This window comes from Saccopteryx bilineata, chromosome 10 (genome assembly GCF_036850765.1).
Source record: "Saccopteryx bilineata isolate mSacBil1 chromosome 10, mSacBil1_pri_phased_curated, whole genome shotgun sequence".
NCBI classification, from domain to species: Eukaryota; Metazoa; Chordata; class Mammalia; order Chiroptera; family Emballonuridae; genus Saccopteryx; species Saccopteryx bilineata.
The window spans coordinates 45,289,321-45,341,504 of NC_089499.1; the positions used below are offsets into that span (position 1 = coordinate 45,289,321).

General features: G+C 45.6%; 1 protein-coding gene and 1 pseudogene across 1 annotated transcript; both read left to right on the forward strand.

Annotated features, from left to right (window-relative positions):
• Positions 1 to 5,245: 5,245 nt before the first annotated feature.
• On the forward strand, positions 5,246 to 38,742 carry GRK7 (G protein-coupled receptor kinase 7). Its single transcript, XM_066244914.1, has 4 exons — positions 5,246 to 5,990; positions 8,210 to 8,647; positions 31,796 to 32,070; positions 37,449 to 38,742. The coding sequence occupies exons 1-4, from the start codon at positions 5,379 to 5,381 to the stop codon at positions 37,783 to 37,785; spliced, it is 1,662 nt and encodes a 553-aa protein (XP_066101011.1). The 5' UTR covers positions 5,246 to 5,378; the 3' UTR covers positions 37,786 to 38,742.
• LOC136314543 (secretoglobin family 1C member 2-like) lies at positions 10,775 to 18,787 on the forward strand (annotated as a pseudogene).
• Positions 38,743 to 52,184: the final 13,442 nt, after the last annotated feature.

Consider the following 52,184-nt stretch of genomic DNA (forward strand, 5'->3'; position numbering starts at 1 on the left):
GATCCCATGGTTACTGGCTTGAGCCCAAAGGTCTCTGGCTTGAGCAAAGGGTCACTGGCTTGGCTGGAGCCCCACCCCCCCCAGTCAAGGCACATGTGAGAAAGCAATCAATGAACAACTAAGGTTCTGCAACAAAGAATTGATGCTTCTCATCTCTCTCCCTTCCTAGCTGTCCCTCTCTCTGTCTCTGTCTCTCTTGCAAAAAAAAGAAAGAAAGAAAGAAAGAAAGAAAGAAAGAAAGAAAGAAAGAAAGAGGAATAAAGAATATCCAGTAAGACCAACTGGTCTTAACATTCAGTATTTCAACAGAATAGACAAAAAAATGCATTAAAACTAAATTTTTCTGAGAAAAATTTCATGACCACATTGAAACAACAGTCTAACATTCATCTAGTTCCACCTCTGCTTTGTTTCATATTCCACAAATTTTAACAAACAAGATAGCCTTGATTTCTTTCAAATTATGAAAATATAAAGCGTGGCCCACTGTTGTTGGAAGAATAAAGAGTCTACACTTTTCAGCCTGACCGTGGTGGTGCAGTGGATAAAGCGTCAACCTGGAAATGCTGAGGTCGCCGGTTCGAAACCCTGGGCTTGCCTGGTCAAGGCACATATGGGAGTTGATGCTTCCAGCTCCTCCCCCTGTCTCTCTCTCCTCTCTCTCTCTCTCTCTGTTTCTCTCTCTCCCTCTCTCTCTGTCCTCTCTAAAATGAATAAAATAAAAATTAAGAAATTAAATAAAAAATAAAGGCTCTTAAAAAAAAAGAGTCTACATTTTCCTCTTTTTTTTTTCTTTTTGTATTTTTCTGAAGTTGGAAATGGGGAGGCAGTCAGACAGACTCCCGCATCCACCCGGCACGCCCACCAGGGGGTGATGCTCTGCCCATCTGGGGCATCGCTCTGTTGCAACCAGAGCCATTCTAGCGCCTGAGGCAGAGGCCATAGAGCCATCCTCAGCGCCCGGGCCAACTTTGCTCCAATGGAGCCTTGGCTGCGTGAGGGGAAGAGAGAGACAGAGAGGAAGGAGAGGGGGAGGGGTGGAGAAGCAAATGGGTGCTTCTCCTGTGTGCCCTGGCCGGGAATCAAACCCGGGACTCCTGCATGCCAAGCCGACGCTCTACCACTGAGTCAACTGGCCAGGGCCTACACTTTTCCTTTGAGTAGAGTCATCTAACTGAAAGAAGAAAGCAAAATCTTGATTATAAAACGATTTAAGCCAGAAGCTGAAGAACATTCTGGATTCTTTGGGTGTCCTGATGCTAACACATTAGTCTGTTTCAGAATTTCCACTGCTCAAAGTATCTTTTGTTTCCAAGCCCATACAATATCGAGTTATATTATTTGATAATTCTTAATCCTCAAATAGATGTGCTATTGGACCATGCAGAGAATTGTGCATTGTAAAGGAAGGTCATGCTCTTACTAAAAACCTACCTTGACCATTTTCCTTATTTTAGAATGTATTTTCAGAATTAAAAATCCTTAGAAAGGAAAGCAAATTAAGCATTCCCTATTTCTAATCATTGACCTAAACCTTTTTTAATGTTCTTTTTGTTTCAAATGTTGAATGATAGCAGAGCATTATAAACTTTAAGGATATACACATCATAAATACTTCTTTAAACCACATGATGCAAAATGTCATGGAAGACCTGGTGAAAAAACTTTTTTTTTTTCTAGGTTACAAAATTAGTCATAAAAGATACTGAAATAATTTTATTTTCTCCTATTAAAAAAGTTGGTTCTTTCAAAATGAAATATCTCTTCTTTTCACATGACAGAGTTTAATCTTTTTTGTGGCAGAATATAGTAAATCATTCCATTGCAATAGCTTGTTGTTAGAAATCTTGCACGTCAGTTAATCCACTCTGCCTGTCTTCCAGCTCCACCAGACCCCATAGCTCTCCAAGCTCCTGTGAAATTCTGAGTTCTATGCTAGGTGGACATTGCAAAGAGGAACCCAACTTCCTCCACATTGCTTAGGTCTGTCCTGCCTCCTATCTGCATATCAAAGAAGCATACTTTTGTTTTGATGATGGATAGTCATCATTAAAAGCTAATACTTTTATTTTATTTTTTTAGAGACAAAGTCAGAAAGAGGAACAGACAGAAATCGGAGAGATAAGAAGCATCAATCATTAGTTTTTCATTGCTCATTGCAACACCTTAATTGTTCATTGATTGCTTTCTCATATGTGCCTTGACCGTGGGCCTTCAGCAGACTGAGTAACCCCTTGCTAGAGCCAGCGACCTTGGGCTCAAGCTGGTGAGCTTTTGCTCAACAAGCTGGTGAGCTTTTGCTCAAAACAGATGAGCCCGTGCTCAAGCTGGCGACCTCAGGGTCTTGAACCTGGGTCTTCCGCATCCCAGCCTGACACTCTATCCACTGCGCCACCGCCCAGTCAGGAAAAAGCTAATACTTTTATATCACTTCTTTGTGCCAGGCACTATTTGTCATTGACTCCTCTCAAGAACTCACTCAAGAATCAACATTTATTGTCTCTGTTTTCAGTTTATGAAACTGAGGCTCAGAGAAGTTAAGTAACATGCTGAAGATCACAGAGCTAGGAGTTGCTAGAGATAGAATTCAGCTTTCCCAAGTAGTGTTGGAGTGAGTTCTTGTAACCATTGGGCCATATCTCCAATCCAAGATTTCCGGTACATTTCTCCATTAGTGTAGGATATCCTGAATGTGCCCAGCACTTGGCTCTGCTTCTAAGCTAATAATTAAGTGCTGTTCTTTAGGATCTATAATTACTGTTTCATTAAGTTGGAACATGAACCCTAATTGTTAATAATCACATAAAGTGTTTCATTTTAAGCAGACCTCTTTTTTATCCAGGTAGGTAAACCACAAAACAATGATACTCTGTTTACAATTGCCAGAAGACAACAAATAGTTATTCTATAACTTCTAAATTGTGTGTTCAGATATTATCTAAATTTTGTTCTCGTCAGGTCATTTTTAATTACTATGAGAGTGGGGTTATTTTGTTTGTTGCATTTTGTTATTTTTTACCCAGATTATCTAAATTATTACTCATTAGAAAACAAACAAAAATAAGAAAAACTTTCTCTTATTTATGAATGGAAACTCAGGACACAAAAAAGGACCTAAAACTTTTACATCAACTACATGGTGAAATGATAACATTTTGCATACATTGGGCTAAATAAAATTTATTATTAAAATTAATTTCAGCCTGACCTGTGGTGGCGCAGTGGATAAAGCATCAACTTGGAAATGCTGAGGTCGCCGGTTCGGAACCCTGGGCTTGCCTGGTCGGGGCGCATGTGGGAGTTGATGCTTCCAGCTCCTCCCCCCTTCTCTCTCTCTGTCTCTCCCTCTCCTCTATAAAATGAATAAATTTAAAAAAATTAATTTCACTTGTTTCTTTTTACCTTTTTCAGATGGCTACTAGAAAATCATGAATTCCATATGTAGGTTTGCATGTATCTATTGAACAGGACTGGGAGAAAAGAAAGTATTTGTATGAATGGAATGAAGCAGTTTGTAGCATATAGATTCATCAGTGAAAAGCATACTCTTTTCAGTGACAAGGTTAAATATCTATGTGATGACAATTCTACCATTTTCTCAAAGTTCTGCCACATTGGAGTGCCACTGTATTTGTAAGAACCTGGGAAAAGGCATTTCCTCCTCAGGAGAGTCTCAGACTAATTCTTCACTACTGGGAAATATGCTTAGTTGTTTAGAGCATCATCCGAAGCGCAGAAGTTGCCAGTTCGATTCCCAGTCAGGGTACATACAGGAAAAGATTAATATTCTTGTCTCTTTCTCTCCCTCCCTTCTTCTCTTTCTCTAAATCCAATACAAGAAGGAAGGAAGGAAGGAAGGAAGGAAGGAAGGAAGGAAGGAAGGGAGGGAGGGAGGGAGGGAGGGAGGGAGGGAGGGAGGAAAGGCATGTCAAGTACCAGCATTTCTTATGTGGGATTTAAAATATCTGGCACGGTTCTGAGCAGTGGTTACCCGCCCAGAGCGTTCATTTCTACCATTGGGGTGATGGTTTCCAGCGCAGCAGTGCTAAGCCAAAGGGCGCCCACGAGTTCATTACATAATTCCTGGTAGCATGAGACCGCATGGTATCTGCTCTGGAGAACATCCGCAGGCTCTGCCGTGCAGACTGGGGGGTCACAACGATGTTTTGACAGAGCGTGTGCTAGAGGTTGTTTGTTTGGAAAAAGACTGACCAGCTTTTCCCCCACCTCCTTCTTCTCTCTCTCTCTCTCCCCTCCCCCATCTTAAACACTCTGGCATAGTACTGAATGACTTTGTTTTCAAGCTGCCTTAGCCTTCCTTTGTGAAGAAAAAGCCTGAGTATTCTTTCCCTGTAGGACACAAGTGTTATTTTTGGAGCAGAGGTTCTTAGCCTGATCTCTGTCTAAACCAATTTCTGTTCCTGTGAGGTCGTGGTCTGGGGCGGCTCTGAGTGATCTCGGGGGAGGGAGGCTGCCTGGCCAGTGAGGGAGCCGGGGCCAAGGAGTCACGGGGCACCCTAAAACTGCACCGCTCTGGGCTCAGTGCAAGTTTCCTTCGCAGAGCAGACTGCGCCCTGGGAACAGTTTCGACCATGTGATTGAAGTGGTGTGCTTTTCCAGCTTCTCTGTCACTTCGCCCATGAAGTGTTTGGGGTCAAGGTGACTCTCTATTTGTAACCGGGACCTTAGGTCATAGACTCTTCAGAACTAGGAAAGCCATAGTTGGACAATCTCTGCAGAGAGTTCAGGGTGTGGTGGCTATGGGAGAGCCACCGGCCACTCTGAGGGTCACAGGTTGAGTCCCCGAGGGCCTCTGAGAACAGGTCTCAGGACTCTGACTCCTCTCCTGTAACCCGTTCTGCCCCAGGCTGCGGGGCACCGAGAGGAAGACCTCTGCAGCTTCCCCCAGTGCCTCCTCCTGCCCTGTCGTGCGTGGGGTTCCCAGAGCTGGAGCCTGCCAGGAAACATGGACTGAGAAACAGTTTAAAACACTGCTGGCCCAGCAGGTAACACCGCACCTCATTCTGACTTCCTTCCTTCCGAAATCGGTAGTGGTGTTTCTGGGAGCGGGTGTGTGGAGCAAGGCCGGGGGATGTCCAAGGAGCCCCTGCAGGTGTTTCAGGCTGCCCCCACCCCTGGGGACCGGAGGTGACCTGTGATGTGGCCTTCTCTGACCAGCTATACATAGCCAGCAAAGCTTCTTATAAGAGAAACCTCTTTCTGCAGCCCCACCAGTCCCACCCACAGGCCAGAGGCCTTCCTGTAAATCCCCCGGGAGCTACTGAACCTCGGAACCGAAACCAGCCAGCTGGCACCCCGGACCTGACCGAGCCCCCCGGCAGGCCTCCGCCCTGCCTTTTCTCCTCCTGTGCTCAGCCATGGTGGACATGGGGGGCCTGGACAACCTGATCGCCAACACGGCCTACCTGCAGGCCCGGAAGAGCTCGGAGGGCGACAGCCGGGAGCTGCAGCGGCGGCGCCGGAGCCTGGCGCTGCCCGGGCCGCAGAGCTGCGCGCAGCTGCGCCAGGCCCTGGCCCCGGACTTCGACAGCCTGTGCGAGCAGCAGCCCGTCGGCCGCCGCCTCTTCCGGGACTTCCTGGCCACGGTGCCCCGGTACCGAGAGGCCGCGACTTTCCTGGAGGAGGTGCAGAGCTGGGAGCTGGCTGAGGACGGCCCGGCCAAGGGCCTCCTGCTGCAGGCGCTGGCGGCCACCTGCGTGGCTGCCCCCGCCCCCGGGCACCCGCACCCCTTCCTCAGCCCGGCTCTGGCCTCCGAGAGCCAAGGCGCCAGCACCGAGGAAGAGCGAGCGGCCCTGGTGGCCCTGGCCAAGGCTGAGGCTCTGGCCTTCTTGCAGGCCCAGCCCTTCCGGGACTTCCTGGCCAGCCCGTTCTACGACAAGTTTCTGCAGTGGAAAGTCTTCGAGATGCAGCCGGTGTCAGACAAGTACTTCACCGAGTTCCGGGTACTGGGGAAAGGCGGCTTTGGGGAGGTAAGTGGCCCAGACAGCCAGGCTGGAGGATGAAGGATGCCTTATAAAAGGGGTTTGTTTGTGCCTCCCTTCCCTGCCCCCCAGGAAACTTCCTTAAAACTAATTTCAGTGCCACCTGTGGAGAATTCCTAGCTCGCTCTCAGCTCTCACCTCTTTTTTCTCATCACCATGGGAAATAAAGTGAGGGCGGCCTAGGAATGACAAACAAAATGTGGAATTGGCCAAGAATCTTTATCTTGGGGTCCGCACCAGGAACACACTGACATGCCCTGACATTTTGGAGAAGGATAGCAGCACAGAGTGGGAGAACTCCCTTTCCCTCTTCACTGTAGTAATAGAGGTAATGTGAGGGAAAACTGCAGATATCTGAGAAAGCCCTCACCTTCAGGTAAAGCTGAGAACTCATTTTCACCACTGCTGTGCTCTCCTCTTTTCTTATTTTTCCAGTGAGAGACAGAGACAGAGAGATCCAGAGAGAGACAGATAGGAACAGACAGGAAGGGAGAGAGATGAGAAACATCAGTTCTTCATTGAGGCACCTTAGTTGTTCATTGATTGCTTTCTCACATATGGCTTGACTGGCCAATCCAGTGACCCCTTGCTCAAGCCAGTGACCTTGGGCTTCAAGCCAGTGACCATAGGGGTCATATCTATGATCCCACCTCAAACTGGTAAGCCTGCACTCAAGCCGATGAATCCATGCTCAAGCCAGAGACCTTCAGGTTTCGAACCTGGATCCTCAGCCTCCCAGGCTGACGCTTTATTAACTGCACCACTGCCTGGTCAGGCACTCTGCTTTTTCTTAAGTAGAAAAATATTTTTGAGGTAAAATCACATAACATAAAATTAACCATTAATCATTTTAAAGTGTATATAATTCAGTAGCATTTAGCACCTGTTAATGTTGTTTAACCATTGCTTCTATCTAGTTCCAAAAGATTCCCAACACCCCTGTACCAATTAACAGTTAATGGTTCTCCATCCCCCTTCTTCCCTATGGATATGCCTATTCTGATGTTTCATATAAATGGAATCATACAATATGTTACCTTTTGTGTCTGGCTTCTTTCACTGAGAATAATTTTTGGACATTCATTTATGTTGTAGCATGTATCATGCTTTCTAGGGCTAAATAACATGCTGTTGTATGGGTGTACTGGATTCCAATTAGCTATTCATTTGTTGATGAACACTTGTTTGTTTGTTTTTCTATCTCTGGCTATTATAAATAGTACCACTATGAACATCCATGTACAAGTATTTATTTGGATACCTGTTTTCATTTCTCTCTCATGCATGTCTAGGAGTAGAATTGCTGAGTCATATGTTTAACTTTTTGAAAAACCACCAAAATGTTTCACATAGTTCCAGTCTTCACATCTTCTCCAACACTTGTTATTTTCCCTTTTTTCAGTGTGGCCAACCTACTGGGGGTGAAGTGGTACCTCATTGTGGTCCCAGGTGTTTCTTTTTAAAAAAATTATTTTGTGTGTGTGTATGTATGTAGTTTTCCAAAGTGGGGGGGGGGGGGGTTGCAGACAGACAGACTCCCGCATGCGCCCAACCAGGATCCACCCAGCATGCCCACCAGGGAGCAATGCTCGGCCCCTCTGGGGTGTTGCGCCGCTGCAACCAGAGCCATTCTAGCCCCTGAAGCAAAGGCCATAGAGCCATCCTCAGTGCCCGGGCCAACTTTGCTCCAATGGAGCCTTGGCTGCGGGAGGGGAAGAGAGAGACAAAGAGGAAGGAGTGGGGGAAGGTGGAGAAGCAGATGGGTGCTTCTCCTGTGTGCCCTGACCAGGAATCGAACCCAGGACTTCCACACACTGGGCCGACGCTCTTCTACTGAGCCAACTGGCCAGGGCCAAAAAAAAGTTTACTTTTTATTGATTCATTTTAGAAAGACAGAGAGAGGAAGGGAGAGAGAAAGAGAAGCATCCATTTGTTGTTCAACTATAGTTGTGCATTCATTGATTGCTTCCCTTAACCTGACCGGGGATTGAACCTAAAACAACGCTGTAACTGACTGAGCCAACTGGCCAGGGCCCAGATCTTTCTTGAAGAACACTTCTTAATTATAGTTTCTCTTTTCTCTAAAACCTGCTGTCTTTTCACGTTGGCTGATTTCCCCCCTCCACCTTCCATATCATCCTCTCCCCTTCTCTCTCTAGTGCTTTCCACTTCTACCTTTTCCTCTTCCTTTCTTTCTCTCTTTTAAGGTATGTGCTGTCCAAGTGAAAAACACTGGTAAGATGTACGCCTGTAAGAAACTAGACAAGAAGCGGCTGAAAAAGAAGAATGGCGAGAAAATGGCCCTCTCGGAAAAGGAAATCTTGGAGAGGATCTGCAGCCCTTTCATTGTTTCTCTGGCCTATGCCTTTGAGAGCAAGTCTCATCTCTGCCTGGTCATGAGCCTCATGAATGGGGGAGACCTCAAGTTCCACATCTACAGCGTGGGCACACGAGGCCTGGCCATGAGCAGGGTGGTCTTCTACTCAGCTCAGATGACCTGTGGGGTGCTGCACCTGCACTCTCTTGGCATCGTCTACCGAGACCTGAAGCCTGAGAACGTGCTTCTGGATGACCTTGGCAACTGCAGGCTGTCCGACCTGGGGCTGGCTGTGCAGATCCAGGATGGCAAGCCTGTCACCCAGAGGGTGAGTGGCTCTCCATCTGCCCTTTGGGTGGGGCACAGAGTCAGCGAGGAAGGGAGAGGGCTGTTCTATTCTCAGGGCAAACAGAGCCTTGAACTTAATTCTTCTAATTTCCTTTTCCCTAAAGCCCTTATGTTGTCATCTTGCCTTAAGAGGATTAACTTAACTGGTTATTTGGGGGCTACTTAGCTCTCCTCTTATTGGAGGCCAAGGGGAGCCTTCTTTGTGAGTTGGAGGTGGTCCACTTTGAATCTGTAGTCAGGGCCTGGGTTTGTTCCACTGATAACCACCTCCCTGGTGCCATGTTCCTTAGTCCAGTGGTCCCCAAGACCTTGGGCTGCGGACTGGTATCGGTCCGTGGGCCATTTGGTACCGGTCCGCAGAAAAAGAATAAATAACTTACATTATTTCCGTTTTATTTATATTTAAGTCTGAACGATGTTTTATTTTTTTTAAATAACCAGATTCCCTCTGTTAAATCCGTCTTAGACTCACTCTTGACGCTTGTCTCAGTCACGTAATACATTTATCTGTTCCACCCTAAAGGCCAGTCCGTGAAAATATTTTCTGACATTAAACAGGTCCATGGCCCAAAAAAGGTTGGGGACCACTGCTTTAGTTAATAAAGCCTTGATTTCCTTTCCTGGAAAATGAGTGGGTTGGACCCTAAAATTCCAGATAATTTGCAGGTACACTTCAATAGGATAAGACAGAAGAAATTCCCAACTCTTAGTATATTAAATTAATTATGTCCTTGCCTGTTGAGTGTGGAATGGGGGAATGTTTTATATTAAATAAAAATGAAATTTGAAATGAAAATATGTAGAAGAGAACAAAGGCAATTGATGTTTATTTTGAGCAATGTGGTTCAAAATTGCGTGCAGAGAATTATTTGACTAAAAAAGGAATTATAAATAATTAAGAAATTCTGTTAAGTAAACAATACAAAATCGCTAGAATTCTGACCGGTCTTTACCACTAAATTCTGTGCATGAAGGTGGGAGATTCCCCAGGAAGACAAGTGTCCAAGTCACATTCTTAAATAGTCACTTAAAACTTTGTCTTTGCACAGTTTCCAGTTTACAAGGAAGAGAAAACAGTGAGGCAAGGAAGTGAGGAAAATTATGGCGGGTTTGGATAACTGCCGGTGATTGTACATGGCTGTAAGGTGAGGGATTTGGACAAGGTACGTAGGGTTCAGATGATGCCAGGGCATTGGAGTGCTTTCTTATGGGGAATAAGGAGCTGCGGAAGGGTTTTAAGAAGGGAATGACATGAGCCAATTGGCATGTTTAAAGTCCAGTCTGGGCCCTGGCTGAGTGCATCACCCTGGTACACCGAGGTCGCGAGTCCGATCCCTGGGCAGGGTACATACGAAAAACAATCAATGAGTATACAGCTAAATGAAACAACTATTGATAAGTGGAACAATGAATTGATGCCTCTCTCTCTCTCTCTCTCTTTCTCTTTTCCTCTCTCTCAATCTATGGAAAATTAAAAATAAATAAATAAATCCTTCTTTAAAAAATAAATAAACAAAAATAAAAGGAAGGTAGATGAGAGGCAGAGAAGCAAGTTAGGAGCTTCATGTGGAGCACCTGGAAGGGATGACAGAGGCCTGAGGAGCCAGTAGGACTGAAGAAGTGAGAGTAAATTGGAGCTATTGGAAAGAGAGCTGTGAGGGACAGTGAGGGACAGTGAGGGGTGAGGGACAGTGAAGGTCTCTAGCTTTAGTGATCAGAGGAGGAGAGAACTGTGGGAAAGCAGACAAGTTCCATTGTGATTGTGTTGCATATGAGGCTCCTGCATGACAGGCAGGTGGAGATATTCCCTGGACATTTAGACCTGAAGGTCCGCTGCTGTAGAGGAAGGCCTAGGCTTCACGTGAGGACCCGGAGTCATCACGGCTTGGGAAGCAGCAGGCACCGCCGCAGCCTCTGCCGCAGGAGCCGAAGGAGAAGAGGGCTTCAGGAGGGAGGGTGGTCGGCACTGCCAAATGGTGTGGCGTGTACACAGTCTGCGGGGTTTGGCAATGAGGAGACCATAGTGTCCTTGGTCAGAGCAATTTTCGAGGTCTACACTCAGTCTGTGGAGGTTAGACTGACCTGGAAGTAGAGGGTAAGACTAAGGATGGAGGGAAGCTGGTTGCTAGAGAGGAACACGGAGGAGGGCGGGGCTGTACAGAGAAAAGAATGGAGCAGATGGAGATGCCGAGGCAAGAACCAGGAGAGCAAGTGCTGGTTCTATGGGAAGGGAACAGGGTGCATGATAGAGGAGAATCCAAGGAAGAAGGAGGATGGAATGAGGGCCTTCAGGGAGGAGGATGGGTGGGGAGGAGGCAGAGTGTTTTATTGGGCTTCACTGTGGAAATAGGAATGTCTGTCTATGCACGAAAAATCTGATGTGCATTACTTCAGGGTTTGGGATTTGTTCTGTCAATTATGCAGAGTAGAAATGTTACTCCTGAGTGTCCCAAACGTATGTATCATGCTAAAGTGATCTATTTCTACTTTGCTGGAGGCTCAGAAAACATATAGCTTCATATCCCTCCATCTCTCTCTCTCTCTCTCAGAAATTCTTTCTCAGTCTTCCTTTAGCTTTGTTTATGAGCCAAGAGAATGTTTAAGGAAGGACAGTTTCTTTAGTGGCTTCTGTGTCTGGCTCTCCAGCTCTTTGGGAACCCACAGGACACTTTCTGTGCCCCCTGGTTATTATCCACTATAATGAATACACTTGGTAGGGAAGTTTGTTGCTGAGACCTCTGACCCTTTTGTCTTCCCTGAGTCTTCTGTCCCATGAGACCAAGCTTCAGGTTTTAGACTACTTGCCCCATCTAAGAAGTTTTTTTTTATTTTTTATTTTTGTATTTTTCTGAAGCTGGAAACGGGGAGAGACAGTCAGACAGACTCCCGCATGCGCCCGACCGGGATCCACCCGGCACGCTCACCAGGGGCGACACTCTGCCCACCAGGGGGCGATGCTCTGCCCCTCTGGGGCGTCGCTCTGCCACTACCAGAGCCACTCTAGCGCCTGGGGCAGAGGCCAAGGAGCCATCCCCAGCGCCCGGGCCATCTTTGCTCCAATGGAGCCTTGGCTGCAGGAGGGGAAGAGAGAGACAGAGAGGAAGGGGGGGTGGAGAAGCAAATGGGTGCTTTTCCTATGTGCCCCGGCCGGGAATCGAACCCGGGTCCCCCGCACGCCAGGCCGACGCTCCACCACTGAGCCAACCGGCCAGGGCCCCCATCTAAGAAGTTTTATGTCCCTGTCCCCAGGCCTGCCACTGAAGCCTAGGGGATTAGCAAGAAGAGTGGGGGGGGGGGGGGAGGAAGAGTCAGAGAGCAAGATCAGAAGCCAAAATAAAAAGAAGAAGGAGAAGGAGAAGGAAAAGAGGAAGAAGAAGAAGGAGGAGGAGGAGGAGGGGGAAGGAGGAAGAGGAAGAGGAGGAGGGGGAAGAAGAGGAGGAGGAGGAGAAGCTGCTACCTCCCTCCTTCACTGTTTACCCCTCTGCATAGCTAAGAAAAGCCCCTCCATTTCCTATTTACTGCAGCTCCCACACATATAACGGGGCCCCCAAGTGAATTTGAAGGTCATAATATTCATAACATGTCACAGAAGAAATGAAAAATGACATATTTACAGGGATTTTGTGACCACTAACATTGTTTTAATACCAAGATACTATGTAAAGAATGACTGTGAACATTATGAAAAGGTGCAAAGGAAAAAATCACCCTGATTATAAAGGTTGATAAATGTGTTGACTCTGTGCAGTCCTTCCAGAAATATTAAGTTGCCGTGGCTTTGGAGTCCTGGCTAGATTCTTCTGATTCAGCTACTCATTTAGTCTTGTATAAGTTAGGATTGCTCTCCGCTACATATAACAGAATACCAGATTCTCAGCAGGCCAGGGCCAAGGTCTCTATAAAAATCTCCTGAGCCTTTCTTCCTTGTCACAAGATGGCTTTTGCATCTCCAAATATCAAGTCCACATTCCAGGATGGAGGAAAGGGGAAGAATGAAGCAATATCAACAGACTTCCACTGTCATCCATTGGCCAGAACCAGGCCACACGTTCACCCCCAGCTGCAAGGAGCCTGAAAAACAGCTTTTCATTTTCAGCTTCTGTTGCAGAGGCGGTTAGTGAGAAGGTGTTGGTGAGCTGATGGCATCTCTTACACCAGCACCTCCCCATCACCACCACCAGGGAAAGAAGGGTTGATAAGGACTAGGAAACCTTATTCAGCTATTTACTCACTGAGGCAGTAAGTAAAACTAGAGAATGACTTACAAGGAAGTGGTAGGCAGAATGCTGAAGTGACCTCAAATAACCCTTGCCCTTTATCACTTCTTCCCCTTGAGTGTGGGCAGGACCTGTGACTATAATGAGATACCACTCCCATGATTATATTATAAGGCAAAATGTGTTTTAAAGATGTGATTAAAGTTACTAATTGGTTGACTTTGTGTAATTCAAAAGAGAAATTATTCAGGTGGGCTTGACCTAATCACATGAGTCCTTTAAATATGGGAATGGAAGTCAGAGACAGCAGAAGTCAGAAATTCAAAGCATGACAGGGCTTTCCAGCAGCACACCACTGCTGGCTTGGGAGATGGAGAAAACCATGTGGCCAGGAGCTGAGGGCTGCTTCTGTCTGACAGCCAACAAGAGAACAGGGACCTGAGGGCTACCACCACAAAGAACTGAATTCTGCCGGAACCATGTGAACTTGGAAGAGGATCCTGAGCTCCAGATGAGAATGCAACCTGCCAGACATCCTCACTTTGGCCTTGTGAGATCCTGACCAGAGAACCCCACCATACTGCACCCAAACTTCTGACCTACAAAACTGTGAGCTGATAAATGAGTGTTTTAAGCTACAAAGTCTGTGGTTATTTGTTACAAAGCAATAGAAAACTCATACAAATCATTACTGAAGGAAGGCAGCCAAAGGAAAGATCTCTTTGAACGACACCTTAAAATTAATGGAGAAACTAGCAAGGTGCTGGACCTTGTTAAGGGGACGTTTCCTTTCTCAAAAGGCTCTGCAGGCCTACCGTTTATTATAATAGAACTTGAGGCTATAAGGGAATTTGAAACTCTGGACGTTATTCTGCCAAGTGGGTAACTCTTTCCCAGGTAGAAGTTGGGCCTCCCTGGAGGGGCACCCATTTTTTCGGGCTATGGAGGACACTAAATGAAGAGCTTTGACCTCGTTCTATAGGGAGGAGGGAGCCATTTAAGGTTCTTCAATAGGAAAGTGGCATGACCAGAGTGATTCTTTAGGAAGATTATTCTGACACTAGATAAGATAAATTAAAGGAGAAAGCGTCTGCGGTTGGGCAGAAAGAGGGACCCCCAGAGTTACTGTAATGATCCACATATAAGGTAATGAAGGTTGAGGCAGCAACCTGGGCTGTTAACTGTCTTAGATCTGAACGCTCTCAGCCTCCTGGCCTCTCACCTGGGTTCCACCAAGCCCTATGTCTGTACTCTTTAAGTATGGCTGCCCTTGGAGGAGGAGGGGAGGAGGTACCAGACCTACTCCTGGAGTGTGGTGACTGAAGGAGGCACCTTGGGGGTGGAAGGGCCCCAGGTGGCCCTGCGGGCTTGGAAAGGCTGAGGCAGGCACACGTGGAGAAGCAGGGGCGCTTAAAAGCACTGGCTAAGGTCCCAGGTATAGCACTGGGTCACTGTGTCCACTGTCTCAGGCAGGGCCTGGGACATCTTTATTATTCTATAAAATGGTCTCTGGATTATTTAGAGGAAAAGACTTATAGACTCAAAAGATTAATATATGGAAGTTACTGTGATTTACTGGACTCTCAGTCTTTTTTTTTTTAATTTTATTTATTCATTTTTAGAGAGGAGAGAGAGAGGGAGAGAGAGAGACAGAGAGAGAGAAGGGGGAGGAGCTGGAAGCATCAACTCCCATATGTGCCTTGACCAGGCAAGCCCAGGGTTTCGAACCGTCGACCTCAGCATTTCCAGGTTGACGCTTCATTCACTGCGCCACCACAGGTCAGGCATGGACTCTCAGTCTTTATGGTACAAAAAGTTACTTAAGAAAATGAAATGCATGGTTTACATAGCTAAGGAGCCCAGAGGCCTGGCCTACTGACACCAGTGTCTGAGCCATGTCCCTGGAAATCTCCCCCTCCGTTTCCCAGCTCCAATCTCTTTGGTGTTGACCTCACTCTCAGGCCAGTGTTCCCGCATAGAGGCCCCTTGCAGCTCCGCACATGTCCTGCCAATGGAGCAGACCCCGTGGAAAGAACACACTTCTCTATTAACAGTTCCTCTATGATTCCCAGGGAAGACTCTCGATGGATAACCCAGGTCACATGCCCAACCACAATCAATGCTACAGGCAAGGATAAAATGGCTGCTGTTCCCAGGAGCCAGGAACAAAGTCTGTCCCACCTGCTCTCACAAACTTAAAGCAGAGGAATGTATTCTCCAAAGGAAAGTCAGGAGGGAAAAGAATGCGAAATAAATGTCAGGCAAAAACAGTGGAGGCCTCTCATCATTGCTATTACCGCAGTGATTTAAAAAGCTCAGAAGCTTTCTGACCTTTTAATTAAAGGGTAATGGGATTAAGATCCTTTACAAAAGCTTCTATGAGATAGAGACTAGTATTAGCTCCATTTTACAGATTGAGCTCCATTTTACAGGTTAAGTTACCCACCCAAAGTCACATCACTAGTATATGATAGGTACCAGGTACGTCAGATTTGAGAGCACTTACAGTTTTGAATCAAACCTTGTTAAGTTCTCACATAGGGCAGACCAGCCTGTGGCTTTTTTTTTTTTTTTCTTTTTTTTTTTGTATTTTTCTGAAGCTAGAAACGGGGAGAGACAGTCAGACAGACTCCCGCATGCGCCCGACCGGGATCCACCCGGCACGCCCACCAGGGGCGACGCTCTGCCCACCAGGGGGCGATGCTCTGCCCCTCCGGGGCGTCGCTCTGCCGCGACCAGAGCCACTTCAGCGCCTGGGGCAGAGGCCAAGGAGCCATCCCCAGCGCCCGGGCCATCCTTGCTCCAATGGAGCCTTGGCTGCGGGAGGGGAAGAGAGAGACAGAGAGGAAGGAGGGGGGTGGGGGTGGAGAAGCAAATGGGCGCTTCTCCTAGGTGCCCTGGCCAGGAATCGAACCCGGGTCCCCCGCACGCCAGGCCGACGCTCTACCGCTGAGCCAACCGGCCAGGGCCCAGCCTGTGGCTTTTAATGCTATAAAAGGCTCTCTGTCCAGGAAAACTCAGACAGAACAAATGCATGTGATGGCATCAGCATATCTTCCTCAGCCTGGTCTGATGTGGACGCCAATCACAAGCCTAGCTGAACCACTGGCAGAGTTATGACTTCAGAAAACAAGCACCGTCACCGACACATGGAATCCCATGACAGTCTCAGTGCTGGCCTCCCACACAGAGACACAGTGTCATTAAACATGATCTCGGCCACTAAGTTCATTTGTAATAAATGTAATAAGTGCTCCTGCCTGTTCTCAGCTGACATGGACATGCACACAATAAAACAAACTCATATCACTTTTTAGAGGCTCCAGGAAAATATAATAGGAAACTTGGGAAGTGGGGTTCATGCTGGGACTTTTCAGATTCAGCATTCTATGTAGAGAACAGTGACCTTCAGATTCTATGGAACATGAGTCCTTAGAAATTGTTATTTTGTCAGGAACGGGAATAAAGTTAGAATAATGACCCAAAGTTTGAACTTAGTTGGTTGCCTTGTCCAGCCTTGAAGCCTCTGACCAACTCCTTACATTCAGAAAGATAATGGGTGACAGAGGTTAGGCATGATCATATTTATTTTTAAAGCTTCTATTATACTGAACACAATGATAGAGACACACTGAATAAGTGGTTTTTAAGAGATCTCTGCATGCGTTTCATCAGAAGTTAACACCTGCATGCAGCACAACCATTCTGACCCTGTTCCAAAGTTTCTCTTTTTGAAAGTTACTTCTGGCCCTGGCCGGTTGGCTCAGTGGTAGAGCATCGGCCTGGCGTGCGGAAGTCCTGGGTTCAATTCCCGGCCAGGGCACACAGGAGAGGCGCCCATCTGCTTCTCCACTCCTCCCCCTCTCCTTCCTCTCTGTCTCTCTCTTCCCCTCCCGCAGCTGAGGCTCCGTTGGAGCAAAAGATGGCCCGGGCGCTGGGGATGGCTCTGTGGCCTCTGCCCCAGGCGCTAGAGTGGCTCTGGTCGCGGCAGAGCGATGCCCTGGATGGGCAGAGCATCGCCCCCTGGTGGGCATGCTGGGTGGATCCCGGTCCGGCGCATGCGGAGTCTGTCTGACTGCCTCCCCATTTCCAGCTTCAGAAAAATACAAAAAAAAAAAAAAAAGAAAGAAAGTTACTTCTGAATAGCAGTTTAAGAACCACACAGGAGAGGCATTCTGGTTACTTCGAGGTCACACATTGGTCTCCACCAAAATTATAACCACCGTCATTAACTAAATTAGTTCCTAATAACTTTTTACCACTACAAAAATTTCAAGTCCATTCTCAAAGTATTTATACTGCTATTAATGGCATTCAAAAATCTTCACAAGTCTCAAAATTATTTTTGTTAACATTCTTGCATTGGAAAGGCAGTCATTCATTCATTGACTCAGTCAGGCAAGCATCCAGCATATATTTGTTGAGCATTTCCCAGGACTGTGAAGCATGAAGGCTAGAATGGTGAGCTAAAAATGGACATGATTTTCTGCCCGCATGGAGCTTAGGGTCTAGTAGGAGAGATAACACTTAATAATCATTCGAATAGATGTAGAATTTCAATGATAAATTCTGCGAAGATGTGGTATGGTACATGGGGCTCTCCAAGGAGGATTTGACAATGTGTGAGAACCAGAGTTAACCACAGGGAAACACCAATTACTCGTTATCAGAAGGTAGACTGGAACTCATTCAGCAAAGTAGCAGTGGCAGTGTCTTAGGCTGAGTTTCCTGGAAATGGACTCTAAGACAGATCTACACGTGGAAGATTTGTGAGGGCATACTCCCATGCAGTACATGTGCAAGGAAGGCAGGACCGGGCAAAGAGCGAAGCTGACCCACAAGGAGGTTGAACTAAGCCCTGGGGCAGTCCTTCAGCAACCTCTGGAACTGAGATTGCTCTCAGAGTTGTCTCAAATCAAGGTGGGATCCAGGCTTTTGTATCCCTCCATGAGCTGGCCGATGAGCTTGGCCAGCTGCCAGAATGGGGGGAAACTCAGGCGAGGCAGTTCCCTGCTGCGCAGGACAATTTCCAGGGTGGGGAGCAGCGGGGAGCCGTCAGCAGTCAGTGGTCCCAGCCGGGAATGGCTACATAAATTTCACTGCTCATGGCGAAATGAAAATGGGGGTACCTTACTAAGATATCAAAGAAAAGCTTTCTCCTCTCTTTCATGTTCAATCTTTCAACCAGTCATGGTTTGTTTGTTTTTTATTGCTATTCAATATTGCACCCCCTCAAGCTTGGAGGTACATGAGGTATGAGGGAACAGTGGACTGACCCCAGCCAAGAACCCATCGCTAGGAGGCAGGAAGGTGACGGGGTAGGATTCCACGTGTGTGAGCCAAGGCTCCAAGACCTGCTTGCATACTCCATTGTCTCTCTGGATTTAACTTACAAAAAAAAATTTTCTTTTTAAGCCTTTATTCATTTTTAGAGAAGGGAGAGAGAAGGAGAAGGGAGGAGCAGGAAGCGTCAACTCCCATATGTGCCCTGACCAGGCAAGCCCAGGGTTTTGAACTGGTGACCTCAGCATTTCCAGGTTGATGCTTGATCCACTGCGCCACCAGAGTCAGGCCCAGAATTTGTTAAGACAACCTTCAAAACCTTCACTGTCTGCTAGGCAGGGAAGCAGCACCATCCTGCTGGTGGGCCTCCCCTTGCTCTGCACCTGTGGGCTGGCCACAGGAGAAGGCAACAATGAGGTTTTTCACAGACTTTTGATAAATGCTGCTGGTGGGTTCCCCAGAGGAGCTCTATAAGGGGCCCAGGGCAAGTACCATGTCAGTGCAGATGTCAAGGTGGTGATGACAGAGCTCAAGTCGTGCAGAGATGTCGTACAGCTATGCACGAGGCAGAGCTGGTCAAGCTGCTGGTTCAAGTGTTGGACAGCCAGGATGGTGCGTAGCTGACCCCAAACATGGCTCCAAGAGGCCACAGGACCAGCTACAAAAGCAGCCATGGCCACACCATCCCACTTCCCCATGTGGGAATTCATCTTCAAACGCTTCCTGCATCCGAACAGTATTTAACCCCAGCACGGGGCTGCTTCTGAGCACAGGCCCTGTCTGACTGCACTGGCTGGCCCTGGTCCCAGCAGCTGGGGAGTGGAGGCCAAGGACCTGAAGAGGGACCTGGGTGGAGTACTCCAGGATGCCCTCCAGGAGGGGCAGAGCATGTCAGGCGATGGGAATGGCCAGGGAAATGGACCTGCATTGAGGAAAGTGAAAGGGAGCCGGGAAAGGAAAGCACGCAGCAAGAGGACACGTGGTCAGATGAAGCTGCAGAGAAGGCAGGGACACCAACCTGGCGTTACAGGCCGTGTACAGGACTGGTTTTTTGCTTACAAGCACTGGAAAGCTTTTAAAGGATCTAACCAAGAGGGCAACATGCTCAGAATTCTCTTTTGAAAAAAATTACTCCATCAGAAATGAAAATAGATCAGAGGGGATTCAAGTGGATGGTGGTCACTTGTCACCCAGGTGAGAGTTGAAGGCAGCGCAGGTCACAGCGAGGGTTGGTAAAGCCAGAGCGCAGTTGGTGAATTAAGAGGAAACTTCAGAATGAACAGGACTCAGTGATGCCTTGGATATGGGGGAAAGAAGAGAGAGAGGTGTCCAGAGTGATTTATTAGGTGAGGTTTTGTTGCAGGTACAGACTTGGCTCCCGAGTACAACAGGGAACGAGACACACAAACACCAGCTTTCATGAAGCGCCAGGAAGGAGAAGAGACCCACAAGTAAAAGGACAGTGCCATTGCAGTGTGGTCAGGGCTGTCCAAGTTGGGTGCATGTGAGGGCGCCCAGCCTGACATGGGGACATGGGGTAAGGAAGGGCTTCCATGAGGAAATGACTACCAAGTCACACTTACCAGGCAAACAGAAGCTAGGCAAGTACAAGAAAGGGGAGTGGATGAGGCAAAGGAAGCAGCACGGGTCAGTGGTCCTCAGCTGAGGGTGATTTGGGCCCCCAGGGGACATTTGGCAATGACTGGCGACAGTTTGGGTGGTTATGACTGGAGAGTTGCTACTGGCAACTAGTGGGTAGAGGCCAAGAATGCTGCCAATGTCTTATAATGCCCAGCACAACGCCCATCCCCAAAGAATAATCTGGCCCACAATGTCCATGGTGCCACAGTTGAAAACCCTGGCCAAGGTAAAGTCATAAAATGAGAATGTGAGTTCAGTCACAGAACAGAGTGGTTCTGCAGCTACCTAGAGTGTGGCGTCACAGGTGTGAGGGTGACAAAGGGTACCACTAGAGATGCCAGACCCTAGGAGGCTGGAGCAATCAGACAAGGGCATTTGAACCCGATGACTAAGGTATTAGGGAGCCACTGAAGGCTTTCAGTTTGAAAGTGACAAAACTAGTCTTGGAAGGACAGTCTGGAAGACTGTAAACAGAAGGGAGGTGAAGCAGAGGGTCTGAAAACTGGGTGGGTTGGCACATTGTCTGGTGAGTTGTGGAGGTAAGGAGAGAGTTAGGAAGCCTGCAGGGTGCACCACGAAGGGGCTGCCATGCAACATGGTGCGATCCAGGGACCAGAAGGATGCTGCGTCATCTAACTTGATATAGACAGTGTCGGAAGCTCAGAGCATCCCTTCAGATCAAGTGCAGCTGATGAAATATGGTCCACAGGATCATAAGATGGGAGGAGCATGAGTGTGCCGATGCATCTGCCACTTACTGTGGCTGCTTTGTACAGATGCACAGTCCTCTTCTCTAAGCCTGGTTAATACCGCCTGCCTCTTAGGCTTAATGAGAAGATTAAGAAACAAGGCAGATAAATACCTTGCAGAGGGTCAGCCACTTGGTAAGCAATCAAGAAATGACTATTCTGATTATTCTACAAGAAGTCAAATGCCAGCCCTTCCGTTCCAATTTCTACTGTTGCATTGTTTCTGCCTCACCTGATGGGCACTGTAGCCGCTCAGGTGACCTCTGCAGCTGTGCTTTGTTCCCCGGGGAGAGGCACGGGGAGCCAGCAGGAGGCTGGGACTGCGGTGGGCGGTGGGCGGGGAGAGGCACGGGGAGCCAGCAAGAGGCTGGGACTGCGGTGGGCGGTGGGCGAGCAGGGACGAAGGCGCAGCTCACCTCCTGGCGGAGCAGGCTAGGCACACGCCCTTGTCTTGCTCCCTCACTGCCACGTGGAACCTCGCTTGTGGTTTCATTTTGAGCATCGTGGAGGCACCATGGAAAATATGCCTCAGCCCACGGCTGGATAGATTCACAGAACATGAAACCACCAAAGAGCACACTCGGGTGAAAGAATCACAACTACTGTACTGATTGATCTCTGGTGAAATGCCAGGCCCGCCTTTCAAACCAACGGAGTCTTAAAGGGTTCTGGGTTTTTCTTCTTGTGCAACTGCCCTGCCAAAGACAGCCAAAACCCAGGCTTCATGAGCATCACAGCTAACCTACCAGGGCCTGTCAGGTGTCAGGTTTCTGGAAGGCACGAATTGGGTGTGATCACTTTCATCCTTATCACAGTCCTATGAGGTAAGAGCTGTGCAGCTCAGAGAGGTTGAGTAACTGGTCCTGGGTGACCAGCTCTTAATGGGTAAAGCTGGGATCTGAACCACGGCAAACTGACACCAGGCTTTATAGCTCACAAAGCATGACTCCAGGGAGCCTTCTTTTGGGTTCCCTGTGGGCTTTTTGAAACTGTGTCCTCCCAGGGGTGTCAGAAAGAGCAGAAAGCCACCTCCGGTGCGGCTCCTGCTCCCCAGCCAGGAAGTGGCGGGCCCGCGCAAAGCGGCTGGGTGAGCGGTGAGCCGACAGCACTCTGGAGGCGGCTGCCTGGGCCCGAGCACCTGGGCGGAGCCTCGAATTAAGTCCCCTGGGGTCTCGGGCCGCATTCCTCAGAGGTCTGTAAAGGCCACCGCTTAAAGGCGCAGAGGAGCAGCTGGGAATGAGAACAAAGCGGCCAGGCCCCCCTCAGAGGAAGGAAGGAGTGAGCCCCAGGAAACAGCTGATAGCGCTAAGCTCAGCTTGTTTTTTTCCTCTGCTCAACAGTTCTCCTGCCACGGCAAACAAAAGATGTACATTCTGATTCCCTCTTCTGTTTGGATTGTGCTGTCGAGTGGATCTGGTTTGTGATGAGCTTGAGGGGGTAGGGAGGGGGGGAGAGACATCCGCGGGCGGTTTCTTGCTCCACTGTCCAGTTCGCTGGGCTGACGCTGCCAGCCGCCTGGAAAGGCAGAGGGCTTCCTTTCTGTGTTTTTCCCCACCTGGTCATCAAATCCAGCCTGGCCTGGTCACGCCAGGGGCATGACATTGGCATTTCTTCTAATGATTGAATTTAAGGGTGCCAACTATTCAGATTCAGTGGAAGCTGGAGGTTTCCTCCTGACCTTGACCTTGAAGGACCTGCATGTACGTGCAAGTATGCACACACACACTATTTTATGGATGTGTAAAACTATTAAGATATGAATTGTGCCTTCTCAGACCTACTGAAAGGCGGCTCCTAGTTCTCACCACATCCGAGGTCACAGTCCACTGCTGACCAAAACCACCGTGGGACTCCTTGGAGTGCAGAGTTCACCCAGCCTGGATCCTGCGGCTTAGCCCCGTGGGCCCAGGGATGAGAGTGACAACAGCTACAGGGTCCATGGAAACCAGCATCCAACAGTACAAGAAATGTAGGGGATGTCTGTCTGCACAGGTCCCAACAGGCTGGCTCTGATCCTGATCCCAACTTAGAATGTCCACCTTCCTCAAAGTTTGGACACCTGTAGGTAACAAGGAGCCCTGATGGAACTAAGCAATCCACATGCAATGACTGGTAGAGGGACTTCTTGCCGCTTCCTGGAGAACAGTGGGGGAAGGGGCAGTCTCCAGTGGCTTCCTTTTAAACCCTGTGAGGTCTGGTGCTGGAGGCCCTGCAATGCTGGCTATGCTTTGTTTTGCCTGACCAGGTGTTGACTGTGTGAGTCCGCAAAGGGCACAATACAGCCAAAAGCAAAACAAAATGAAGCAAGAGGGAAAAAAAGAAAAAGAAAAACCACTCACGAAAACCTCCATTAAGATTTCTGTTGCTGCTAACACTTGGGTGATCCCTACAGCTCTGGCAATGGCACTTCTGGTCATGCGAACTGAAAGCAACTGTTTGATGGCACAGAGACTGATGTGCGGGGGCCCTTTGTAACTGCAGGAGTTAAACTGAGCCGGAGAGGTCAGCATGGCTGGACCCCGCCCCATGCTGCTTGGCCCCTTCTCTCCTCCCACCCTGCTCTGAGGAGGCAGTTCACAGGCAGGAGACAAATGGCATAAAGGGCAGGCAATTAATTTTTTCAGCTGGAGGCTGCGATGGAATTTGGTGCTTAGACTCTCGTGTGCGCCTCTAATTCCATTCTTTTCCTCTGTGAAATACTGCCATTCTTCAAGGAGGTGGTGCCCTTCAGAATTCCACTGTGACATTTTCTGTCTAGAGCCAAGAGGTAAATTTAGTCCTAAAATTATTTGGAATGAATCTCAGGCTACCCTGCTGTCTCGTGCTTTTTCCACTACACCAGAAGGCTATATAATGTTGTAAAGATGGTGGCCAATTCTTCATTCATTTTCTCCAGGGGTGGGGGTGGGGGGCAACGTGTTCCCAGAGTACTACTTAGGGTCTGGCCCCTACCTCCCAGCAGTCTTTGTAGTGTGGAGGCCCAGCCTGCCTCTGAAGAGCAGAATACAGGAAAAGAATGGGAAACATTGGGAAAGGGGGAAGGGCAGCAGCTTAATTAAGCAAGACTGGATTTAGTACTTGGCAAATGGGAACGTGAAGGATGGGATACTAAGGGAAGAAAGTGAATCCTAAAGGGGACTTGGAGAGGTAAAAAAAGCCACTTCACCTACTTCCATAGAGACAGTGTAATGCAGTGGTTCAAAGTGCAGACCTGGGTGTGAATTTGGGGTGGGTAACTTTGGGCAAGATTTAATCTCTCTGTGGCTCAGTTTTCTAATCTATAAAATGGAAGATAGAATAGTTTCTATCTCATAAGACTATCATGAAGTTTAAACAAGAAATTCATGTAAAGCACTTGAGAAAATATTTAGCATGTAATAAGCACTCAGTAAGCATTATTCGTGATTATTTCTAATTTTTCTCCCAACATGTATCTCACAATCCATTTTTCAGGACAAAGCATGTTTTCCATTTTCACCTTATACCTTCTACTGAGCAACTGATGTTTATCTGGTTTTTTGACTAGTGATTTTAATCCTTAAAGTCACTCACCTCTGAAATTTGCTCATTAAGGGTGCCACACACAGAGCAAGTTCACAATAAATATTGCTGAGTAGATTTACCAATCACCACCATCTGACCTGCAATTGGATGTTGTTTGTAGTCTTTCTGTGTGCCTCTTCCACCCCAGCATAAGAGACTGAACAAAGAGAAGCTGGATAGGAACAGGAAGAACTTCAGCCCTTTCCCCACCTCGGGTTTCAGGATAAGGGTAAGCAGGCTGACACCTCCCAGGTAGGGTACTGGAAAATCTCTTATGGGGAAATCGAACCGCCTAACAGAAAAGGTCAGTGTCTCCTCGCAGATGAGGTCCCCATTGAAATGGCCTGGCAGAATCACCCTACAGTGAAACCATTTCATTGACCAACTTCTTGTTAGCTTTTTAGTGTGCACTCTTACTTGTGAACAGATAGTCAAAGATCATTTGTCATTTCAAAAAACATTCTAAAGTGAAAGACAATATAACAACAAAAAGAGAGAGAGGGAGGGGAAAGAAACTTGTAGAAAACAGAAGCAATGCAGGGAGTAAGAGACCATTTTTGGGTTTTTTTGTTGTTGTTGTTGTTTTGTATTTTTCTGAAGCTGGAAACGGGGAGAGACAGTCAGGCAGACTCCCGCATGCGCCTGACCGGGATCCACCCGGCACACCCACCAGGGGACGATGCTCTGCCCACCAGGGGGCGATGCTCTGCCCCTCCGGGGCGTCGCTCTGCCGCGACCAGAGCCACTCTAGCGCCTGGGGCAGAGGCCAAGGAGCCATCCCCAGCGCCCGGGCCATCTTTGCTCCAATGGAGCCTTGGCTGCGGGAGGGGAAGAGAGAGACAGAGGAAGGGGGGGGGGGTGGAGAAGCAAATGGGCGCTTCTCCTATGTGCCCTGGCCGGGAATCGAACCCAGGTGTCCCACATGCCAGGCCGACGCTCTACCGCTGAGCCAACTGGCCAGGGCAAGAGACCATTTTTAAAAATTTATTTTTAATATCCTTTGAGATTTAAGAGAAGATATCAATTGCATCCATGAAACAAGAACAGATGCTATGAAACAAGGAACATTCAGAGAAAAACAATAAGGATATGTATCTACCATTCAACTTTATTTATATGAAATCTGAGAACAGACCAAACTAATTTACAGTAACAGAAATCAGAAAGCAGTTGCATGGGAAGGAAGATGGACTAGAAAGGGACACAGAGAACTTTCTTGGAAGAAAATGCTCTGTATCTTTTTTGGCTGGCCTTTATGTGGGTGTATTCAATTATCAAAATTTATTTAACTGAATATCTAAGATCTGAGCACATTATTCTACACTAATTATATGTTAATAAATACGTATTTGCAGAAATGACAAGTTCAGTAGAAAACTTAAGCCTCTAGGTCTAGCAATCAATATACAGGAAATACACTGCTCACAAAAATTAGGGGATCGGGGAACGTGCAGATACTCCAGTACTTTCAGCCTTTTGTATAGTGTATTTTCAGCAATGAAATAAGAGTTGGGCCTGACCTGTGGTGGCGCAGTGGATAAAGCGTCGACCTGGAAATGCTGAGGTCGCCGGTTCAAAACCTGGGCTTGCCTGGTCAAGGCACATATGGGAGTTGATGCTTCCAGCTCCTCCCTCCCTTCTCTCTTTCTGTCTCTCCTCTCTCTCTCTCTTTCTCTCCTCTCTAAAATGAATAAAAAAAAAAAAAAAAAAGAAATAAGAGTTGGTTTTGCATCTCATTTGCATAATCAAACAACTTTCTTTGACTTGTCATTTGCTTTTCTGATGTTCTTAATAAAAAAAAAAAACAACAAATGCTTCTTTTTTATCACTTCATATTCATTTTTAAATGTCCCCTAATTTTTGTGAGCAGTATACATAGAACAGAGGAACATGTTAAATGACACCACAGAGATGCAGTCAGTCATTAAAATCTGAATGTGGCAAACTGCAGTTCCGCCAGTTTTTTCCAATACAAGCTTGCAGGAGGTGTGAAAGGTGGAAACTGCCATGGACCAGTGCAGCTAGCAATTGTCCAGGTCCTGAGTGAGAATGGTGTGCAATGAAGAAATAAACTCAGAGAGAAAAAGGATGGAATTAGGAGGTCTCTGTACAGCCCATAGCTTGCAAGAGCAAGTCTCTACCCCAAAACCACTTAATTTATAGGGCAGAGCAAAGACATTAGCAAATCAAAGAGATCTCTGATACAAAGTCACATTTCTAAGGCAACTCAAGAATTCTTGCAAGTGCAGAAAACCCTCCATCCTGCATAACATCTTAACTTCACAAAACAAAGGGTAAACACAGCTAACACGGAGGTGTGGAGAAGGGCATGTAAATTGCCTTTACCAACTTAAACTAGTCAGAGATTGTGGGGAAGAATTTAGCCTTTAGCAACTTAAGCAAGTGAGGTGGGAGGATGAGCCCAGTAGAAATACTCAGCTTCATAGCCAATATGGAGGTGTGGGGAAGAGCTTAGACTTTAGCTTAAGCCTTAAACTGGGAGGGCTTGGCCAGCTTGCAGTCTCCCACAGGAAACCACGGAGCTGCACTAAGAACATGAAGCCAAAATGTATTAAAAGTGAAAGTAGGCCCTGGCCGGTTGGCTCAGCGTTAGAGCGTCGGCCTGGCGTGCGAGGGACTCGGGTTCGATTCCCGGCCAGGGCACATAGGAGAAGCGCCCATTTGCTTCTCCACCCCCCCCCTTCCTCTCTGTCTCTCTCTTCCCCTCCCGCAGCCAAGGCTCCATTGGAGCAAAGATGGCCCGGGCGCTGGGGATGGCACCTTGGCCTCTGCCCCAGGCGCTAGAGTGACTCCCCGGAGGGGCAGAGCATCGCCCCCTGGTGGGCAGAGCCGGGTGGATCCCGGTCGGGTGCATGCGGGAGTCTGTCTGTCTCTCCCCGTTTCCAGCTTCAGAAAAATACAAAAAAAAAAAAAAAAAAGTGAAAGTATTAAAAACACCCGGGTGTGAGTGGGCTGACAGAGACTAAGCCTAGTCAGCCCTGAGCAGAGAAAAGGCACTTTCTTTTATACTGAAAGGTGGGGAACGGGGAGTTTATCAGCAGGTGGGTTTTGGTTAACTCCCGGGTTTTCAGTTCCCAGCCCAGCATGCCTCAGTAACTGTCTTAATTGGCCTGTCTTCAAGTGATTGATTAACAAATTTCTCCCACAGTTTGATCTGACAGCAGTCAAACTGATTTCAAGCTGTAGAATGGGAGTGAACTGCTTCTATTTACCTAAGAAGGTGATAACAGACGACAAAATAAGAATTCAGATATTCACAGAGATTTAAGAGACATATTAATCACCCATGTTGTATGAACTGTATTTGAATCCAAATTTAAAACAAACTGCTTAGAAGACAAATTTATAGGACATAAGGAAAGTGTTAACATATCCAGGTTTTTGATAATACTAAAGAATTGTTACTTGAAGTGAGATAATGGTACTGTAGTGCTTGGTTCTTTGGATTTTTTAAAGTAATCTTATCTTTTAGAAAGTCATAGTGAAATACAAACAATACAAGGTCTAGGATATTCTGTGGCAATGGGAGTGGGTAGGGGTACAGAGGCAGTGTATTTAATATGGAATTTGGGTGACCATATATTCCAGTTTGCCTAGGACAGTGCCAGTTTACATCTGTTACCCATCCCTCTGTTAATCTACTAGTCCATCATATCTCGAACGTATTCTCACATAAGCTCTCGTCCCTTTTTCCCAACCTTCATCTTGCTCATATCACTTGATCACCCTTGGTGCAAAGGATACTGGGAGGTGGAATACTTATGCTTCTGGTTTCTATAATAGAGGTATGCAAGGGAAAGGGGAAACTGGGAATGGCTGTTTGCTACCTTGGCTCTTACAGCATTTCTCAGACTCATCTACATCTCCCGTCCAGACTCCCCTCTCACTATTTTTGCAGGTGTTGCTCCTGAGTGAGGTATCTACACACACACAACATACACACACACACACACACACACCCTCTGGCTTCCCTATGCTTACTTTACACTCTCACTATGGCATTTACCCTTCTTTATTGAATTAGCCTTTTGACCTGTCTGTCTCCACCAGCCTGTAAGTTCTCAAGGGCATGGCTCAATGCTGAATGGAGAGCATCTAGTGACCACCTTACTATTGCTTATTTAACAAACGTTTTGTTGGGCATGCATCAAGTAAGGCAGTAAGGACCTGGTTTGGATACAATAATGAGTAAGTATATCCTGGGCCTCAGAGGATCCTACAGTACACTCCTGTCCAGGCAAATGCAAAACTAGACAAGACACCAGGACAACAGATGTAAACTGGAACCATCCCAGGCAAACCAGAATATATGGTCAGCCAAATTATATCTTCCAGACACTCACTGCTTCTGTGAAAAAGCAGTGCCATGTTGACTCATACCCAGCCTGTCAGACCCCAGTCATTTCCAGAATTTTCTTGCACATGCCAATTACTCCTTATTAGTACTTGGGTCGTTTAACTTTTTGTTGTTGTTGTTATTCATGTAAAAATTATTATTTTTTTGTTTTTGTTTTTGTTTTTGTTTTTGTTTTGTTTTGTTTTTACAGAGGCAGAGATAGACAGGGACAGACAGACAGGAACGGAGAGAGATGAGAAGCATCAATCATCAGTTTCTCGTTGCGTGTTGCGACTTCTTAGTTGTTTATTGATTGCTTTCTCACATGTGCCTTGACCATGGGCCTTCAGCAGACTGAGTAACCCCCTGCTGGAGCCAGCGACCTTGGGTCCAAGCTGGTGAGCTCTTTGCTCAAGCCAGATGAGCCCGCGCTCAAGCTGGCGACCTCGGGGTCTCGAACCTGGGTCCTTCCACATCCCAGTCCGACGCTCTATCCACTGCGCCACCACCTGGTCAGGCTCATGTAAAAATTATTATAAGTGCAATATTCCTAAGGCATTACATGCACTGTGCAAATAAAAAATACATACTTAAGCAATTAGAAAAAAATCACATCATGAGTAGCTAAAACACTTTGCAACCTTTTTTGTGTACTAAAATGCATATTAATAATCAGTATGTGAAACCCATTACATATATAAATTTCTTGGTATTAGCACTAGACCTTGGTCTATTGTCTCTATTGTTGGACATTGTGGGTGTTTCCATCTTGTGACCACTAAGAATAATGGAACAAAGAAATCTCAAAACACATCCCTTTTCCTTTCTTCTAAGTCATTTCTTTGAGGTATGTACTCCAGTTAAGTAATGTAGCCAAAGGACAGAAACAATTAATGCATCCAATTTTGTACTCTAAGTCTTGTTGCTCCCCTAAAAGTCTGGTTCAGTTTACCGAGTACATTTTTTCCTTACAACTCTGCCAATAATTTATATTATCATTTTCATGTACTAATATGAGCTTATTGTCATTTTAAGGTATTCTGGGTTTTTTTTTGTTTGTTTGTTTGTTTTTGCATTTTTCTGAAGCTGGAAACAGGGAGAGACAGTCAGACTCCCGCATGCGCCCTACCGGGATCCACCCGGCACGACCACCAGGGGGCGATGCTCTGCCCATCCTGGGCGTCGCCATGTTGCGACCAGAGCCACTCCAGCACCTGAGGCAGAGGCCACAGAGCCATCCCCAGCGCCCAGGCCATCCTCGCTCCAATGGAGCCTCGGCTGCGGGAGGGGAAGAGAGTGACAGAGAGGAAGGCGCGGCGGAGGGGTGGAGAAGCAAACAGGCGCTTTTCCTGTGTGCCCTGGCCGGGAATCGAACCCGGGTCCTCCGCACGCTAGGCCGAAGCTCTACCGCTGAACCAACCGGCCAGGGCCTCTGTTTGCATTTTTAATTGCTGTACACTCTAACCAAAAGCAATTTAGTTTTGGGGAAAACATATTATGTAAATATGTATTTTATCATTGCAAGGTAAGTTGTAAGTATTCATTAAATATTTGTTGAATGAATAAATATATTAAAATCACATAGTCACACACAAAAAAAATAACTACATGATTCCAGTTAAGTAAGGTACCCAGAGTATTCAAATTCATAAAGACAGAAAGTTTCACGGCGGATGCCAGGGGTCAGGGAATTGTTGTCTAAGGGTATAAGAGTTTCAGTTTTGCAAGATGAAAAGAGTTCTGGGGACTCATTGCACAGTGGTGCAAATGTACTTACTTTTCTTGAACTATACATTTAAAAGTGATTAAGATGGTAACTTTTATGTTATATGTATTTTACCAAAATAAATAAATATGTATATATTATATAGTATGTATATATTATATATGTATTTTTTTTAATTTAGTGGTCATTTGGTATATATTATCAGTAGAAGTATACCTACAATATATTGGGTTTTTCTGTTTGTTTGTTTGTTTGTTTTGCAGAGACAGAGAGAATCAGAGAGAGGGATAGAGAGGGACAGACAGACAGGAACGGAGAGAGATGAGAAGCATCAATCATCAGTTTTTTGTTGCGACACCTTAGTTGTTCATTGATTGTTTTCTCATATGTGCCTTGACAGCAGGCCTTCAGCTGACTGAGTAACCCTTTGCTTGAGCCAGCGACCTTGGGTCCAAGCTGGTGAGCTTTTGCTCAAACCAGATGAGCCTGCACTCAAGCTGGCAACCTGAGGGTATCAAACCTGGGTCCTCTGCATCCCAGTCCGACGCCCTATCCACTGCGCACCGCCTGGTCAGGCTAACTACAATATATTATTATGAATGTTATTTTAAATGGAGAAGTTTCATTCTAGATGAAAGCAACTGTTAATTTTTAATGCAGACAGACAGACCAAGATGTGTAATATTAATGTCACCGTATAGCAAATAGAGTAAGAAATATCATAGACTAGATAACATTATGTGAACACTCAAAATTAACAATGAAATGTTCAACCTTAAAAACATCATACATTAATTTCCTATTCTGTGATTTAAAACAGGCAGAATTGAGAGGATTTTAGAGAATTCACTTGAACTTTTCACCAAAAGATGAATGACGAGACCAAGAGAGGCCAGGTGATTTTCTCACTGTAAGAGTAGTCACATCTATCCCTTTTATAGAGCACTCTAGCCGAGTCCTTTTTCTATCTCATTGGCCAGACAGACCTCATGGCCTGCCCTGACTGCATCAGAGGTTGCAGGGAAAGCAGAGAATAGAATAGGTTAACCACAGCCTGACCAGGCGGTGGCGCAGTGGATAGAGCATCAGACTGGGATGCAGAGGACCCAGGTTCGAGACCCCAAGGGTCGCCATCTCAAGCGCAGTCTCATCTGGTTTGAGCAAAAGCCCACCAGCTTGGACCCAAGATCGCTGGCTATAGCAACGGGTTACTCGGTCTGCTGAAGGCCCGCGGTCAAGGCACGTTTGAGAAGGCAATCAATGAACAACTAAGGTGTTGCAATGTGCAATGAAAAACTAATGATTGATGCTTCTCATCTCTCTCCGTTCCTGTCTGTCCCTGTCTATCCCTCTCTCTGACTCACTCTCTGTCTCTGTAAAAAATAAATAAATAAATAAATAAATAAATAAATAAATAAATAAATAAATAAATAAATAAAAATTTAAAATCCCACATTTCAAAAAAAAAGAATAGGTTAACCACAATGCACAAGCAAATAAATTAGGTTTCCCTTAACAAGGAAGGAAAAGGAGAATAGGTATTGGGTAGACAATCGGTAATGTCTGTTACATTCACATTAATGTTTTGCTTTGTTTTGTTTGGGGGCTACAGGCTGGAACCAATGGTTATATGGCTCCTGAAATCTTAGTGGATAAAGTGAGTTACTCCTATCCAGTGGACTGGTTTGCGATGGGATGCAGTATTTATGAAATGGTTGCTGGAAGAACACCATTCAAAGATTACAAGGAAAAACTCAGTAAAGAGGATTTAAAGCAAAGAACCCTGAAAGAAGAAGTCAGATTCCAACATGATAACTTCACAGAGGAAGCAAAGGATATTTGCAGACTCTTCTTAGCTAAGAAACCAGAACAACGCTTAGGAAGCAGGTAAACTACTCCATAATAGAGATGGTCAGTGATGTCACCGTTGTCCACAGGGATTTGGAGAATATTTTGGATTAATGACAAAGCCTTGGGCTTAAGGAGAATTATTATTGCCCTACTATTATTTGCATATTATATAGTTAAGTATTTCTGGATACTTTCAAACACTATGGCCACTTGATACAGAACAATCTCTAAGATATACTTTAGAGTTGAAAAATGAGGTGCAAAACAGCATACATAAAAAAGAGAAAAATATATAATTCAAATAGTTGCATAAACTATTTTGAGCAGAGTATACAAGGAATGTATAGGATTGGTTGCCTCTAATAAAGGGAAATTGGAGGCTGGTGACAAGGATGTAAATGAGGATTTTCACTATAGAACTCTATTATCTTTTAAACTTTGAACTACATGAACAAATTATCTGATCAAAAATTAAAAGCTCATGCTAGCCAGTTGGCTCATTGGTAAAGCATCGACCCAGCATGTGGATGTCCCAGGTTCTATTCTTGGTCAGGGCACACAGAAGTGACCATCTGCTTCTCCATCACTCCCCCTTCTCTCTCTTTCTCTCTCTCTCTCTTTCCCTCCCGCAGCCATGGCTTGATTATTTCGAGCACTCAGCCCTGGGTGCTGAGGATGGCTCCATGGAACCTTTGCCTCGGATGCTAAAAATAGCTGGGTTGCAAGCATGGCCCCAGATGGGCAGAGCATCCACCCCAGACTGGGGTTGCCAAGTGAATCCCAATCCGGGTGCATGTGGGACTATGTCTCTCTATCTCCCCTTCTGTCACTTGGAAAAAATTAAAAATTAAAAAAAATTAAAGCTCAGGCCCTGGCTGGATAGCTCAGTTGGTTAGAGTAGCATCCCAATACACAAAGGTTGCCTCTTCAATCCCCATCAGGGCACATACAGTAAGGGGTCCCCAAACATTTTACACAGGGGGCCAGTTCACTGACCCTCAGACTGTTGGAGGGTTGGACTATAAAAAAAAAAACTATGAACAAATCCCTATGCACACTGCACATATCTTATTTTAAAGTAAAAAAACAAAACGGGAACAAATACAATATTTAAAATAAAGAACAAGTAAATTTAAATCAACAAACCGACCAGTATTTCAATGGGAACTATGGGCCCGCTTTTGGCTAATGAGATGGTCAATGTCCATTTCCATATTTGTCACTGCTAGCCGTAACAAGTGATATGACGCACTTCCAGAGCTGTGAGGCGTGCATCTTGAGTTACCGGAAGTAGTACTGTACGTGAGCGACTGAGCGACGCCACCACATACAGTGCTCCTCTCACTGACCACCAATGAAAGAGGTGCCCCTTCCGGAACTGCAGCAGGGCCGGACAGATTGATATTCCTGTCTCTCTCTCTCTCTCTTTCTCTCTCCCCCCTCCTTTCCTCTCTCACTAAAATCAATAAATAAATTTTTTTTTAAAAACCCCTAAAGCTCAAAATAAAATAAAAACCACCAGTACTGATAGCCAAAGCTCTGGAAAATTCTTCCTCTATCAAATGTCTCTGTAAAATATCATCAACCACTCAACAGATATTTAGTGAATACATAAGATGTTGCCTGATCAGGTGGTGGTGCAGTGGATAGAGCATCAGACTGGGACACAGAGGACCCAGGTTTGAAACTGCGAGGTCACTGGCTTGAGTGCAGGCCGATCCAGCTTGAGCGCAGGGTTGCTGGCTTGATACTCCCCCAGTCAAGGCACATATGAGAAAGCAATCAATGAACAACTAAGGAGACTTAGAAGCCACAACTAAGAATTGATGCTTCTGATCTCTCTCCCTTCCTGCCTGTTTGTCCTTATCTGTTCCTCTCTCTGTCTCTCTCTCTGTCTCTGTCACACACAAAAAATGTTGCCAGCTAAATTAACATAGTCAAAATTAATTTTGAGGAAAGTCAAGTTGTATTGCTTACAATGGAATAATAAAGTCAAAAATTTTTTTATGATCAAGATATTTTAGAAGAAAACAAAAACTAAGTAAAAGCTGACCTATGAAAAAAACCTTGGCAGAGGGTGACTGAGTTATGTAAGGATGAAACCAAGGCCCTGGAGCCACAGATATGCCCCACATCCCTGCTTTGCTCTAGTTTTGCTATATACTGGTCATTTTACCTTAAGCAATTGAATTACTTTCTCTGAGTCTCAATATCCTTGTATTTAAAATGGGTGTGTGGGTGGGGGGAAGGTGAATATAATGGTTAATCTTGGTATCAACTTGACAAGGCCACAATACTCGCACATTTGATCAAGCATTATTCTAGATGTTTCTGCGCAGGTATTACTGTATTTCCCCATGTAGAATACGATCCCATGTATAAGATGCACCTTAATTTTGGGGCCCAAAATTTGAAATAAAATGTATTATATATCTGACCTGTGGTGGCGCAGTGGATAAAGCGTCGACCTGGAAATGCTGAGGTCGCCGGTTCGAAACCCTGGGCTTGCCTGGTCGGGGCACATATGGGAGTTGATGCTTCCAGCTCCTCCCCCCCTTCTCTCTCTCTGTCTCTCCTCTCTCTCTCTCTCTCTCTCTGTCTCTCCCTCTCCTCTCTAAAAAATGAATAAAAAAAAAAAATGTATTATATAAAGTTATTGAACTGCCCTGGCCGGTTGGCTCAGTGGTAGAGTGTCGGCCTGGCGTGCAGGAGTCCTGGGTTCTCCTGGCCAGGGCACACAGGAGAAGCACCCATTTGCTTCTCCACCCTCCCCCTCTCCTTCCTCTCTGTCTCTCTCTTCCCTCCCGCAGCCAAGGCTCCATTGGAGCAAAGTTTGCCCGGGCACTGAGGATGGCTCTGTGGCCTCTGCCTCAGGTGCTAGAATGGCTCTGGTTGCAACAAAGCAACGCCCCAGATGGGCAGAGCATCACCCCCTGGTGGGCATGCCAGGTGGATCCCAGTCGGGGGCATGCGGAGTCTGTCTGACTGCCTCCCCGTTTCCAGCTTCAGAAAAAAAAAAAAAAAAGGAAAAGGAAAAAAATTATTTAAATCTTATGCCACAAAATAGTCCCTTTTTATTTCTTTAAAACATGGGCTTAAGCCTGACCAGGCAGTGGCGCAATGGATAGAATATCAATCTGGGACATTGAGGACCCAGGTTCAAAACCCCAAGGTCACTGGTTTGAGCTCGAGCTTACTAGCTTAAGCCCAAGGTCGCTGGCTTGAGCAAGGAGTCACTGGCTTGCTGGAGCCACCCGGTCAAGGCACATATGAGAAAGTAATCAATGAATAACTAAGGTGCCTCAACGAAGAATTGATGCTTCTCATCTCTTTCCCTTCCTAACTGTATGTCCCTGTCTGTCTGTCTCTCTTTCTCTCACTCTCTCACTAAAAATAAATAAAACATGCACTTAAGAGAAACCAAGAGAAGTGTGTGGTAGGCCACCTCTAATACGGTCCCCAAAGGTTCCCATTTCCTGGCATCCTCCCTTTCCCTAAGGGCCAGCTATACCTACTGACTTGTTTCTAACAAACACAATGTGGCAGAAGTGATGAGATCTCATTTCCAAGATTAGGTAATAAAAAGACTGTGCCTTCTGCCTTGAACTCTTTCTCTCTCTCTCTCTCTCTCTCTCTCTCTCTCTCTCTCTCTCTCATTATTTCTCTTTTTCTATCTCCCTCTTGTCATTTGCCCTGGGGAAAACTAGCAACAATGTTATAAGGCAGCCCTACAGAAAGGCTCACATGGTGAGGGATGGAGGTTTGCTAATAATTACGTCAGTGAGCTTGGAAGGAGCTTCTCCCCCAATCCCAGGTGAACTTTCAGATAAGACCACAGCCCTGCCTGACCAAGCAGTGGCGTAGTGGATTGAGCGTTGGACTGGGATGTGGAGGACCCAGGTTCAAGACCCCGAGGTCGCCAGCTTGAGCTCAGGCTCATCTGGTTTGAACAAGGCTCACCAGCTTAAGCCCAAGGTCGCTGGCTCGAGCAAGGAGTCGCTGGGTCTGCGGTAGCCCCCCGGTCAAAGCACATATAAGAAATCAATCAATGAACAACTAAGGAACTGCAACGAAGAATTGATGTTTCTCATCTCTCTCTCTTCCTGTCTGTCTGTCCCTATCTGTCCCTCTTTCTGTCTCTGCCAAAAAAAAAAAAAAAAAGACCACAGCCCTGACCAATAGTTTTACTGCAACCTCACAAGAGACCATGAGCCAAAGGAATCCAGTTAAGCCATGTCTACATTCTTGACCACAGAAACTGTGAGATAATTAATGTTTATTGTTGTAAGCTACTAAATATTGGGGCAATTTGTTACACAAAAATAGGTAACTAATACAAGAGGTTATACAGTTGTGAACATACATTTTTTCCCCTTATTCTGAGGTAAATACTGAAATAATTTTTAGCATAAGGAAGAAAATTTGATAACAAATAAGCATAGTGTTGAACACCAAACATATGCTCATTCATGCTACTAAAAATTACTAAAAGATTTTTTTAAAGTCTTTAAAGATTATTACGGCAGTTAGGGCAGGTAGGTGGGTTCCTAGAAATCACATCATATGAAAAGTGAGGAGAAGTGAATGCAGTCTTTTAAAATGTCTATGATGGTCATGTGGAAAGAAACATATTAACTTGTTCCGTGTGACCTTGAAGGGCAGAGAAAGAGGCAAGGACTGGGAGCTGCAGGCAAGCAAGTTTTGGCCCCACTGTTTTTTGTTTTTTGGGGGTTTTTTTTGTATTTTTCTGAAGTTGGAAATGGGGAGGCAGACAGACTCCTGCATGCACCCGACCGGGATCCACCCGGCATGCCCACTAGGGGGCAATGCTCTGCCCATCTGTGGTGTCGCTCTGTTGCAACCAGAGCCATTCTAGCGCCTAAGGCAGCAGCCTTGGAGCCATCCTCAGCGCCTGGGCCAACTTTGCTCCAATGGAGCCTTGGCTGCAGGAGGGGAAGAGAGAGACAGAGAGGAAGGAGAGGGGGAGGGGTGGAGAAGCAGATGGGCGCCTCTCCTGTGTGCCCTGGCCGGGAATCGAACCTGGGACTCCTGCACACCAGGCCGACACTCTACCACTGAGCAAACCGGCCAGGGCCTAGCCCCACTGTTTTTTGCTGGCATTTCATGTAAACACCAAGAATAAAAGTCATGTATGCCAACAGCTAGACTCTTGAAAAATCGCATTACATGTGAAAGCTGTTTGCAAACAATGAAAATGTTACGTTCTGCATGTGGTGGAATTGTGGGTGTTTTCAAATTTACTATTTTCCTGTTATTATTATGTTGTTATAGTATCTTTGCAATAAAAATGAAATATGTTATAGGAAAAGAATGCTATACCCTTTGTATTGTTAGAACATTTCCTGTTTTGATTTGTTACTGTGTGTCTGGCTGACCAGCTCTTTTCTTCACAGAGAAAAGTCTGATGATCCCAGGAAACACCCTTTCTTCAAAACCATCAACTTTGCTCGCCTGGAAGCAGGCCTAATTGAACCCCCATATGTACCAGACCCTTCGGTGGTTTATGCCAAAGACATCGATGACATTGGAGATTTCTCTGAGGTTCGGGGAGTCGAATTTGATGATAAAGATAAGAAGTTCTTCCAAAGATTTGCAACAGGTGCTGTCCCTATAGCTTGGCAAGAAGAAATTATTGAAACAGGACTGTTTGAAGAATTGAATGACCCTAACAGGCCTGCAGGTTGTGGGGAGGGTAATTCATCCAAGTCTGGTGTGTGTTTGTTATTATAAATTGTTCTCTCTTCCAGACAGGCAGCAGGAGTCTCAGCTGACCTAATCCTCAAATGGTCCTGTTAACCTAAAAATAAAAAAGGCCTTTCAAAGTGAGAGGCAACAAGCATTTATCGAGATGCATAAGAATAGCTATCTGGAACACACCGATTCAGGCAGAAGCCCAAATAGTGTTTCAATTAGCAGACAAAGGCAATGGGTATTTATGAAAAAAAAGAAAAGGAAGCAATTACACCAACAGAAGGAAGGCATTTCTATTGGTGCAGGTAACATAACATAGCGATGTTAATTCTAAATGGGTTTTTTTAATATTCACTACAGTAGTCATAGTAACTGCTTTCTTGTTGTCTTTGCAAATAGTTTTTTGGGATATAAAGTTGCCCTAGGCTCATTCCAAAGGTTATTTTGCCCTGTTTTAACATTCCAAAGATTAGAGGTATAAAAATGTAGGTCCTCTGGCGTGGCAGCTCTGGCTCCATTTTAAAGTGGCTCCATTTATATTATTGTTTACATTCCTAACACAAAAATGCCACTTCCCTTCTCTCTCTCTCTCTCTCTTTCTCTTTTCTTCCTTTTTCTTTCCTTCCCTCTTCCCTCCTTCCCTTTCTTTCTTTTTTCATAAAGATGAGTAAAGTCTCAATTTTCACTGAGGGCTGGGAAAAGGAACACTCAGGTTTATTTTGATAAACTAAGAGCATGAGCTTTCTACCGTCACATCCCTGAAAATTACACAAGTCCCAGGAACAGAAAAAGGAACTTTGTGCTGTGCGCAGAAAATGAGCATTTGCAATTCTTAGTAAATAATCATTTTAGTTTTTCTTTGTTTATATCCTTTCTTTCCTTCATCGTTCAGTGTTTCTTCTGCTTCTGTACTTACAAAAAGGATTTTGATGCTGGAAATAAACAATTCTAATATTCTGCCCTGTTGGGCAGATAAAATGTATTATGCTCACTTTGTTAAAGATGACGCTGCCGGCCCTGGCCGGTTGGCTCAGTGGTAGAGCGTCGGCCTGGCGTGCAGAAGTCCCGGGTTCGATTCCCGGCCAGGGCACACAGGAGAAGCGCCCATCTGCTTCTCCACCCCTCCCCCTCTCCTTCCTTTCTGTTTCTCTCTTCCCCTCCTGCAGCGAGGCTCCATTGGAGCAAAGATGGCCCAGGCGCTGGGGATGGCTCATTGGCCTCTGCCCCAGGCGCTAGAGTGGCTCTGGTTGCGACAGAGCGACCCCCCAGAGGGGCAGAGCACTGCCCCCTGGTGGGCAGAGCATCGCCCCCTGGTGGGCGTGCCGGGTGGATCCCAGTCGGGCATATGCGGGAGTCTGTCTGACTGTCTCTCCCGTTTCCAGCTTCAGAGGAATACAAAAACAAAAACAAAAACAAAAGATGACGCTTCCCACGTGGAGGCTGTTGCCCAGGTGATATTAATGTGTGTTGGGGGTGGGCTGTGGGCAGGCAGAATCCTTGTAGCCTGGGGCTTGGTTTTGGGATTAAGCCTTTCACACCCTTTTTGATGTGGGGCAGTACAATCCCATCATGCCCCAGATAAGTGACTTTGTATTAGAGACTTCCCTATTTTGTATATTGGATTAAAAGTTTTGAATCTACACTATAAAATGGGGGCAGAATGGGAGCTTGCTCTCTTGGTTCCTGGGATTAGCGTTAGAGAGCAGAGCAGAGAAAGGCCACGTGGAGGAGGCCAGGAGAAGCAGCCAAAATGGCGGAGTGTTGAGTGAGAAGTCAGTGCAGAGTTTGTGCAGGGAGAAGGAAGGAGATGGGGAACAGAGGTAAATAAGTCTGGTGAGCTAGAAACCTTTGATTCTAGGAAACTCGGATAAGTCAGTAGCTTTGTGAGCACTGAATGTGAGTGGGTTTTGGAGCCCAGTGTGTGTTTTTACTTGCCCGCCAGGTGCAAGCTAGGATTAAAGATGAAGGCCCACCAGTTTTTGGCTCCATTGTTTCTTTACCAACTGTCCGAATCCAATGCGAACCTGCACAGGCCGGGCTGCTGTGATAGTAGCCCTGGATACTGGCCATACATGCCCATAAAAAGGAGTGGATTGTAATACTTTGGCAACATTTCAGATTACAAAATAATGTTTAATTTACTGAAAGTCTCTTTTTCATAGTTTTGAAATATTTTACCATTTTAATGTGAAACATTTAAAATCTAAATATGCGTGAAGTCTTAATTATTCTGTAAAATGAATCCTTTAAGTAATATGCTACAAATTGCTTACACATATAATTCCATAGGCTATTTGTTCCCAATTTTGCTGAACTTTGGAATCACCCAGGGATCTTTTAAAATACTAACGTCTGGCTCCCAACCCCAGATTTTAATTTACCTGGAGTACTGCCTGTGCCTCTAGCTTTTCAAAACCTCTCCAGGGGATTCTAATGTGGAGGGAAGCTTAGGGACCATAGCCATGTAGGTGCAAATGTTATTACACATGGGTCTTTGTTTTGGTTGCTCAAAACCTCATTCATACATCTTGACAACAACTTTTTTTTTTAATTTTAATTTTTTTTTTTTAACAGAGACAGAGAGTGAGTCAGAGAGAGGGACAGACAGACAGGAATGGAGAGAGATGAGAAGCATCAATCATTAGTTTTTCATTGCACGTTGCAACACCTTAGTTGTTCATTGATTGCTTTCTCATATGTGCCTTGACTGCGGGCCTTCAGCAGACCAGTAACCCCTTGTTGGACCCAGCGACCTTGGGTCCAAGCTGGTAGACATTTTGCTCTAACTAGATGAGCCCGCGCTCAAGCCGGCGACCTCAGGGTCTCGAACCTGGGTCCTCCGCATCCCAGTCTGATGCTCCATCCACTGCACCACCACCTGGTCAGGAGACAACTTTTCAAATACCCCAAAACATGTAACTTTGGCAATTGCAGTATAAATGAAACTGAAGATTAATCTGTATTTATCTTGTAGATTTTCAAAATAATTTTTAAAAAGATTTTATATATCGATTGTACAGAGAGAAGAGTGAGGGTGTGGAGGGAGAAGTATCAACTCATAGTTGCTTCACTCCAGTTGTTCACTGCTTGCTTCTCGTATGTGCCTTAACCGGTCAAGTCCAGGGTTTCGAACCAGCAACTTTCAGCATTCCAGGTCAACGCTCTATCCACTGCGCCACCATAGGCCAGGCTCTCTTGTAGATTTTCTTGTCTTTGCACACTTTAGTTTCTCATACATATCTGGGGAAGTAAGTAGATCTTTTGACTATTTCAAAACATGAAGAAGAAATATTGGCTTGGAAACCAATTTGAACAAATAGTGGCCCTCATTTTGAGTGGCCGCCCAACCAGCACTTCACTAAAGAATTAGCATGTCTCAAAAGCACAGCCAAAGTGAGAGTTCTATGAATGCAAAAAATAGTTTGGATACAAATATAAATCTGGGCTGATTTTTTTTTAAAGTTATATGTATGCATAAGAAAATCATACTTGTCCCAAAGATGAGAAGCCTGGCTGAAGTCATTTTAAAAGTTCCGTCCCTTGAGACCAGAGGAAAAGAGAACAGAGGGAAGGGGGATGATAGGATGGGATAAAGCTGAAGGGAAGGGGGGAGGGCGCTATGGGGGGGCAAGGAAGATGTTGAGGGGAATACGGGGGAGGGGGGATGCATTCAGGGTAACACTAGAATCTATGTAAACACAATAAATTAAAATCAATTAAAAAAATAATACATTTCCAAAAAATAACTGCTAATAACCCTGAGAGCAACTTTATAAACAATAATTTTTAAAAAAACTTTAGTAAGCATATAGTACTAAAAATTAAGCTGGATGTACTTCCTTCTTTTTTTGAACTTTTAACATGTAGTTTATATGCTTATTTATTTTTTAATATTTTTAAATTACAGATGATGTACAATTTTATATCAAATTTAGGTGTACAATCCCAGTGATTAGACATTTGTATAACTCATGAAGTGATCATCCCAATAAATCTAAAACCCATCTGAACCATACATAGCTATTAAAATATCATTGATTATAAATAAATAAACAAATAAAAATAAAAAGTTCTGTCCCTTGAGTACAGGACCCAAGATTGCAAAGACACTGGCCAAAACAATTGTGGTTCACTGGAATCCAGCAAACAGTAATCCTCAACAGCATTGGCCATATCTGGAATGAAAAGGAAGAACCCTCTTGGAATGGAGCCCTGGGTTAGTGCTCACACCGCTCCCTGCCCTGTTGATCCTCCATCCTCAATGAGCCCCATACTCCAGTTCCCACCCTGAGATACTGCAGGGTCCTGAGTCACCAAAGCATGACACAGGAATGACCAGCAGATTCTTTTTCCTAAAACAAGAAAGTAGATTAAATTTTGGAAAAATTTGATAACATTTCTAACAAGCCTATTTTAACAACAACAAAAAATTAACAATAAACAGAAATCCAACTAACCAGAGCATTCCACAAGTAGAGGTCTCATGAGTTAACTTTATAAATATTAGACACTGAAAAGTAATGTCTTGTTCAGCTATGAACATGAAGAGCAGGGGCAATAGGAGAGAAGGAGATAAGCTGATGCCTGCAACTCCTCCACCCTGCCTTCTGGTGCTCCTCCTTTGTGCAACAGGGAGTCAACAGACCTCGACTAAGTGCCTGTTGTATACTGGGGAACAGGGTGCAGGAGCTGTTGTGTTCATCCTGCAGCCTTGACTGCAGACACACACACACACACACACACACACACACACACACACACACACGCGCGCGCGGTAGCCCCAGGCCCTCTGCATCCCCCCACCACCACCACCAAGCCTCCAGCCCTGGCTGCCTCCTCAAGGCCGCCTCCTCAAGCCCGCACCTAGAAGACTAATCTCTCCTTTTAAGTACTATTATTTTTGTTGCTTTGTAACTTCTTAGGCATTTTGTAAGATATAAACAAAATCAACAAAATGTGCTTTCTTCCCTGGGGTCGTCTGGATGCACCTCAGCTCCTATGAGAATGCCCGGCTCTAAGTTCTGGGACAGCTTCTTTTTTTTTTTGGTATTTTTCTGAAGTTGGAAATGGGGAGGCAGTCAGACAGACTCCCACATGTGCCCAACCGGGATCCACCCGGCATGCCCACCAGGGGGCGATGCTCTGCCCATCTGGGGCGTAGCTCTGTTGCAACCAGAGCTATTCTAGCGCCTAAGGCAAAGGCCATAAAGCCATCCTCAGTGCCAGGGCCAACTTTGCTCCAAAGGAGCCTTGGCTGCGGGAGGGGAAGAGAGAGACAGAGAGGAAGGAGAGGGGGAGGGGTGGAGAAGCAGATGGGCGCTTCTCCTGTGTGCCCTGACCGGGAATCGAACCCAGGATTCCTGCACGCCAGGTCGATGCTCTACCACTGAGCCAACCAGCCAGGGCTGGGACAGCTCCTTTGTAAGGCCCCTTAGGGGCTTCAGAGCGGAGCACAGTTTCTTGCCTGAAGCTTGGAGCAGAGAGTCCCAAAAACCAGGCGTTCCCATACCGCCTCATCGTTTTTGTCATAACCAAGGGCCTCTTATTCCCTTACTTCTCTTATATATATATGTATGCCCATCCCAGGCCTCATCCTCATCTTATGCCAGGTGGGTGTCCCACCTAAGCCAAGTCAGAGAGCAGGACCTGCTCATTGGGACCAGGGCGAGCACAGTGAGGGACAGATCTGATTCGAGAGAGTGAATGCTCGAGGTGGAGAGAAATAAGCAAATGCAAAAGGGTCTGTTCAGGTTGGGGGTGGAAGTCAAATAAAGACTTAAAATCCAACCAGTGTCTCATCAAAGGAAGGATTTTTTTTTTTAAGGAAGGATTTTTAAAAAGGGGTGATGATGCTTGCTTGTCTTTTAAAAAATCAAAATGATCTTATGTTTTTATAGAAACATTTCATAAACATGATGAATCACCAGGAGAAACAAAGACATCTAAGAGTGAAATATTTAGACAAAGAAGAGCCAGGGAGAAGCCTTTTTTTTTTTTTTTTTTTTTTTTTAGTTTTTTTATTATTATTATTACTGATTGATTTTAGAGAGACAGAGAGAGGAAGGGGGTGTGGGAAAACATTCATTTGTTGTTCCACTTAGTTGTGCATTCATTCATTGCTTTCTGTATGTGCACTGATCAGAAATCAAACCCGCAACCTTGTCGTTTCGGGACAATGATCTAACTGACTGAGTTAACTGGTCAGAGCTGGGAGAAGTCATTTTTACTCTTCCAGTTTGTCAGGGATTAATTGAAATGTTTATTTATTAAAGCAGAGATGAACTTGATCAGTTGCTTACAAGGACTCCTACAAAGCAGGAGGTAGATATGCTGTTTTCGTAGGAAACAGTATGAATCATTGATTTTAAGATGGTAAACCACAAAGAGTTAAAAAATATTCTTAATTGTTTCTTTTGAATGTCAAATTTAAGATGTTTCTCATTTTGATGACAAGGCATGAATGTGAAAATAATTAAATAACTTAAACTTTGCTTCATAGAAATTGCATGTTTTAAAATCATGAGTTTACCAGATCAGTTTCTAAAGATTATATTGTATGTATCATTAAAGTAGTTTAATAATAAGACTTATGAAAATTGTTTGGATATTAAAACTAAAATACATATTCCTTGTTTCTTAAATCGTTGTTCTCAGCAGTTATAAGCCATAAGAAGAACAACAATGCTACAAAGGAAAATAAATAGAAGAAAATTTACTGGAATACTTACCATATTGGCCTTTTGATAATAAAAATAATTTTTAAATGTACTGAATTTTTTGGGGTCATCTAAGATAAATTATAGCAGTTGTTTAGCTTTAGTTATTCTTTCAGTAAATACTGCTGCCTGTCATGTGTCAACCTTATTTTGGTTTCGGGACATATGCTGGGCTCTGTCCCCTTAGATTTTTAGATTGGAAAGTGCTTTTCTTCTTCTTCTGTCTCAGTAAAACTTAGTGTCTCTCTGGGTACAGATGAATTTGGTTCTTTTCATTTTCTCTCAAATTTTCTGCACTGAACACATCTTTCTTTTAAAAAAGCAGGGGAAAGTATATTAATTAAAGCAAAGCAAGACCATGAAATTGAACCTGGGTGCGTGGGGCATGCCTAGGCTGACTCTGGCAATAACCTGCCTCCAAGGAGTCCCCTCTTGGTCGAAGGGCCACAGCTTGGGTGCCAGAGTGAGGCCAGGACTGCTGCTATGAGCCAGTAGTCTCCTCGTGCAGAGCCAGCAGTTGGTGCCCAAGACTGCGCTACCTTGGTGGTTCCACAATCCAGAGCATGAACTGTTGGTGAGGAAGTTCTTACCAAACCCCAGAGAAATGAAAGAAAGAACAATGCAGCAGGTGTTTCGTGTGCTAGTCACTTCAAAATAGTTTTCAGGAAGTAGTTTAAGTGTTATCTTTTATAAAGCCATTGATATTTGACGGAAGTGAAAATTGGAGATCCTATAACCATCCCTCAGATTTTTTTTTATTTTTTATTTTACTGACCTGCTTGGCCGGGAGTGGCGCAGTGGATAGAACGTCGACCTGGGACACTGAGGTCCCAGGTTCAAAACTCCGAGGTTGCCAGCTTGAGCACAGGCTCATTAACATGATCCTAAGGTCACTGGCTTGAGAAAGGGGTCACTGGCTCAGCTTGAGGCCCCTCCTCCCTGTTAAGGCACATATGAGAAGCAGTCAATGAACAACTAAAGTGCCACAACTATGAGTTGAGGCTTCTTATCTCTCTCCCTTCTTGATTCTCTCTCAAAAAAATAAATAAGTAAAAATGAAAAAGAAATTTGAGATCTCAAAATCTAGGAATCTTTGACTTGAATGAGCTTAAATAGCATTCAACTGTAGGAAAACGTTTGTGCTTCAGTAGAAAATGAAGCGTTATCTAGAGGAGGATTTGTAAACTTTTTTGGAAAAGAACAGATAAATATTTTAGACTCTGCACATGGCAACTACTTAATTCTGCCTTTGTAGTGGGAAAGTAGTTGTAGATAGTGTGTAAGGACTGAATATGGCTGTGTGCCAATAAAGCTGTATTTACAAAACCAGGAGGGGGCTGGATTTGGCCCACAAGCAATAGTTTACTGTTCTCAGTCATAACCCTGCCTCTTCCATCTGCACTGCCAGCCGTCACATACATTCCTGTATGCCCACAGCTCCTGAATGCAGTAGGAGAAGCTTTCAGGGAAGGAGGGGCAGAAGCAAAAAGGCGGGAACCAGAGGAACCGAGGACAACTTCAGAAGTTCACCTGCTAGTAATGCAGGGTGCGTTGAGGCCATCAGTGCAAACTTGCATTCCAGAGGCACACCAGAGGCGAGCACTGTTTTATTTTATTTTTTATTCATTGATTGATTTTTAGAGAGAGAGAGAGGAAGGGGAAGAGAGAGAGAAACATCGATTTGTTGTTCACTTATCTATGCATTCATTGGTTGATTCTTGTATGTGCCCTGACCAGGGATCGTACCCACAACCTTGGCAAATGGGGAGAACACTCTGACTGAGCTGGCCAGGGCAACGAGCACCTTTTCAAAGGTCCCTGGTCAAACAACTCTCCTCCAAGGTTTGCCATGGTTCAAATGTAACATGTCCACTTAAATTTAAATCGCAGAACACAACAAAATTTTTTCTAGTATAAGTATGTTCCAAAAGTTGCATAGGAATTTTTTTTTGTATTTTTCTGAAGTGAGAAGTGGGGAGACAGAGAGACAGACACCCACATGCACCTGACCAGGATCCACCCAGCATGCCCACTAGGGGGCGATGCTCTGCCCACCCAGGCCGTTGCTCCTTTGCAACTGGAGCCATTCTAGTGCCTGAGGTGGAAGCTATGGAGCCATCCTCAGCACCTACGCCAACTTTGCTCCAATGAAGCCTTGGCTGCGGGAGGGGAAGAGCTGACGATCTACCACTGAGGCAACTGGCCAGGGCCCAAATAAATTTAATTTTAAAAAACCATTTGTTGTCTATAAGTAGAGATAATCAATTTAAGAATAGTCTGTGATCAGGATTTTTTTTAATGCAGGAAAACTCCTAGCATAGCGCCTACAGAATATGTAGTCAGAGCCACACCTTAAACTTACATAAATAAATACCCAAGTTGAGTTCATCCGATCTGCCCTCCTACACAATTTTGACGGATTTCTCCCGGCAGGTCCATGCTTGTACTCTCCCTCTGCCTGAGAACTGGCCAGGCAGAGTGGCCAGCGTCACCACTACTGCTGCCAGTAGTAATAACACAATAAAAGCTTCCAGAGCATCTACTATGTGCTGCTGTGCTTGACACGTGTGTGTGTGTGTGTGTGTGTGTTTGTGTTACTCTCAATGCTCACAATCATCCTGTGATATGGGTATTATCTACACTGTACTGATGAAGAAAGGAAAGCTCCAGAGGTTAATGGACTTATTCAAGGACACAGTAAGAACTGAGTAACCCCATCCTCCCTGACAACTCTTTTTTTTTTTTTTTATTATTATTATTCTGAAGTTGGAAACAGGGAGGCAGTCAGACAGACTCCCGCATGCGCCCGACAGGGATCCACCCGGCATGCCCACCAGGGGGCGATGCTCTGCCCATCTGGGGCGTAGCTCTGTTGCGACCAGAGCCATTCTAGTGCCTGAGGCAGAGGCCACAGAGCCATCCTCAGCGCCCAGGCCAACTTTGCTCCAATAGAGCCTTGGCTGCGGGAGGGAGAGAGAGACAGAGAGAAAGGAGAGGGGGAGGGGTGGAGAAACAGATGGGTGCTTCTCCTGTGTGCCCTGGCCGGGAATCAAACCCAGGACTCCTGCATGCCAGGCCGATGCTCTACCACTGAGCCAACTGGCCAGGGCCCCTGCAACTCTTGGCTGTGAGGTTACTGGTTTCCCAAGCTGGGCACTGGCCTCTGTCTCTCCCTATACCCTGAAATGTCTCTATGAGCCTCAGGACAGAGTAAATGGACCAAGCCCAAAGAAGAAATAATTTTGAATGAATATATATATATATATATATATATATATATATATATATATATATTTTTTTTTTTTTTTTTTTTTTTTTTTTTTTTGGTAGGCCCTGAATGGACTACTAGCAAGGCTGGACTAAAGTGAAGTGAGTGAGGCACTGAGGACACAATAATTATGACAGCACTCGCTCTCAGAGTCAGACAACAACAGAATCAAAACTTGCACAAAACTGAAAATGGGTGCCTCCTTCAATTTTGCACCCTAGGGCTTCTATTCCACCCACACTGATTCCGGTCCTATGGACTAAACAGCTCAGGTGTAGTTACTTAGGAAAATCCTTTTGAAACCATTTTTCTTTATTTCTTTGCATCTTCAAAAACAACCATTTACATTCATTCATTCAACAGTTATTAACCCAGGGCTACCATGTGCTAGGCCTTTCAGCAGAGGGAGATATAGCCAAGACGGCCCATGCCCACCCTGAACCCTGCCCGAACCTTTCGGCCGGGCATCTTCATTAGCCGACAAGGATCAATAATTTTTCCTACTTCTTTTGTCACCTTTCAGTTGAAGCCAAGGACCAAGAAACACAATGCCCAGGGGGTATCTAAGAACCAAAATTCAGATTCTCCTATTACATTTCTCCTCAAAAAATTTTCCCCAGGTTTATGCTTTAAAATCCTTCCCCTAGAGCAGGGGTCCCCAAACTTTTTACACAGGGGTCCAGTTCACTGTCCCTCAGACCATTGGAGGGCCGGACTATAAAAAAAAAAACTATGAATAAATCCCTATGCACACTGCACATATCTTATTTTAAAGTAAAAAAAAAAAAAAGGGAACAAATACAATATTTAAAAATAAAGACCAAGTAAATTTAAATCAACAAACTGACCAGTATTTCAATAGGAACTAGGCTCCTCTCACTGACCACCAATGAAAGAGGTGCCCCTTCTGAAGTGCGGCAGGGGCCGGAGAGATGGCGTCAGGGGGCCGCATGTGGCCCACGGGCCGTAGTTTGGGGACCCCTGCCCTAGAGGGTCTGGACAGGTGGCTCAGTACGTAGAGCCTTGTCTTAGCACAGTGAAGTCACAGGTTTAATCCCTGGTCAGGGCACATATGAGAAGCAATCAATGAGTGCACATCTAAAAGGAACAACCAGTTCTCTCTCTCTCAAATCAATAGAAACAAATTTTAAATATATATTAAAATCCTTGTCCTGGAAAAGCTGTGACATAGGACTTGTAAACTCCTTATTGCATCTCCCTGAAAGTGGAAAGTTACAGGCAGGCTCAAAGGCACATCCAGATTGGATCATGGTGAGTGTTGTTTTAACAAATGCCAGGGAACTGAAGGGGCGAGAGCTGCGCGGGCACATGTCAGAACTGGTCACAAGGCAGACAATGGTGAAACAGCAGCTCAACCAAACGTTCAGTGCCCTCCGGCCCTCGCCTCTGCTTCGTCGTGCTCTGGGCTTGGCCCATAAAACAGCACTGCAGATGCTCCCATGCGGAGCTTCGCCCAGACATGTGCAGTTTTCAACTGTTATTACTGTATGTCTTTGTCAGCAACGTTTCCTGCCACAGTTCAGTGTTTGGTTAATTCTAAGTCCCTTAGGTCTGATAAGCAGTTTGTGGACTATCTGGTCACCACACCTCTCCTTCCCACAGTCCATTTGGGTAATTTTGTCACACCCATTGTGTGTAGGGATGCAGAAAGAAGAAAAATAAACCCATTCATTAGATTTGGTAAATGGAATTTAAGAAGAAAGTCAAAACCATTCACTGAAATCTGGATTTTCCGAGAATTTAAGTGACATACTCTCTCTGCTCCCCTCCTCCTACCTTTTTCATAGCCTTAGGTCACTCTAATGAGCCTCAGATGTTATATTGAATTGAGAATTTTTAAAATATATTTTTGTATTTTTCTATTACAGTTTACATTCAGTATTATTCTTTATTAGCTTCAGACGTATAGCATAGGGTTGGAAAATCATGTACTGTACAGTGTGGTCCCTGCCGATGTTTCAAGTACCCACCTGGCCCCCTACATAGTCATTATGATATTATTGAGTCTAGTATTTCCTGCGCTGTAATTTACGTCTCTGTGACTATTGTGTAACTGCCAATTTGTACTTCTTAATCCCTTCGCCTTTTTTATCTAGCCCTCCCACCCCCTCCGCTCTTACAAGTGTTAATCTGTGTTAAGAATGCTCTCATCAGCCTGACCTGTGGTGGCATGGTGGATAAAGCATTGACTTGGAATGCTGAGGTTGCCAGTTCAAAACCCTGGGCTTGCCCGGGCAAGGCACATACAACAAGCAATCAATGAACAACTAAAGTGAAGCAACCATGATATGATACTTCTTGTTCTCTCCCCTCCTCTCTCTGTAAAATCAATAAATAAGATAAAATAAAAGAAATTTTTTAAAGGAGTGCTCTTGTAACACTTGCGACACACAAAAGGAGTCAGTGTCTATATTTAAACCTTTCTCCTCCCCACACGGTGACCGGCCTGGCAGTGCAGGTGCCCCTAAGCCAGCACTACCTCACGCCAGGAGGAGGAACGGTGCAGAAGACTGAGAGAAAAATGCAGTTCCAGGTCCAAGTGTACTTCCCATCAGACCTGTGCCAAAGACCAACCCGGAGAGGATGCGTGCGGAAGGTTTCCTATGGAATACAGTTCCCGACAGACGGTTTGACCCGGCCTTTCCTGTGGTGGAAGAGGGAAACTGTTGGAACCATGTGTCATGAGCACGTGCCTGAACTTGGCTGCGTGGTGTGCGGAAGCCAACTGTGCCCACCTCTTCCCTGCCCCACGTTCAGGCGCTGACCTCATGGCAGTCGCTGGAATTAGGCCACAGTGAGTGCATCTATGTCACAAAAATCAGCAAATCCCACAAGTCCGATTTTATTTTTTCTGGGGAGTGGGCAGTTAAGCATTTCTCAGCACTTCTCTGACTTATCCCTGAAATGTCCTGTAGTTGCTTAGTTGTGGCTTTGCCCAGGACCTGGCAGGGTCTGCCCCAGTCTTTGGTTCCTTTTTTTTTTTTAATTTTTATAGAGTTTATTTGAACCAAACTGATGACATATGTCAGGGAGCAAAATCTCAAACCCTCAAGTTTTGGTTCCTTTTGCAGGGGATGGGCCAGGCCATAGGGAAGAAACCAACCAAAGAGTCACAGGCCCTTGCCCTGGCAGACATACACATACACCAGGCAGAAAGGCTGCAAAGGGCCAGGGAAGCCTGGACAGGAGGCTGCCAATGTCTAGAAAAGCAGAGTGAGAGAACATGAAAGCCAAGGGCAAGCACCAGAACAAAGGGAAAGGAATGTGAAGAGAGGAACTGGAGCTGAGGGGTCTGTATGCTCACTGCAGAAATTTTACATAATATCCCAAAGCAGGAATCATCACTCCACAGCAGGGGTTCATTAAAAATATGATTTGGGCCCTGGCTGGTTTGCTCAGTGGTACAGCATCAGCCCAGTATGTGGATGTCCCAGGTTTGATTCCCAGTCAGGGCACACAGGAGAAGCACCCATCTGCTTCTCCACCCGTCCCCCTCTTGCTTCTCTCTCTCTCTCTCTCTCTCTCTCTCTCTCTCTCTCTCCCGCTTCCCCTCCTGCAGCCATGGCTCAATTGGAGTGAGTTGGCCCCAGGTACTGAGGATGGCTCCATGGCTTCCACCTCAGGTGCTAAGACTGTGATGGTGAACCTTTTTATAAAAACTGCCCACTTTTACAGTCTGGTCAACCTGGTCCCTCCCGCCCATTAGTGGGTGTTCCAGCTTTCATGGTGGGCCAATCACAGCACCATTTGGTTGCTCCACTATAGGGGGGGGGCACCATGAAAACTGGAACACCCACTAGTGGGCAGGAGGGACCAGGTTGACCAGCACTGCAAAAGTGGGTGGTTTTTATAAAAAGGTTCACCATCACAGCACTAAGATGAGCTCAGTTGCTGAGCAACCGAGCAATGCCCCAGAGGGACAGAATATTGCCCCCTACTGGGCTTGCAGGGTGTATCTTGGTCAGGATGCCTGTGGGAGTCTGTCTCTCTGCCTCCCCTCCTTCTCTCACTGAATTTTTTTAAAAAGTGATTTGATGGAAGCCACTTCATGTTAATGAATCTGCCACTCCTTTCATATGCGTTGACTTAAAGCAAATGTGATTCATTCATCTGTAAAAGTACAAACACAGAGAATTAAAAGTGTCCCCCACAGGCTCCAGAAAGACTTCCTTCTGATCAGAATTTTGTCCTTCAGGCACAAATACCACCTCATGCACCTGCCACAAACCCAAGCCATAGACCCCCCAGAGCCACAGTGATGAGCTGCTGGGCTGCTGGATGTCACTAAGAAGATCCTGGAACTCCCTCCTGCCCTGTAAGTCCCCCTTATAAAACTTTTGAGGTTGGGGCATTAGGTATCAAGGTGTGTGGCCAACTGAATAATGCCCTGCCCCCAAATATTCCTGCCTTAATCCCTGTAAATGTTACCTGAT

Coding starts and splice junctions, on each gene's coding strand:
- GRK7 (XM_066244914.1), top strand. CDS start 5,379: ATGGTGGACATGGGGGGCCTGGACAACCTGATCGCCAACACGGCCTAC. Junction 8,648..31,795: donor GCAAGCCTGTCACCCAGAGG/GTGAGTGGCTCT, acceptor TGGGGGCTACAG/GCTGGAACCAATGGTTATAT. Junction 32,071..37,448: donor GAACAACGCTTAGGAAGCAG/GTAAACTACTCC, acceptor TTTTCTTCACAG/AGAAAAGTCTGATGATCCCA.